The 60,948-nt window shown below is 32.4% G+C and overlaps 1 protein-coding gene across 2 annotated transcripts; it reads left to right on the top strand.

The window, feature by feature from the left end:
• The first annotated feature begins 223 nt into the window (after positions 1-223).
• LOC127711194 (uncharacterized) lies at positions 224-30,288 on the top strand. 2 transcript variants are annotated; one of them, XM_052217165.1, is made up of 2 exons: positions 224-496; positions 28,276-30,288. In XM_052217165.1, the coding sequence occupies exon 2, from the start codon at positions 28,285-28,287 to the stop codon at positions 30,238-30,240; it is 1,956 nt and encodes a 651-aa protein (XP_052073125.1). In that variant the 5' UTR covers positions 224-496; positions 28,276-28,284; the 3' UTR covers positions 30,241-30,288. The 2 variants fall into 2 exon arrangements, with proteins under 2 accessions (XP_052073125.1, XP_052073124.1); XM_052217164.1 differs by lacking the exon at positions 224-496 and adding an exon at positions 1,536-1,752.
• The last annotated feature ends 30,660 nt before the right edge of the window (positions 30,289-60,948 follow it).

Raw genomic sequence — 60,948 nt, 5'->3', positions numbered from 1 at the left:
ATTGACAGAAGAAAACTATTTGAAAGCCTTTCATTTACAGTTTCCATTTAAAATAATCAATATTAATGTCCATCTATAAAAGATCAACACTTTTGAGAAATAAATGCTGTTTACCTACTCCAATTAAAATCTAATCGACCATTACGGAACACAAGCAGACGACCATTACCAAAAACCAGAAGACAATGGGCACGTGCTTCTTTCAAATAACATTGTTATAAATTGGACATTGATTAGTTAATTTGATTATTTCTAAGTCTATAGAGACATACCATTAGCAAGTTTGGCTATTCAAACAAATAAATTGGGAAAGAAAATATGGTGCCTGTAAACTTTATGCATAATTTACGAAACCAACTGTTGTCAAACTTGTTCGGATTTTCTCACCTCCGAGAGAAGAGATTGACAGAGGACCTTAAAACAGATCAACAAAATTGACATGTTTTGTGAAATATTGCTGTGAGTTCTAGAACTAAGAGTTTAGTGGCTCCCAAAGGTAAGAAACTTGATCTATGTTTAATTTGATAGAATAGCGATTATTGGAAAAAATGTTTAAATCATCATTTCATGTGGATATAGAAATCCATGGCCATGTTTTGCTAAGGAATATATATAACAAAAACATTTCAATGCAAACAAATTTTAAAAGTACTGGTTTTAAAAATTACCCCAAATTTTGATGTCGAAAATGAATGATTCTTGGTTTATTATGTCATGTATGAAACTGTTCTAAAGCTAACGGTTTGAAACCACTAAATCAAAGTTAACTTAGATTTGGTTGTTTTGTTCAAAACCCTTTTAGTTTATCTGGCCTCCATTTTATATTTTTGGCTCTCCAAACTTTTGTCAGAAACGCGTGTTATGGGCACGAAAAATATACAACAATTTTTCAGACTTTCAATGTTACCATGGTTTCTAATGAGTGGTTTTTTTTGCGCTCTTTTATAAAATGCATTCGTTTCTGGTATTTTTTTCTTCCAAAAGTTCTACAGACTCTCAGATAAATCGATATTACATAAAAAAAAAAAGGTGTCCATTGAAATTTAATAATTACGTAATTATAGATTCATATCTAATTTGATATAATCCCAATCAAAAACGTTTTAAATTGTACTAAACGAGTCTAAAATAAAGCTTTGCATTTTTTGTCTTCGATTTTTGTACACCCAAATGAGATGTAATAACGACTTTCATATATTATTAATATTCCAAATAACAATGTAACTTCATCAATAATGCATTTTGATAGTGTTAATATTGAATATATATACATGCATATTATTGCATCCATACATCTTTTATCTCAATATACACAATAGACAACACGAGAAAACGGTGATGAAATTCAACCCTCTGATGGAAAATAACTAATAAATTCCCCTATAGAGTCATGAAAATTGGTGAGTATTAATATTTTACTGAATAAGGGATTAGGCATCAACAGCGAGAAAAAGATTAGCTTAGATGATTGGCAGCTGAAATCTACATTGAAATTAGCATCAATAATAATATTTCTCTATTGAATCAAGCAACCATGTGACTGAGTCGTTTTGTTAAATGGTTCCAATAACTTCGTTTGTGTATTGGGAAAATGTTGTAAATGTTCCTAAGGAGAAATAAAATAGAAAATGTCAACATGTGTTTGCACGGCGTTTAACAGGTCTAACGGACAGGGATGCTGGTTATCTGTTTGAGAGATGGGGTGTCATGTTTAATATGGACTTACGGCTTACAAATTCTGTATTTTTATAAGTGAGTTTTATAATTCTTACACAAGGTGCATTGGCATATATATAATGTCACATGCGTGCAGGTATGCAACATATTTTTTATCTAATTTCTAAACTTTTTGCAAACTTTATTTATTTCTGGATTTTTGTTGTTGCTATTTTTGTTGTTTTGTTATTTGTTTGTTAACATTCGTTTACCTTAAAATGGAAATACATTACATGTGGGACATTTGAATAAGTTAGCAGACAATTATTGATAACAGTTATTTTTTTTTAAATTCAATAAAATATTGCACTTTATTGTTATCAATTTACTTCAATTTAAAAATAAGGAGATGTGGTATGATTGCCAATGAAACAACTATCCGCTAGAGTTCAAATAACGTGGCAATCATAGGCCTTTAACAATGAGAAACACCCATACCGTATAGTCGGCTATAAAAGTACCCGACATGAAGAATTTGAAACAATTACAACGAGAAAACTAACGGCCTAATTCATAACAAAATCAATTTACTAAAAAAAACTTTGTACAGACAAAAAAAAAATTTTAAAAAAATTGACCAGTATTTAAGTAAATGATCCATTTTTGGTAATATCAAATAAGGTTATTTTTAGTTTTTTTAAATTATACAAATAAGTTATCCACGTAATTGACATTACTTGTATTTTTTCTCCGGCATAAAGAAATATCTAATGGAAATTATTATTCAGCATACAGCATTGGTTGTGGTGTAATTGGCAACGAAATAACAACGTACCACAATATCAGGGTCAATATATCGTCCCTTTTTTCTAGTAAATATAGACATATTTATCTGTCGGGATTTTGGACTTCCGCCTTTAGCTACTACCCATGCAACAGATTAGTCAATATGTCATTTCAAATTCTTTCATATTAACTGTTTGACATTTCCTTGATCGGGTATCTGTTAACTCTACTGATTGATTGATTGATTGATTGGTTTACTAGTATATGGTTTAAACGCCGATTCAACACACACGGGCTTTGTCTTCGCGAGAACAAGTTTTTTTTAAATGATACATTTAAGTCAAATCTGCTGAACTTTGATTGATGGATTGCTGTTTAACGTCCATTCACAGGCATTTGTTTCTAATCTATATACATTAATATACAACTGTTATATTATAGGGTTATTGCATGAATTTGGGGAATATTGTCCCGAGTAGAAGTTTATATTGCACGAGCTTGCGAGTGCAATATATGTTCTACGAGGAACAATATTCCCCAATAGTCATACAATAACCCTTTTATTGTATAGCAATATAATATTTGAAAGTAAAAATTGGTTTAAACTAAGATTTTGTCGTTGATGACGTCATAAATTTTGAAGATTTATTGCATTAGTGCAATATTAGAATTTATTATGTATACTTAGTAGTAAATACAAATAAACTGTATGTGTAATACAATCATTGGCAAGCGTGCTGTATCAGCCACCCGTGCTGATATCGATATCAGCACGGTTGCAAAGGCTTTATCACACCTTTAGTCGTCTGTATGACGTCATTGATTGCAGTCATTGTTGCAAACCCCTAATCTGTATGACGTCATGTCAAACCTATAATCTGTATGACGTCATTTCAAACCTTCTTATCTGTATGACGTCATGTCACATGAAAAAAACATCTACGTGTGGTATATGTATATAATAAAGTGTTTATGATATGGCTTTTTTCAATATCACATACCATATCAACCCTCAACCAATATAATCCCTCGAGCAGAGCTCTTGGGATTATATTGGTGTCTCGGGTTGATACGGATGTGATATTGAAAAAGCCATATGATATTCTCTATTTATTGCACGCTAACTTTGGGTTACTTTCTGTGGGAAATATTATATTGTTATGCAATAATAAGGTATATAGATAAACAAAATTTCAGAGACAAGTGCATGTGCGTCCAGTAGCAAATTAAATGCATATTCGAGAAAACATGATAATGTGATATGAATATAAACCAGATTTGCAGTTGACCGACACGTGCACGCTGAACCGGATATTTAACAAGAAAACAGTACGAAAAAAGACAGTTAACCCTACTCGGACACATTATTCTGACTCCGAGCCGACCAGTCGTTGCGCTTACTCCTAAATGCCATTTGTTTAGCGGAGAAGCAGCAAATATCAATTTTGTAGTCTTTGGTTTGTCACGACCGGAGTTCAAACCCACGACCTACCGCACCAAAAGCACGCTACCACAGGCTCACCGAGTCGGTTGTTGAACTGAGAGAAATCGTTATATTTATATACAAAAAAAAACCAAACCTTTTATTATATAAATTATCCGGCAAAACTGTGATTTAAATTACTATTAATGCTTACACACCAACGCAGTTACATAAAAATAGAAAGCCTATCCTTAAAGATAATGGGAATAATAGAGAAATTCAGGTATGTTCATGATAAAACACATCTTTAATTGGAACCATATCTATAATAAAGTATTAAAATTTCAAATATGCTTTTTTTTATGTAATCGAATATTTAAATGTCAAATCATAATGCAAGGTCTTGTATAACTCTGCAGATAATTCTTATTACAAACATCAAATACAATTTTATTCATGTTTAATGAAGATCAAATAAGGGGAAAAAAAAGAAATAAGATGAGGAGAAAAGTTTCAACCAACTCAAATTCGAGACTTTTATTAGTAAATAGGTAGATTGTTGGATGGGATAGGGGGTGAAAATTATATGTCTTTTTTTTTTTATTGAGGAACGGATAAGTGTAAAAGAGGTTTATTGTGTGTGTGGGATGGGATGAATAAACAAAATGAAATGGGCCGACGAAAATCTAAATAAATAAGTAAGTTAGTAATTAAATTAACAAAGAAAGGGTAATGTTAGATATTATAATCCATGATTAAGGATGTCAACATCAAATTGGAAACACTGCTTCTTTGTTAAAATGATTTTTTTTAAATATCCAACGTATCCATGACAAAATACCATTATGTCACTATTCTATTATATTGATTAAAATGGCGCATGCGAAGTAGGATATGCATATCCTTCCGAAGAAGGTTGGTTCCACTTCCGGTTTCCAATGGTATAATAATTCGTATTTCCCAAAACTTTAAGTCTTTTAAGTGTCCACTGTCTTATTTTGTTTGTATTGTATTTTCTTGTTAACGTAAATGAAAATTTTCTTACAAGAACCGAACGACATTAAATGAAGACGAAATTTACATTAAATTGAACAAGAAATAACATTTTACTCAACGCCATTAGTCTTCTTCCTGTTTTCAACTTAATAACAAGCAGCACACGATCATTTTAGCACGTATGACATAATAAACAGGTATTTTAACCACTTATATTATTGTAAATAACAATTGATTCCTTTTTGACCATTTGGCACGAAAATGTCTGCGACATTTTATTAAAAAACACAGAATCATTTGGGGTTTTATATCTTTTTTAAAAACTAGTAAATATCAATATTGGAAGAAAATCAAATTGCTTTTATTTTAAAAGATGTTAAAAAAAGTGGCCCCAAGCATTATTTTTTATTGGCAACATAAAGTTATCGTATACCAGGTAATGCATTATAAAGTGTGTAATGTGTTAAAAAAAAAAGGGGGGGGGGACTGATGCCAGGATGGAACAAAAAAAGAAAGAATTTTGAATACCATCCCAAATATATCAATAGTTGGGTAAAAACGCAAAATTTCGATTTTCCTGCAGCGATGTGTGCAACAGTTCTTACAATGACATCAGTTCTTAGATCAAGAATCAGTGGAACAGGAAATACTTTCCATTCAGGAGCTGTTCAGTACTTTTAGGCTCTAAATGTAATTGGTATTGTTTAGTCTTTAGTTTTCTGCCGGTTGTTAAGTTTTGATCATTTTATCGTATATCCCTTTCGACTGATAATTTTTATTGTGAACTTGTAAAGTTTGTTTTCTAGATACTTGACCGCATGCCTGATAAAATTATACACGTGTGGTCTCTCAGTACAGTGAAGATCTATTAGAGTAAATAAAAACAGGAATAGATAATATGGGGTATACACAAATTAGACGGTAACTCAACAAGAACATAGAAAATGAAGAATCAATACTACATTTAAAAACACATTTATGTTCTTTTATCTACCTTTAGTTAGTCCACTTACCTAAATTTCAAGTGTAGGGTGTTGTGATACAAAACAAGAACTGTGACGAGTAAATCGCCGCCAAAGTCAGGAACCGCGTCGTTGGCTGTCTGGTGTTTTTGTTGATTAGCAATTAAATCCAGAAAAGCACCTCGGACGCATGAAATTTATAAAGTGTTGTTTTCATTTCTTATCGATGATGACAGACCTACAATAGTTTCTGTTTAAGTTATTCGCAACTTTAAAAAGGGGTTTGGAAGGGGGGATTTAGAACTTAACATATCTTATATACACCTTTCTTGTGTGAAAGAATGCATGTTAATCACTAGATGTGGTTATTAAGGTCGTTGAATTGCTGTCACAGATTGAGGTATTCCTCCATCTTTTTTCATTCCTTTTTGGGAACACAAAATAACAAATTTTAAGTTGGAATTATACAAGTATGACCGGAATAAACTGGGCGCGGCAAAGGAGAGATGGGCGAACAAAATTAACCATTATTGTTAGCTAATTCTATTTTCACCAAAATAATTGCAGAAAGAAATCACGTCAAGTTGAATAAGTCACGTTCTTCTGTTCTTAAGTTGATTAAAACCTGAGATTGACATAAAATCGGATTTAATTCTTTTCAAAGTTGCGTATAATTTCCAAAGTTCAATGACTATAAATTCGCATATTCTATTTTTAATACCCTAGAGTATACGAGCTTAATGCTATATTTATATTTATACATTAAGATCGGAATAAGTGATGTACCATTTCCTTACTGCTTCAGCACTACTCTGAATAAAACTTTGTTTCAAGCTCATAAAAACTAACATAATCGATAATTGTAAATATAAAATACTTAACTTAATCCATTCCATCTGTATACTCAATTTAATAAAGTAAAATTAACCAAATGTAAAACTATAATCTATATATGCAGTCATAAACAATACAAAAAGCTAAGAAGATTTATTGATAATCAAAGGTCTGTTGGTTTAACAATTATAGTGAAATATTATATATTTGAAATTGATATCAATTTCGTTCTGTAAATGATAACTAATTGACAAGTAAGGTTACCATTTTTCTTGCTACGATATCACTTATTGCACGAACAATCTAATTTTTTGATCATTCTCTCGTGTTTCAGTATATTTTACATGATTGTTTGTTTATTTTGTTAAAAGTTATGTTTGCTAAGTTTCCAATATTTTTTTACTTTATTATTTATTTTTTCAACAATGTTTGTTCCTTTTTTTTTATTTTTGTTTAAATTAGCGGTGGCGGATAATACTTTTGAGTAGGTTGGGGCGGAGCAACATTTTGTCTTTTGTCTAGCATAAATAAACGTGAAAAACGTGAAAACCCCATTTATATATTTCAATACTAGTGGCTCTCCTGGTCCAGTATTCCGTGTGAGCTATTACTATAACTTGGCTTCATCGTCTATCGCCAGTGTTATCGTTTTAAAACTTCTTCTTCTCTGAAACCACTGGACATATTCAAACAAAAATCTATCTGAACGATCTTAAGGAATCTTATATAAACTTTATATTTTTTTCTTTCTGCCAATCTCCCAAGACGACCGTCATGCTTAAATAAAGAATATATGTTTTTGAAAATTATCTTAAAAACTATAAACAGTAAACATTATCAGCAAACCAACACCAACAAATAAGGAAACATGACAGAAATTATGAATCGACACCATATGGATTGTTGCCCTGCGTTGTTGCCGTGCCTTGAAGTAAAAGTTTGACCAATTATGTGCGTGTTTTCTTATTCTTGGAAACTAGAGCCGATATAGAGAAAATGTAGCAACTAATAGAAATAGCAAGATTAGATCAAAGTGACAAATCAGTCAACATAATTCAACTCTTTATAGGAGTAAAATGTATTGCCTTAAATGACTATTTTTATCCAAATTTTACATTATTTGTAATTATCTAAAAAAAACTATAATTAAATAGAGAAGCTGCAGTAATCAGCAAGAATGACCAGGAGGACACGATCTACTAACAAATAAGTCAACATGACAGAAATTATCAAATAACTACTTGCAGGAGTTAATTCTCTTAAATCAAGATTTTTAATATTATTTTCCTTTTTGCCTATCATATTTTTTTTACTATAATTAAGGAAAAGAAATTAAGAAAACAGCAAATATTATCAGAAAAATAAGTATAAGAAAAAAAAATATATGCAGCGACAAAAGAATAATTGAACAGTAACAAGCAGTGTTTTATCGTAGACATGATATGGCTAAGCCAGCCTATCAAGTAGGAGTATTACACACATGTCACGTCTTAGCTAATCTCAGCAACAAAAATACAATTACGAGTATATAAAGCTTTTATCGTTTTCTTGTTACACCAGTAATCCTTATATCTCTTTGCTTTGTTCATATTTTTGTTCGATGATGAGAATATTTATAGTACATCTAGGTTGGCTTGTCTACTGACTATACCGAATTAATCATTGTATGCCATTACCAATTTTCTTTTAGTTTTTTATTGAGATATTTAATGCAATTAGACCTACTTGGGAAAGGAATTGTGGTCGGAACTGCTACATGTACATGATGATACGACAATATTTTTCCCGTTTGTGCACTAATTATGGCGTATAAAATTTGAAATGCAGTATTCAATGAAAAAATCTTCAGATTATAAAGGCAGATGCATGGTATATAAGAGCCATTATTTGATATTGCAAAATCACCAAAAAATCATAGATTTAGATACACTTTAATTTGATTCCCACAAAACAAACAACTAAACAAGTGCGAAAAAAAGGAGATGTGCGGTATGATTTAATGGGAAAATCCCATAACACTATGTCGGTATTGCAGGGATGAGATTAGTGCTAAATAAAATTTGATGGGCATAAAGAAATTATATTTAGCCTGTGTCATGGTTTAATCTCTGCTTCGCATCGGTAGGTGTATTGTTGAGCATTGAGCCAGGCGTAAATATATCTTATAACCAGTTACATCCTTCACAGGGAAGCATTTTCGTGTCGTTAAAATACTGAGCTACATATAAAGGGGAACAATAATTTACCTAGTTGTTACGATGGTAATTAATGATATCCCCCAGATAATGATAATAATAATATGTGTCGTTCATTTCAGTTAAAAAAAATGTTTTTCATTTGTTTCAAAATTGTACTTTTTTACTATTTTGTCAAATTTGTGTTGCAGTGCTGCAGTGCGCGAGTACATGTATATTATACTCAACACGATGAAAACAATCCTATACTTCGACTATAAACATAAAAAAGTTACATGTGCGTGTGCTACTAGTATAACATCTCTGGATTAACTGTCAAAATGTACACTTTATTTTATCTGCTTACCCTTCCAGAGCACCTGATATCACCCCCGGTTTTTTTGCTGGGGTTCGTGTTGCTCAGTCTTTGATTTTCTTTGTTGTGTTTTGTATACTGTTGTTTGTCTTTTGGTGGTTTTTTGTTTTTTGCCATGCCAGTGTAAGTACGTTTTCGACTTATGAGTTTGTTTTTTCTTTGTTTTTTTCTCGTCGCTTTTATTGGGCAAACAATTGAAAATCAGAAGAAATAAAAACATAATTGTAAGTATGACTGAATAAGAAAGGAAACAGTCGAAACCGATAAACGCAAATTGAACTTGGCCTTCAATGTTAACCTTTACATTGTTGTTAACTCTAAGCAAAAAACCCATAGAGTTTAACGATGGACATATATCAAGCTGTATCCCCCGGGCCGCGTCTGGACCAGTTGAGACTGAATTTCTATACCAGAAACTGTCCAAGCTCTGCCTTCAATCCAAATTATGGTAATTTTATCATTTCAAAACAAGCTAATTGTCAACAAATGAAATAATTATTACCGAGTAGCTCATGGCATGTCTTTGTTACTGAAGAGGTCGTCAATAATTTTTCATATTTGTTGTTTCCTCTGTTCTCTTCAGTTCTTCCTGCTCTCACAGACAAATATCCATTAAAAGACTAATATCCTATGAAGCTTTCAATAGCAATTGATTACTTTGCCATTTGTCCTTTTGACATGAATACCACAAACATCTAATAACAATTACTATAGCTTAATTAATATCCAAGCGGAAATTAATCTTTGTATATGGTTTGTTATCACGGAAGATATATATGCACAAATCATTGCAGTATTGTTTTGTGTTTATGAGACTTGTTCGTTAGTTTTGTGAACAACGATACAGGTAGAAAATTTAATTTTATTTTGGACAAAAGTCCAATTAAGATAAGACAGAGGATAGTTGTTATTTTGGTGCCATTCTCGAGTTAGCAGAAGCAAGCAGTCCACGTTCTGCTGGTTATCCATGTTTATTTATCAAAACTAGTTTGGGCCAAGGCAAATGTAAATTCACTCAAAATCTAGGGAGAGAGATTGTATATTTACCGACAACTAGCAACGCAAATAAGATTGACTAAACTAAATCGGTAGACTATTAAAATAGCAAATTAAATAAGGTAGGAAATGTAAATTCATGTTGGTCTTGTATTAGGTGTTGTAATATCCTTGATCACGAGATGGAATGAAATTTCAGGAAAAATTGCCTAATCATTGGCAATCATACCACATCTTCTAAATTTTATAATGAACATTAAAATTGTGTTGTAACATAACAATTATATTCATGTATATAATGATGCAACAGATACAAGAAACATGTTTTAATGAAAAAAAACAACATTTATAACTTGTTCAAATATATGTCTGTGCGTACCGTTTTCTGATCAGTTTGACATGTCTCGTTCTGAGCTTCTATTTTTATTTGTCATAGTTGCGTTTGCTTGAATGTTTCCACTCTTATTGATGAACATTGAACGATGGAAATCTTTATTTTCTTAGGTTATTAAATACGGACTGACTAGATCATCTTTGGAAGTCTAAATAAAGTGATTGTATTTGGTTTAATGTTAAAATCATACGATCCTTCAAAACTAACAAAAAGATAAGAATATGTGTTATATAACTTAATGGCTAATTTTTATTGTAAAATAGATGTACATAGACTTTTTTTAAAAAAGAAAATCCTTTATTTCATACAAATCTTCAGGAAATGTTCTGTTATTGAATTATTGTCTTCCCCTATTCTAATTCGACTACAGCTTATTCGTATGCAATACCTAAACATGACACCTCTTGGTAGAAAAACGGCAATCGCACTACGCAAATGCGAAATGAAAAACAGTGATGGAAGAAAAGGTTAACAAACATGGAAGGAAGATATATGCATTAACCGATTCTAAAACAACTGAAGGCCTCGGACGGTCGAGTGATCTAAGTAGTTCATGTACTGTGACACTGGCCTGCCAACGCTGATATTGTGAGTTCGAACCCCGATCATAGCAGGTGCGTTCGACTCCAATCTTAATTGAACACGATTGTTCAGTTTTACTGCCGAAGGTCGGTGGTTCTCTGCGGCTTCCTCCACCAATAAAAACTGACCGCCACGAAATATCCAAAAGTGCTAAAAGAGGCGTTAAACACCAACAATTAATCAATCAACCGATTCTGAAACAAATTTTTAGTACATCCAATATCTCAAAAACTTAGAATGTTTAATTACCAAATTAGAACTCATGAAAAAAATAAAAATAACAACAACAAATAAACATCTCTGTATCACCTCACTTGTTATACACGTGCTAACCTCAATATCCATGATTCTTTGTTGATTATAACATCACAGAAACGATCGGTAACTTTCGGAACCAAACCTTTAAGTGAATTAGCAGCCACGGTTTTCGATCAAAAATAACCAAATGAAATATTTGTTGTTCAAAATACATTATGGATTCGTAATATATCTAAAAAGACACAAAGTACAGATCTGAAAGTTACTGACAGCTAGTTTAAAGCCAATAACAACTAATAATGATTTTTTGTTCTCTATTGTTAATTTTCCTTTTTTAGACGATGATGTTCCTTTAGCACCATCCTACGGTGTTAATATATCACAATTCGTTCGCTATGCCCGTGTCTGTTGTGACGTTTTGGATTTCAATGAACGTAATCTATGTATTACTGGTAAATTATTAAGTCAGGGATTTCGTTACCATAAATCACTTAAAACCTTTACTTAATTCTTCCATAGATATAAAGATTTGGTTTGGAAGTTTGGTTGTACTTGTAGAAAACTTATTTTTAACGGGATAGCACATCCTAATTTTTACGGAGATGTTGTTTACCGAGCCCGGAAATTCACCTGATTTTTAAACTTCAAACTAGTTTAACCCCGCCACATTCTGTATGTGCCTGTCCGAAGTCAGGAGCCTGTAATTTAGTGGTTGTCGTTTGTTGCTGTGTTACACATTTGTTTTTCGTTCATTATTTTGTACATAAATCAGGCCGTTAGTTTTCTCGTTTGAATTGTTTTATATTTGTCATTTCGGGGACTTTTATAGCTGACTATGTGGTATGGGTTTTACTCATTGTTGAAGGCTGTACGGTGACCTATTGTTGTTAATTTCTGTGTCATTTTGGTCTCTTGTGGAGAGTTGTCTCATTGGCAATCATACCACATCTTCTAATTTTTATAATAAAACAATCATGTATTTAAGTTTAAGTTTAGAATATATGTGATGCATTTGTTGAAAAATATCCACCAGACACTCATTTCCGATATGAATTTCCGTTTTCTCTTTTAAATTATTTTAAATTTTGTCATTCCGGGACCTTTATACCTTACTAAACGTTATGGGTTTTTGCTCAATGTTGAAGGCCGTAGGGTGACTGGCAATTGTACACATACCCTTGTCCTTTAGGTATTTGGGTGATTATTGTCTCATTAGTGCAGTAATTCTACACCCTCCTTATTGTTTAAAAGTAATTCCGAAGACAGAAAAAAGTACTAAGACAGCGGTCGCAGTCGAATTTGGAGGCAGTTTATTCTGTACACTTGACATCCCACTATATAATATAAATTGTGGCAAAACGTACTAATAATCGAACGTAGTTCTGCTAGCATTCTGTTAGGAATAAAGAGAAATGCACTCTCTGTGTTGTTAATATTTTATAAAGCATAAATGCATTTAATAATTTATAAAGAACATTGGATATTAAAACGCATAATCATGTACTTTATCAATAATAATTATCGGTATCTGACTTTAACATAAACAAACAATCATGTCTGGTGTCTGGTGTCGTGTTTACCGACGGGGAATACGTTAGCGAGCTATAACGACTGGATTATTCAGTTAGAAACGCCATATTATAAAATAGTCCAACTGCTGTTCGAGTTCCTTATCCGAAAAGATTTGAATAAATTGGTTATCCCTTTTAACTCGGAAAGATATGCTGTTTTACAGTGAAATCTTTCAACTACATATTAAACAATCTGGTTGAAAAGATTATCCATATGATTGCACGTAGACGATAGTGGTGGATACATCAAATTGAATGTAATTGAAAAAGTATTACATTTCCGGGAACTGCGTCACTCTTTTGTGTATGTACTCAGGTGAAAATATTTGAACATTATGAACATTCTCCGAATATTTTTATAAAAACAGTACCATTCATAACTTGCAGATAAAGAAACAAAACATATACTATAGTATATGATAGAATGTTAAACTATTAAATATATGTAAAACTTTTTGAAGAAAATTTTTTTCTATAGAACCCGGGTATTGTTTTGTAAATGATAACTTCTCCGACCTTAGATGAATTTGACAATTTTTGTTAAGTTTTTTGGTCATATCTCGTTACATATTTAAGTTTTTATACACATATGTCTTCTTTATTTGGATTCGAGCGTTCCTGATGAAGGTAAATTCAAAAAAGAGTTTCGGACGCACTAAATATGTGAAGTTATAATAATATTCAAATACTATATGACTTATTATAGCTATTATGCCCCTTTCATATACACAGATTTTTCTTACGAATCCTTACGGATCGTTCACATTCACGGAACCTTACGATTTAGCCAATTTTACGACCGATTTAAGAGTTGTTGCGAGCTATTTATGGTTTATTACGGATTATTACGAGTTATTACGATGTATTTACAATAAAATTTCACGATTTGTTACAAGCTGTCACAGATAACTAAGAGCAACATTTCGGCATTTTACGAGCTTTTAACGGATTGTAACGAGTAAATTACGGAAGTTACTATTCATCAAAGCATTTACGTGTTAGTTGCGACCTGTTTACGTGTTGTTACGAATAGTAACGAGTATTTACGAGTCCTTACTATTTTGCACCTTTTATACCTTTTTCCCAAATCGTAAAGTATACGTATCTATTAATAAAATACTCGAATTTACACGTAACGAACTCGTAATAACTCGTAAAAATCCGCAAAGCACCGTAACACGACCCGAATGAAAATTTTAATCATAAACAACACGTGAGCACTCGTAATAACCCTTAAGATTTACGTACAAAAATCGTAAACTAACCGTAGCGTAGCAAATCGTAAAAAACATTGTTATGAGTAATTAACGGATTCTTACAAGCAGCAGTTTACGGATGGTTACGTGTACAGTTGTGAGCGGTTTACGATACATACGGATTGTTACAATATATTTACGGAAAAATCAATCCGTGAATAATAGTAAAAAGATATTTGACATGTAAAAAGAATTGCCTCTCCTTTTACGGATCACGAAGAGTGGCTGCGAGTTGTTGCAAGTTATGACGAGTTATCTACGTATACCAACGAGTTATTTACGGATGCTTGCGATTGACTATGAGTTGGCGATCCGGAAGGACTTGTTAGAAAAATCCGTGTATGTGAAGGGGCATAACAAATAACGTTTTGTAGAAAAAAGCACAGGCGCCTGGGTACATGAAACGGATATTGAATTTGTCCCTTTTTTCTTAAAAAAGTTCAATTTTCTATGTTTATACCACACATTTCACTACTGCGCATGTTTCACATAATAGTTTCAAGCAAATTTACCAACTCTGATGCATCCCCTTATTTTACTATCCATACTAAAACTGTTGTACATTGGAAATTTGATATTTGAAGCACAAAATGACAATTTTAATATCCTTAAATGTATCATGTACACAAGCGCCTGTGGAAAAAAGGACAACAATATTTATGAATGTGGGTAGTCCGATTTTTGCTATTGCTAAACTGCATTTAAGAAAATTGGGTACGCACAGAGTAGTAAAATAATTTTTGGCTACATTAGAACTCGTCATTCGCGAATTTTTACCAAAAGAGATAATCATAATTTTGAGAATATAGTTTATAGATGTTTAAGAAGATAAAAATTGACACAAATTTTGTGAAAAAAGAGGACAATTAAAATTCCACTGTATTTGTTTAAATGACACGGCCAACTACCTCAGTCTGTATTTGTTTAATTCACGCGGTCATAGTCAAAAACGAAATTTTTCTTTAGAATTGTTTCACATTTTGTCATGCTGGGACCTTTTATAAAGCTTACATTATTGTATGGGTTTGTTCATTGTTGAAGGCCTTAATGTGACATATAGTAGTTATTTACATCCTTGTCCTTTGGTGTTCGTTGAATAGTTGTATCATAGGCAATCATACCAAATTTTCCTTTTTTTCTGTAAAAGATTTTTCAACAATTGTTCAATACATGTATATAAAATTAAATCAAAACGAATATTCAGTTTGAGTGTTACACGTTGCTGTTAAAGGCATTGTGTTCATAGCTAAATTTATGAAGGAACTCAACCTCAATCATCTTATAACTGGTTTCTGGTATTTCATATTTGAACAACATGTTTTGTCAATAATTAGCCCAGTTTTGGTTGGGCTCGTGTTGCTCAGTCTTTAGTTTTTTTTCAGTGGTGTTTTGTTAACTATTTGTTTCTCTTTTCGTCGTCTTTCGTCTTTTGTTCTAACGTTGTCAATTTTCCTTCGGCTTGTGAGTTTAGTATGTCCCGTTGGTATGTCCCGTTCTTTTTTTAATTTAACTTTCAAAGGTTTGATCTGTCAACGTATATTTGTTCCGCTTAACAGAAGTCCCCCTGGAACCTTTGTTATAATGAATGCCATAATTTCTGTTCCAGTTAGAACAAATATTCTATACCATTTATTCCGTTAGGAACATATATACTGTAATATTTGTTCCAGTGGAAATAATATTACAGAATATTTCTTCCACTTGGAACTTATATTATTAAGGAACTTCTATTGCATGACAGATCTTCTGTTTACCTCCCGATTTTCAACAATTTAATTACTTTGAACTAATTTGTTAATTTTCTTATGTTGACCTTATGATTTAAAGCAGTTTGCACAGTCACGTGGTTTACGTTTTCCTTTGCTGAGTAACTAAGGAAACGTCTTCTTTTGGCAAATCGTTTTCCAATTCTTTGATACTTTTCCCCTCAAGATGTTTTGTTTCACATTTTTTCATGCCGAGGCCTTTTATTATAGCTTATAATACGGTATAGGTTTTGTTCATTATTGAAGGTCGTACGGTGACCTATACTAGTTGTTTACATCTTCGCCCTTTGGACCCTGGTAAAAAGTCGTTTCATTGCAGCACTTGAAATTTTTTAATCGTATTTTGCATTACTAATGTGTAAACAACTGTATTTACAAAGCTCAAATATAGTGTTGATGCTCTACAAAAGTCTTTATTTGTTAATTAAGTTAATCTTAATAATTCCTGATACTTTAAATAAAAACATATGTATTTGTCTCATATTTCACTGTTTATTTAATTGATGTTAGAAGATATATTTCAATCGAGTTTTCACAACAAACTTATTTCTCACTTTCATCGACATATATAACCTGAAATATATATTAAATTACAGACACTTTACTCAGTTAGCAAATTAATTAATTTATGTTACTATTTATTACTATTGACAAGACAAACATTGCAAATTACATGGTAAATTTTGCTATAAAGGGGAATACAATTGAATTACACATGCTATGATAATTTTACACAATAGCCTCTGTAGCAGCTAAATTGTACACATTGGATGTTGTTTGTCAAACTATACAATGAAATATGGACAAAGATGATATTACTGACATTTTCATTTCAGCTTCTGATTATTTTACTACTAGCATGCATTCTGGTTAAATATAAAACCAAAATCGCTCGCCTATTATATTGTATTCCATTTAACGAAATATGCATCGTAGACGGATAAATTGTTGCAGTTGTCAATCGCAAAGTAAATAGTATTTTTTGTCAACCTGAATACGCTTCATATACTTTTTTCTATAAATCCTGAACTGATAAATTTCTTAAACTACGGTTTTATCGTCGGGTTGTTTGGTCATCAAACTATATTCCAAATGCTCTAATTTATAATTGCAACTTATCAGAGTAGATGCATATGGATACATGTAAGTACAGTGAATCCCCAATACTTATTGTTTTCTATTGAAATACGTGAATAGTCAATGGTGATCATCGGCTTTCAAGACCCTGCAGGTGATGCATAACTTCTACCCGTTTATTTTTCACGAGAAAACACTAATCGGGGTTACACTGTGCTTTTCAATGTGCAACGTTTCTGTGGCAAACATGACATCTGACGTTTTGGTCTTTCATTTTCCAATTTTTGCTATTCATTGTTTTTGTTTGCCGATCGTTTAACTACACATTTGTCCACATATATATCTATCTCCTAATGTATTTCAACATCTTTGGATTTCCTTACCATGACTCACAGGTTTCCTGATAAAAGGCAAATCCCATCTGAATGCGTATCAATTTTGCGTTGAACTTTCCTTTCCTAGAGAAAAATATTGAACGCATCGAAAATGTTATGTTTTACTTGATAAATGATAAGCTTCATTAGATGAATGCTAATGGGATAAATTGTGTTTGTAAGCTGTATGCATGAATTTTTAGCTAGGTCTTAGAAATATTTTGAAGACTGTATTGATATAAAAATAAGAGGATGTGGAATGCTTGCCTAAGAGACAACTTTCCACCAGGTACCAAATGTCGTAGAAGGAAGCACCTATAGGTAACCGTACGGCCTTCAACAATGAGAAAAACCATACCGCACAGAAAACTATAAAAGGCCCCGAAATGACAAATGTAAAGCAAATCAAACAAGAAAACTACTGGCCTGATTAATTAACGGGTTAAATAGGTCTTCTTCGGATTATTATATAGTTAAGTGTACAACTGATATATATTGATTGTTCTTTGACTACCTTAATTATCACTACCTTTGACTACCTTTATTCTCAACATCTTTGATTACATTTATTCTCACTATCTTTGACTACCTTTATTGTCACAATATTTGACTACCATTATTCTCACTATCTTTGACTACCTTTATTCTCACTATCTTTGACTAGCTTTATTCTCACTATCTTTGACTAGCTTTATTCTCACTATCTTTGACTATCTTTATCCTCACTATTTTTGACTACCTTTATTCTCACTATCTTTGAATACCTTTATTCTCACTATCTTTGAATACCTTTATTCTCACTATCTTTGACTACATTTATTCTCACTATCTTTGACTACCTTTATTCTCACTATCTTTGACTAGCTTTATTCTCACTATCTTCGACTTCCTTTATTCTCACTATCTTTGACTACCTTTATTCTCACTATCTTTGACTACCTTTATTCTCACTATCTTTGACTACCTTTATTCTCACTATCTTCGACTACCTTTATTCTCACTATCTTTTCTTTATTCTCACTATCTTTGACTACCTTTCTTCTCACTATCTTTGACTACCTTTATTCTCACTATCTTTGACTACCTTTATTCTCACTATCTTCGACTACCTTTATTCTCACTATCTTTGACTACCTTTATTCTCACTATTTTTGACTACCTTTATTCTCACTATCTTTGATTTCCTTTATTCTCACTATCTTCGAATACCTTTATTCTCACTATCTTTGACTACATTTATTCTCACTATCTTTGAATACCTTTATTCTCACTATCTTTGACTACCCTTTTTCTCACTATCTTTGACTACCTTTATTTTCAATATCTTTGACTACCTTTATTCTCACTATCTTTGACTACCTTTATTCTCACTATCTTTGACTACCTTTATTTTCACTATCTTTGAATACCTTTATTCTCACTATCTTTGACTACCTTTATTCTCACTATCTTTGACTATCTTTATCCTCACTATTTTTGACTACCTTTATTCTCACTATCTTTGACTACCTTTATTCTCACTATCTTTGACTACCTTTATTTTCACTATCTTTGAATACCTTTATTCTCACTATCTTTGACTACCTTTATTCTCACTATCTTTGACTACCTTTATTCTCACTATCTTTGACTACCTTTATTTTCACTATCTTTGAATACCTTTATTCTCACTATCTTTGACTACCTTTATTCTCACTATTTTTGATTTCCTTTATTTCCACTATCTTTGAATACCTTTATTCTCACTATCTTTGACTACATTTATTCTCACTATCTTTGAATACCTTTATTCTCACTATCTTTGAGTACCCTTTTTCTCACTATCTTTGACTACCTTTATTCTCAATATCTTTGACTACCTTTATTCTCACTATCTTTGACTACCTTTTTTCTCACTATCTTTGACTACCTTTATTCTCAATATCTTTGACTACCTTTATTCTCACTATATTTGACTACCTTTATTCTCAATATCTTTGACTACCTTTATTCTCACTATCTTTGACTACCTTTATTTTCACTATCTTTGACTACCTTTCTTCTCACTATCTTTGAAAACTTTTATTCTCACTATATTTGACTACGTTTATTCTCACTATCTTTGACTACCTTAATTCTCACTATCTTTGAATACCTTTATTCTCACTATCTTTGAATACCTTTATACTCACTATCTTTGAATACCTTTATACTCACTATCTTGAATACCTTTATACTCACTATCTTGAATACCTTTATACTCACTATCTTGAATGCCTTTATACTCACTATCAATTATTATCATTAGTATTATTCTATACTTGTTAACAACATCAACATATTTATTCGTCAAATCTTATTTGTTTCAAAACTCATCCCTGTTACACTCAATTAATTACCCAGGGAAGTAATCATCAGATTGAACATACAACATATACAATATTTTAAATAATTGCCCTGTAATATGACTTCTCATTTATTATTATTATTATTATTTTATTGTCATTAACGGATAAAATATTTGACGATCGTTGACAACCATTAAGTTTGTTATGACTGAGCAGGGAAGTTATATAAGAGGGTCTGGATGCAGTTACAGAATAGAGAATAATGGGTAAAACGTGCCGAATAAAGGAGAAAAAAATAAAGAATCGAAAAAAATATGCCCCCTCCCCCCCAAAAAAAAATATATAGAATAGAGAATAATGGGGTGATACAATATATAGAATAGAGAATAATGGGGTGCTAAATATATAGAATAGAGAATAATCGACAAAGTAAATAAAGAATAAAGAAAAAAAATATAAAAATTTGAACAAATAAAGGATCCCCCATCAAGACCCTCATATAACCTCCTTGGACTGACCAAACCAGCAAATGAAACAGTCAGGATGGAACTGATTTGCAGAGTCTTATCAATTAGATCTAATCAAGCTATTGAGTTATTGTTATTTCTATTTTCAATTTTAAATGTACCTATTAAGTATCTTTTATAGACCTTTGGTTACATGTGAGACTTCACAATTGTCTGTTTTATACCTGAAATCAATTATACCTTTCATTTACACTTGCACAATTAACTAATAGGCGTTTAAAGTGGTAACTGCAGAATTGATTTTTTTTTTATTTAGATCAATAATTATTATATCGTTTTGGAATAACTGATGATATATATCTATTCAAAGCGATCGGAGTCCATGCTAAATATGATCTTGCACTAACGATTTGAACTGATAAGGACTGTACGATTGATTTATACCTTTTGATAGCAACTACCATGGGATATTATAGTTTTATTTTCACAACGAAGGCTTACATTACTGTTAATCGTATCAATGTTCTACATGCATGTCTGAATCAATCATTCCCGTCAAAACTTTTACTAGCAACAGTCTTTGGATTGGTGTTCGGGTTTCCCTGTCTGCATTAAAATATGACCTATAGCTAAGAATTACCACCTCCTCCCCATTTGTAATGAAAAGACTTATGATAATTGGAATAATATAGTCCGTCATGCAGTCCTGAAATATTTATGTCCCTTACTTCATCATATGTGTGAAAGTTATGCTTTTAAAAGCTAATAATGGTTAAGAAATTGCACTTAAAATCAAATTTAAACATACTGAGTAAATAAATAATGCGTTGAAGCGCTTTTCGTGATAAACTTAAGCAGGAATGTCGTAAAGATGTCAGTTGGAACAAGGATTAACAAGGATTTGTATAGTACAAATCCTTGGTTGGAACAATAATGTATTTCACATTGGCAGAATCTTAAATGAAATTAAAAAAAATGACAGACTTTGCCCAATGAAGCTGTATGAAACCTAAGTGACCGTCGCTCAAACATTTAAATTAATGCATATAATTGGACGAACTTGAAGTGAACAGTAATTTAGTGAATACCTAATTTGTATACTCTTATACAATTATAGCCTTTGTATGAGGTCGATACGAGGTTATATCGACCTAAGAGAAGCATATTGACTGAGGACGAAGTCCGAGGTCGATATGCTTCTCTGGGTCGATATTACATCGTATTGATCTCAACCAAATGCTTCAATTGTTATATTATTGATCAACAACTATAGCATGAAGAATGTAAAATTGGGGATTTCTAGAATCTATTTTTAGTAACATGCTGTATGCCCTGTGCAATATGCTGTTTTTGACCTACGAAAAGCTAAACACAACAGTATTGGCGTGCAAACTGAGCAAATACAAATGTACATGTGATCAAGTTTTAACGAATCACAAATCCTTAAAAATATTCGATTAATAATATTAGAATATATAGTACACTTTATATAAATATGTGCGATTTAAAAAACTATATTATATTGATGCCAAGTATTCATTTTGTACAATTTCTTTTTATTTTCGGTTTTCTTGACTTTTATGTGTTTCAGTGTTTAATTTTGTTAAAAAATATTTCGATATAAAGAGCTGTTCAACTATCGTTTGAATGTCTGCCAATCTGATATACGTACATAATTATGATCAGTTTATGATTAAATGTAAAATTTCATTGATATATAATTGGGAGATTCTTTGATAATTTAAAATTTCAGCTATTGTAGTAGTTTTTTTTTTTTAGCATTTGAATGTGTCTTTTGAAGTAGCAATTAGCAAAACAATATGTCATTTGTCACCGATACTAATCTATAGGTGAAATAGAACACGAGCAATTACTGAATTTAATTTCATTGTTATCAATTGAAATCTATTACAGGTGTATCATACAGTATCTGATTGGTAGCACTAGGTTAGATAAACGATATTATTGAATTCTAAATCAATAATCAAAACTTTTCCAGTGTTTTCTTGTTGAAAGTCAATTGCATTATTTGAAATCTTTGCTGTTTTCCATATTTTACTTTAATTTCAATTCATGATGGAAAATTGACATTTAATAATTCAAAAGATCCTTTTTGAATTTCAAATAACATTGTGACATTGCATATATTTTCAGTATTACTATTCAAGAACAGATCGTTTGTTTTAATACAAATTCTACCATCAGTTTTTAGCTGCCTTAGCGACTAGTGTTATTAAGCTAAATTAGTTGGATCTATAAAATAAGGAGATTTGGTTTGATTGCCAATGAGACAATTATGTACCAGATGTTAAATGACGTGAATTTAGGCAACTATAGGTGATAGCACTGCCTTCAACAATGAACAAAACCCATTCCGTATATTCAGATATAAAAGGCCCATATATGACAAATGTAATAGTATAGTGAAAGGTCAACTAATAATTTAAAGCACTTGGTATTAAGCTTACTTAGCAAACCACTGGTATTAAGGTTTTGCTACCTACAGGAATAAGGTCAATTTGTTTTTGACCTTTAAGGTATTGTATTACCATAAATAGCCACCTGAATAAGATAAACATAGTTTACTACTCGTATTCGGTCGCCTTAGCTAGCTACTTAAACATGTACATTTAAAGCCTTAGGCTATATCACCTTTTATAGCTGACTATGCGGTATGGGTTTTACTCATTGTTGAAGGCCGTACGGTGACCTATAGTTGTTAATTTCTGTGTCATTTGGTCTCTTGTGGTAAGTTGTCTCATTGGCAATCATAACATTAGCTTAAGGTACGGCAAATACCGATTACATATTACCCTGCTTTCTTAATCATGTGTAGTTTTTACATCGCGATGGCCGTGAGGGCATTCCGATGTATTGCTATCGCCTAGATTTCCATTACGTAACTTTCGTTTTGGGTTTGTAACCGATCTATAAACTTTATAAATACGCGGATATTAACGAGCGTAAACTAACATTCCTTATCGTTTGTTATAAATACATCTCTTTAATGAATACTGATAAAAATATTTTTGTTTAGAACATAAATTAATAATATGAAAATGCTTTGTCGTATATATATATATATAAGTAAAAAATCATTGATAATATCTATGCACACGTACCGAAAAATTGTGTTAATGCATGCGGAAGAATATCTCAAGAACTTTTTGCGACAATCCCGGCAAGGACCGGTAACTCTGCATGGAAAATTGTTTTTGCGGGAAAATATGAATGCCTACTCATATTTTTACAGAAGAGTGTCCACCATGCACTTGCACTGCACTATTGTTAGAATAGTAGAATAGAATGATATACAGATGGATGAAAATTATATATACATGTAACTGTTATATTGTGGTACTATTAAACTCAATGGCTAAGAGGAACTGTTTTTAATCAGTGCCTAGTTACAATCTGAAATGTTTTTTTAGAGACAGTTCTTTTTATACAACTACGAACGTGACTTTAGTTTAGAAAGAATTTTGTTTATGATAGGTACTTACTTTTAGAAAGCCCAAAGCCACAAATAAAATTGTTCTAAAAAGTGACCATTACTTTTGGTCCCATATACTTAACGTTAGGTTAATTAAAGCAAACCTATTAAAGTTAAATTAACTGGCCACAACACGATGACCACCTGTGACTGAATGAAAAAGCAATTGTCATAAACTTGAACATCCCTAAAGCCAAAGCATGTACATATAGAAAGTCACGTTTGTATTTTAACAATAATAAATACTTTGATTTTAATAATTATAAATAAACTTTACCAATTATATTTAATAATTGCAATTCTTTCGATCACTGCATAGTGTTACAATATTAATATAATATATAACAACAAACCAGTGTATACTGATTTGTATCACTACAATATAATAGTTATTACGGTGAGGTTGAATTTCCTGTCATTTATTCATTATCCACGCACGAACTTGTCTCAGAAAAAAATATATATCTGTACATTAACCTCAGTTTCAGGTATAGAGATGTGATTTTTTACTGTGACAAGTGCTTTTGACCATCCACAGGCACTTGCGGTCATCCGATGTTCAGTACTTCAGTTCTTTGATTTCATCAAATTGATTTCTCACCTTAGCAGTCTTTTTCGGACCAGATGAGCTATTGCCATCACTTTGCATCCGTCGTCCTTTGTCTGTCTTACGTTGTCCCTTCGTCTATTGTCCATTTCCCGTAAAATTTATTTAAGAAAATTTTCCTCTGCAACCGCTCAATGGATTGAAAGCAAAGTCTGTCTGCTTCATCTATAGGATATCTAGTATAAATGTATAATATTCGTCTAGGTAGATCAACAAACATGGCCACTATGGCTAAAAATAGAACTGAAATGCTGATTTTGACTTTTTGGCAGTGCTTTGCTATTGTTTCGAAAAATTATTAACATGAAAAGTTCTATCTACGAGACAAATTTCGAAAACTCTGGTGACGCTACATAGAGTTATTGCCCCTGAAATGAAAGGGTTTTTTTCCCCCAATTTTCACAGTTCTTGATGGACGTCTTTTAACTATACTTATATGCATCTGTTCTAAAATTGAAGAAAATTCAAGAATCCTGTTTTGAAGTCATTGCCTGAAATATCCATTTGACCGATTTTTGAAAACGTTTTTGGCATTTACTTTAAATATTATAGGAACTTTGAATATTATAGGAACTAGGCTTAATGGCAAAAATGATCAATACAACAAGAGTTTTGTACCCTTTAAGAAAACCTGTCAACATGTTTTGATATTGTTGCCCCTGAAATGTCGTTTTTTTCTGTTTTTATTTTTTAATGATATCTTTGCCTGTTTTTGGCTGTTATTTCAAAAACTATAATAGGAGCTAAAGTGAAAATTCCAAGATCAGCAACACAAAAATAACTAGTATGAAAGTTTAACGGTTCTTGTAAGCAGACTGGCACTTTTTTACTAGGTGAGCTATACAGACTCAGGTAAGAATCTTGTTTATTGATCGTGTGTTTTCGTCTAAAACAAGTTGCTAGTGGTTGGTGAAAGTTTCTGAGGTGTCCGTTTAAAAAAAACAAACTTTCTTGTTTTCTTTTTTGGGTTGTTTGTCCGTTTTGTTTGCCTGCTTTTTTGCGTTTTGTTTTTGTTTGATAGATTCTGTTCATTTAATCTTTGATAGCAGAATAGGTCTCACGCGCCGTCTGATTGGTCTGTCATTGATTTGATCAGGAGCCTTTCAAAGAGTCAACAATAATTTTGCGTGTGATATATACAGCATGTTTTTTCTATTAGTGCAAAGTGTATGTAAAGTATTAAACACGTTCTGTATTGAAATTCCAAGAAAGTAAACCGATATGTTTCCTCATCATTCTACCTGAAATGCTATTTTAGTCAAACATACAAATTCACGTTGTTTTTTTTTTTTGGATAAATTAGCCAAAGAAAATAAGATCCTTGATATTTCAATACTATTATACTACAATGTGAACAGTTTTTTGGTTAAATATAGATAATCGTGCTGAAGGACATTTTTATAAAGACTGATGAACGGTAGATATATATTTATTATTATGTCGATTTCATGCCAAGTAGCAGTATCCGCTCCTAGCAATACATTGACATAAATGTTAATTTCAAATTTCATTAATAATTCTTTTCATTTGGAGATCGTTGCAGTAATTTGTAGGAATGAGCGGATTCTCGACTAAGAGCTAAATGAAAAGGATAAAATTGGACACAACATGCAAATAACTCATCTATATAAATTTTTAATACTTCTTGTGCGATTTTGTACTTGGGTTTCATACCGGTTTCTCATTTGTTTTAACTGAAGAAATAATTTTATAGACATGTAAGTGTGAAACATTCATTTCTTAATCGGTAAAATAAAATTCTTTAAAACGAAGTAGGTTGTAAAATGTGAAAAATATGCAAATTATTGGAAAAACTTAGTAGGTCTCGTAAGCAAAGCAGTGAGTACAAAGGTACTGAAAACTGAGATGAGGTAATTCTATCATCACTTCTGAAAAAGATCGTGACTGAATACTTTTGAACGCGGAATTAACTGAATAGTGATAGTGAATGCTAACTGAATTGTCTTCCAAAATTACATTTTCGTTTTATATCTGCATGCGCATTCATTATAGTTTCAAATACAAATATTTTAGTTCTTTTGGCTATAGTGCTTCTTACAACTGTAACATTTTTGTGGCCATTCTTATTTTAATAATTGTATTTCTTTTTAATAATTGTATTTCTTTGGACATATTTGATTAGTAACGTTCATTTGAAAGTCGGTTTACCTCTAAGTTCACCAATATTTAAACACATTGCTTATCATTATTTGGAATTCTGTGACATTTGACCCGAAATTTTGCGGACACTTGACTTGTTGACGTCATATAACAATCACTTTTACCTTGTGGCATCAAATTTGTTTTCTTGTGAAGTAAACATTTCATGGGAACGTCCGATAACCATATTGAACAGACATTGTCAATTTTATTAAACTTATACTTTGAGAAATCTGGTTTGTTGCTATATCTGATGAAGTTACTTTAACAATAGGGATGCAGATATCAAAAATTCGTCAAAACTTTTACTTTTTTTTATCACAATTAAGGAGATTTATTGAGAAAGTTTAATTTCAATTGCAGGTATTTCAGACCAATCTTTTATAGAATATACTAATATTATTTATCAAGCAAAAAAATCAAAAATCAAATATCAGAAAATATATTCATCAAATCGTTCTGTTTTGGCTTAACAACCTTATTGAATAGAAAGGGTCATTACAGTAAATAATAACTGTTCTCGTGAAATCAATTGGTCTCGCATTCGGGGATTAATATCAATTCGTGTTTTTACAGTTTGAAACGAGACTAGACTTTTTTTTTAATTTACTGCATTGGCATTCTGAATAAATTTACTTTGGGCATTCCACATGATCGTATAAAATTCTTAGTGGATGAAAGTCGGATATTCCTAATTGAATACTTCTAACAATTAATGGAATAAATGCTAGTATGCAAAAATCTTACTGAAACTGTTTAATACTCGGAATTAATTAAGAAGACTAAGACACATTTCTCACGCCGAGAACATCTATGCATATATTAAGTTAAGTATATGTATAATAAACCTAAAGAAATGATATTTGAAAGGACTGGCTTTACTAATCAAAATTGTATATATTATTGCGATAGCAGTCCTACGTTTGAAGTAATCAGGCGGCAGACTACCAACAAAACTCCGATAGCCATTATATGTTGACACAAGTTGCTTTTTATAACCAATTTCCAATAAATGTCAGATTGAATACGTTTTGATTCAGCTTTTATTAATTTAGCAACAAGTTTTGAAGTGCAATTATTTGCTAGTAGAATAATTATTTTATTTGTAGTAATTCTAAACATATAGAAAACAATGTTCGATGATAGGTTTTGCAATTATAGGTTTAGTTAATCGTCATATTTTAATAAATTTTAATTATGTGTAGAATACATGTAACAACCTTGCAAAACAGAAGAGTTAAATAAAGGCAACAGTAGTATACCGCTGTTCAATCAAAGTCATAATTCGATTAAGCAAAAACAAATCCGGGTAACAAACTAAAACCGAGGGGAACACATCAACTATAAGAGGAAAACAACGGAACAACAGAAACACTGAGCTACAAACGTGTTACATTTTTCACAAAAGTTTCCAATATGCAATCTACTTTACAACAGACGGGGAACTCAAACTTTGGGAAACGAGGTTTCACTTCTAATCCATGACGATGGAGTTAGCTTTGGACACAACATAAACTGGCAGCGGTGAAAGCTTATTGTAGATATTAATCATGTAAAAGTACATGTAGAAACAAGATGGCATAGTTATAGAAAGCTTTGTACAAAAAAAGAAACGACAATTTACATCCCCCCCCCCCCCCAAAAAAAAAGTATATATATATATATATAATGGTTCTTGGGGATAACTGCAACAAAGAGAATGCTATATTTTTTCCCATTATTTTTAATTTATATTTTCAGTCGACTTCGATGATGAAAGACAAAATGAATTACAGATGTATCATGTGGTTGGCTGTACTACATATGATTATGCTTATATCTATTACGAAAGGATGCACGTTTCCGAAGTTTGTTACGAGAAGAAGTATGTGGATAGCGACATATGACAACGAAGCTTCATTGAGGTCGAAAATTACCAAGGATACAATAGAATCCTCGTATTGTACAAATAATGGTCTTGTATGCGCTGAGTCCATCCGAAAATGTAATGAAACTCGAGAGCATGACAAATTTATAGTGGAACATACCGAAAAAACACAACTTCTTGCCGAAACTGAATATTTATGTATTCAGTTTTTGAGACAATCAGATGACGTCATACAAATTAAAACATCAACAAAAATGTCTGTGAAAAGTCCATCGATGTGCGATAATTTGAATCTTGATCATTGGCCCATGACATCACCAAGTTTTCAAACGGCTCCTCCAATAAAATGCCCATTTTCAGGAGGTTTCAATATGCAAATTCGTAAAAGTGGAAAGCAACTTTGTGCGAACAAAATTCCGAGGGCAAGAATGGAAAGTGAATGCGGATCAGGAACAGGAATTATGTTCGACTTTAAACACGAGGAATGTATTCATAATAATTTGAAAATGAACCTGAATCAGCACGTTGATTGTATGGCCGAATGGACGACTGGCAATGAAAAATTCGTTATCCTTAGACCTGATTCTGATGACTTTCAGCCATATTGTCTACGAATAACGTCACATTCTTATGACGTAATTACAGCATATTTATTTATGGATTTTGTTTGCGACCCTGGGAACTCTTTTGGGATTCCATCGAAAACTGTCAATTATTTGTCAATAACGTTTAAAAAACACATCATCAATTCTCTTTGTGAAGATGAATTCCAAGAATGTGCAGAGAGCAAATTTTGCGAATCTGACATGGAAGCTCATTGTAAGAAATCTTGTTACCACTGTCGACCGGAAGCTAATATATGCGCAATACCGGAATACATAAAAGGGTATTGGGGAATATTACAAACAAATATTACAAATTTTGTCAACGTGTCGACATATGAATTCTACCAGAAGGATATGGGCAAAATGCAATGTCTAAAATCAAACTACACGGACAAAAACCATATAATTTTACTTCAAATGTTTGAAAATGGTTGTTATCCAAAGTTTTCTTGCATGGAGGTATTTCAATCATCGCCCTCAATACGACAGATTCGATTTGGCAAACGTATTTCCTGGCCAGTTTTCCCGCTTGATAATGTTGGAAAATTAGCATGCGCGGAGAGTCAGTTTTTAACAAATATTGTAGTTGGTAAAAGTAAAGAAAGTGTTGAAATTCAGAATACTACGTTAATTGATCCTAGAATTCACACTGGTGTAGATTGTGGCTTGTCGGAAGAATTCGGAAATGATGTTTATTCTTTATATTTTCAAGAAGGTGCAAAATGTGATGGTTGCGTTACCTTTGATGCTAAGCATGACAAAACTGTTTTCACTATAAGCACAATTGACTGTTCAACAGCAGAAAAAGAAATAATTTATTTATGCTTAGCATCTTTCAAATTAAACACAAACTCAACGACAGCCATAATAACGAAACGAAAATCAGATGTTTCTGAGTTCCTGTGCTGGGTGTTTACTAGAAGTGGTGCTATTCGGAAACTTCTTGTGTTGAATGTTTCAGACTGTAACGAATTATCTATTAGACTAGTCTTGGATGGAGATTTAAAGCCAAAAGCTAGCTTTGACATAATTGAAAGTCCTCTAAAAACTTGTCCAAAGCGTGAATCAATAAGCATATACAAAAGCGTAAGTAAAAACCAACGGAATGCTGGAGAAGACGTGAAATATTTTGTTTCCGATAACATTCGTAGTGGTGCTCCTTCATACAGGCAAAACTTAGTTAGTATTTTCATTATGCTTACAGCCGTACTTTACACACAGTTTTCGGTATAGACTATCGGTAATTGCTATATTTTGTTGTAAGTCATAAAATCATTTTGAATTCCAGGGCCAAAACTATTTTTGTAGAAATTCATTGAAAAGTCATTTACTGAAGATGTAAAAGACAAATTAATATCAAAGTCTTATAAAAGAAGATTACTTATTTGTATATGTACATTGACATAGACTAAATGAAATTTCCTTCATTCCTGGAAAATTCTGTGAAAGTAGACATATTTTGGCTTCCGTTTACCTGACTTGAAAGCCCAGTTCGAGCTAAATTGTCATTACTCAGTAAAGTTCTTGATCAATATTTTGTACTAAACAAAAATGCTTGGAACTTTTTTAAATGACAAAAATAAAGATAAATTGAATAAACATTATGACAAAAAAAGTATACAAATTAGCAAACTTTGTAAAGGATACATTTATAACCCCGTAACAAATTTTGGTTGATAATTTGAAATATCAAACGTGACTGCTACGGTTCGTAAAATTAAAAAAATGATTACAGCCGATTTCATTGAGTGTGTAGGAAAAGGTAATATCTTTGGTTAGCTTGCTTGCTAGCTGAACCGTGAAGTCATTATTATGTTAGGTAAACTACCCTCCTCCATGAGTAGACTAGTCCCACAAATATCCAATTATATTTGTCTGTCGGACTAGTCTACTCATAAAGGAGGGTAGTTTACCTAACCTAATAATGACTTCACGGTTCAGCTAGCAAGCAAGCTAACCTTTTCCTACACACTCAATAAAATAGGCTGTAAAAAAAAAACACTGAAAACTCTCACACATAAATTTAAATATCGACTGCATCGTAAATTATGAAAATGAAAAAAAGTGGTTTTATTGCAAAATTACGATTAAAAAAACTAAGATAAAATTGAAGGATATGTTGCTTCAAAACTTTATTTAACTGACTGAAATTTAAAATCGTTAATCTTGAAATCATTTTATGAACCAAATCTTGCTGAGAAAAACAGAGACCACTTGTTATAATTAATATTCCGATAACTTTTACAGTGTTATAGACGAACATTGATATACTTAATCAATTGATATTGTAGTGTTATATATAATCTTTATTGCAAAATTACACCCATAAGGGTCAAGCAATACAAACAAACAATTATACATTTTAAATACAATACAATACAATGTAATACAGTACAATATAATAGAACATATTTTAATTATAAATTTATGTGAAACACACAATCATAAGCTTGTCTGACATGGGTCTGACCCCCTCAGTTCTAAAGACTGCTTAATAAAGACTCCAATATGACAAACAAGTTCAGGGGTGGGGTTTAGAATGTGTTTTAGTTTATTAAATGCATCAAGATGTTGAAATAATGGTACATAGTCTTTTAGATATGTATCCCTACGTTAAGCTATTTCATACTTAGTATGTTATGAATAATTACATTGTAATTAATCTGCTCTTCGTATGCTTCCTTGATTGGAAAAAAAACTATCTGCATGTGTGTGTGTGTGTATTTTTACTGTGTGTGTGTTTGTGCTGTAACAGTACATTAATTAGTGTATTATATTTTAAGTGCTATGTACATAGTAAAACAAATCATTTACTAACTATATGTTTGTTTATGTTAAAGTCGTTATGTAAATTTGTTAGATTTTAAAGACCTTATGTACGCGACCACTTTGTTGTATACTCTTTATAATTTTTATAAAAAATGTTGTCTGTGCTCAATTAGAATAAGTAAGCTGCTATCGGTCCCATATTTGTCTGTGTGTTTTGGATCACCAGTAGCGTATCCAGGACATAACGGAGTAGAAGGCGAAAGCCCCCACCTTTGATTGCTATTAAAACAAATATTATGATTCTCACGATTTATTGGAATTTTTAGCATAAAATCGTCTAAAAAGCTCCGCTTATATTTTAACTTTTCTGGAATTATGCCCCCTTTCAAAAAATCCCGGATCCGCCCCTGATCACAGTTTTTGTATGATATCAGCCAGTAATTATACAAATAACTGAATTACAAACACATTATTTCTCTATTTGTATATTTTAAACTCTCCTATGATCCTGCTTCTCTGATGAGAGAACAGTGTTGTCAAAACTGCTGTTTACGTCATAGTTGATTTTGGGATTCCCTTTGGTCCGCGGTTAAGCCATATGTCGATTTCGTTCTATAAAAATCAAAACGACAGCAGTTGGGAATTAAAAACTAAACGTAAATGCATAAAAACCTAATTGTAGTATATATAACATTGCCGGCAAATATAGAATTCATTTGTACTCTTTACAAAACAGGAGAAAAGCTCAGTGAGACTCGATTTTCCAGCTGTTTCTAAAGCTCGTTCTAATACATTATATATTTTCCGACAAAAAACACATGCATATATGAAAATGGATGTAAACGCAGTTAAGAAACCGATAAAAAGTCGGGATATTAGAAATATTTCAATATATAACATATATTTAAAATTGTTATAAGCAAGTATCTTCAATTAGTTTTTCTCGTCCTTTTACTGCCCCACCACTCATTGATCGGCAACATAGTTTTCTCCTGTGTTCATTCTTCCCAAATCTAACAAGCACGCATAATGTGGCGAGTTAAACATATCTGTGAACTGGGAGCCCTTCGCTTATAAAAGACAGTGGTGCTACAAAACAACACAAGTACACACTGTAAAATGCAGTTTGAAAAGGCTTGACTCATCAGATCCACATGCATATCTTATGTACGTAAAAGATAGAAGTGAGTTTATATATCAAATTTGCGTTTCATTTTTGACGACAAACTGTTCACGGAATTGTGACATTTTGACTTAGATAACTTTGTTTGTCTGGCCTTTTTTCGTCAAAACTGTTTGATATTGTGCTGATTCGTTATTAATGTACATGTATTATGATGAGTAACTGGTTGAGTCCAGTTTTAAACAGATGCGCGGAATTACGGAGACTTTCTGTCATTCCATAGGTGGTGGTCATTCCATAGGTGGAGACTTTCTGCCATTCCATAGGTGGAGGTCATTCCATAGTCATTCCATAGGTGAAGACATTCTGTCATTCCATAGGTGGAGACATTCTGTCATTCCATAGGTGGAGACATTCTAGTCATTCCATAGGTGGAGACATTCTGTCATTCCATATGTGGAGACATTCTGGTCATTACGACACACCTAATTTTTCAGCCTTAAAGGGAGATCATTTACATTTGTTTATTTTGCCGTTTTCGTTTCCTTTTTATACAAAAACAAGATTTGTATATATATATGTAAAATGTTGTTAAATAAATCACTTGTACAGCTGAATAAAAATAAAAAATCCAAAGGTTTTTTGAATATTTTTGTCAAAATACGGAAAAAGGAGATGAGGTGTATACGTCAATAAAACAACAACCCAACAACGACAATAAGAAGTCAATATACAGTCTTTTGGTTTTATGTCAGATATTATATTTTACCATTGCTTTTTCATTAATTTAGAACATTTTCATATTTTAGACAAGCCTAAAACAAGAACGGTATGTCGGCAAACATCACACCCATTCAGCTTTTATTGTTTCTTTAAGTTTATGGTAATTAAACATACAATCAAATGCATTATCTGACTGTTTATACAACATTTTCTTTATTCTAAATGGTTTAAGGACGCGCATACCTATTTATGTAAAATTTGCTTAGTTCATAATTACTGTGTTTGTTTAATGATGTAAATCTGATCAAACTAAAACTCGGGTTTTACCAACTCCTCCATACACTATGATAATAAGGTAATATTGAACATTAACAAACAAAAATAACAATTTAATTTGATCAGGAAGAAAGCCTGAAAATAACTACAATTGTTTAAAACAAAAAGAAGAAGCGAGGACGTGATGACAGTTATTAACTATAGTGTTAATTCGCCGTTTCAGAATCTAATGCATTCTGGGTAATATTTTCAAAAGCGTACGCCAAAACGTTGTGATTGGTCTAAAATGAACTAAACAATTGAAATTCAACCAATGACGCAACTTTATTTTCATTTTGGTGTACGAACAATGAGATTACTCATAGTCCTTTAGATTCTGAAAAGGCGATTTAATGACTGGCTTTAGGGAGCTACCATTTGATTTTTATGGGGGGGCTAGGATGAAATTTGAAATAAATAGGCAGGACAGGAGTTTTGATTAAAAAAAAAAGCAGGATGAGCACTTTGGCAAAAAAAAAAGGCAGGATGACAATTTATGTAAAAAAAAGTCAGGATAAAGTAATAAAAAAAGGCAGGACCGAATAGAGTGAAAAATAAAAAGGCAGGACGGATATTACAACTAAAAAAAAAAGGCAGGACACAATTTTTCATCCTAGCCCCCCCCATAAAAATCAAATGGCAGCTCCCTTATCCATAATGGTCCTGTAATAATGCCCTGTTGGCTGCAATAGACACTGTTTCTATTTTTGTTAAAACTGGGCATCTGAACAATAATTTACTCAGTTGGTTAATAAAATGTTATAAGGCCAATTAAAATTAATTGATAGATTTTCATCCCCGCCCGCCCCTCTCAAATCGTTCCGCCCGAATTTTTTTTATTTTGAAAAATTTACGATTTTCGGATTTTGTTCATTTTCGTTACCGGTAACTGTCGATAATTTCGTTTCATTAATAACATCCTGTTTCAAATTTTGGTTTTTGCATTTCTTTGTATGTTTGATTCGTTATACATGTATATACATGATAGAACCTTATTATTACACTTGCATATATGAAGAACACGTCACAAGAGCGTTTCATATCTAATAAAAAATAAAAAATAAAATCCTCCCACCCACCCCATTTTTAAAAAAAAATTGGATGAAAATCTACTAATTAAATTTACTTGGCCTAAGAGGGTTACGTTGTTGGGTTCGTTGTAATATTCATAATAACCCCAAAAATAATAAATAATATCGCTGGTCTATCTAAAACCACTAAACTAAGTAAGAAAATGAAAGGATTATCAACATGTTTTTTCTGGTATGTTAACACTGTTTCTTATTTTGGCGTTTTTATAAGTTTATCAATAATAAATAACTTAAAAGAACAATGTAAATATTTGATCGTTAATTTTTATTACAGCAACTCCTTCACACATGATAGCAGATAAATGTTCAACACATTTAAACTTAATACATAAATGGAGTTGGCTGTGTAATTACATCAACAGTACATGATTTTACTGTGCCACATGCCACAATACTGTGTTGAGTGTAAGTACACGGATAATACTTGATTTTACTGTGCCACATGCCTAATATTGTGTTGAGTGTAAGTATATGAACAATATTTGATTTTACTGTACCACATGACAAATATTACTTTGAGTGTACATGTAAGTACATGGATAATACTTGATTTTAATGTACCACATGACAAATTTGTGCTGAGTGTAAGATAATAAACACTACTTGATTTAGTGTGCCACATAAACGAATACTGTGTTGAGTATAAGTACATTGACAATACTTGATTTTACTCTGCCACATGACAAATACTATGTTGAGTGTAAGTGCATGGACAACTCTTGATTTTTAAATGTGATGCATGACAAATACTATGTTGAGTGTAAGTACATGAACCATACTTGATGTTATTGTGTTACATGACAAATACTATATTGATTGTAAGATAATGAGCAATACTTGATTTTACTGTGCCACATTGATTGTAAAAACATGGACAATACTTGACTTTACTGTGCCACATGACCAATACTGTGTTGAGTGTAAGAACATGGACAATACTTGATTTAACTGTGCCACATAACAAATACTGTGTTGAGTGTAAGAACATGGATAATACTTGATTTTACTGTGCCACATGACAAATACTATGTTGAGTGTAAGTACATGGACAATACCTGAATTTACTGTGCCACATGACAAATACTATGTTGAGTGTAAGATAATGAACAATACTTGATTCTACTGTGCCACATAACAAATACTGTGTTGATGTTAGTACATGGAGAATACTTGATTTTACTGTGCTACATAACAAATACTATGTTGAGTGTAAGTACAAGGACAATACTTGATTTTACTGTGCCACATAACAAATACTACATTGAGTGTAAGTAAATGAACAATAACAGATGTACATGACTAATGATAGGTTTGACTGTCAATATATGACCAAAACTGGATTTGGCTGTCAATTTATGACAAATACTTGATTTATTGTGTCAGTACATGAACAATACTGGATTTATTGTGTCAGTACATGAATAATACTGGATTTGACTGTGTCAGTACATGAACAATACTGTATTTGACTGTGTCAGTATATGAACAATATTCTAGATTTCACTGTGTCAGTACGTGAACAATACGTCCTTTCACTCTGTCAGTAAATGAACAATATTGTATTTGACTCTGCCAGTACATGAACAATAAGTTGCATTTGACTGTGTCAGTACATGAACAATTATACTATAGTTGACTGCGTCGGTACTTTAACAATACTATGTATGACTATGTCAATACATGAACTTTACTGTACTTGACTGTGTCAGTACATGAACAATACTATATTTGACTATGCCAGTATATGAACAATACTGTATTTGACTGTGCATATACACGAGCAATACTATATTTATACTTTTCAGGCACATGAACAATATAAAATTTAGTTGTGAAAATGCATGAAAAATACTGGATTTGGCGTCTCTAGAAATGCCGGATCTGCACATAGGTTTAAATTTTTTTAATGCGATGTTTTGCTAACATATATACTGGTAAGACATATATCTAACATGGATCCTGTGTTTGCAATGTATTTTAAAATTATGAACTGTTAAATCTTTTTTGTGTTATTCACGAAAAACATCACCACGTGAAGATGCTGAAATATTTAGAATTACAATAATTTACAATATACTATTATTGGTTTGGGCATCCGGTATGGTCCTACGACCAGGTTTAGAATCAAAGGCAATTCATAATATGCATACCTTTATCAATTACATTTTACTGGCAGCAATGTATAAAAGGACACATGATAGCAAAACCGTTTACGATTCAATGAAATGAAGTTCTAAGGAAACTTAATAAATAATAGTCTGTGTATGGCATGTTATTGGTTGCAAAAATTTGATATTTTTCTTTTAAATGCAATATTTTTTATTTAATTGATATATTTCTTCATTTAAATGCAATATTTTTTTATTTGAATGGTATATTTTTTCATTTAAATGGTATATTTTTTCATTTAAATGCAATATTTTTTATTCAAATGGTATAATTTGTCATTCAAATGCAATATTTTTTATTCAATTGGTATAACTTGTCATTTTAATGCAATATTTTTTATTCAATTGGCATAGTAGTTTTTTATTGTATGCAATAATTGCATTATGGGAAATTCTTTGACGTCATAAGGTCAAATGTGCAACAACGTTTGTGATTGGTCGGTAATTGTTTGGATTTCTCCCCTTTCTTTCTAAACATAAGTGACCAAGAATTAAAAAAACGCGTCAGAATATCGCCCCTCAAACTAAATCTGGCGTTCGTGCGAGTCCTGCACTGGTTGTTAAAATCTTCTGGTTCTAACTATTATTTCTATTGCAAAATTTCGATGGTCAAAACGTTCGGACCACAATTTTCAAAAACTTTCATTGTATATGGATCTATATGCAAGTATATCGTTTTTTTTTAAATAGATTAGACGATAACCGTTGGTTTTCCCGTTTGAATGGTTTTACACTAGTCATTTTTGGGGGGTCCTTTATAGCTTGCTGTTCGGTGTGAGCCAAGGCTCCGTGTTGAAAACCGTACTTTGACCTATAATGGTTTACAAATTATGATTTGGATGGAGAGTTGTCTCATTGGCACTCATACCACATCTTCTTATATCTATATACAACGTAAACCAGACGTTTCTCAGACTGTTTTCTCTTTAAATAAATCCTTTGCCGCGCGTTGTGTACTGATTGATACTTCAGTCTGGGAGAACAAGATTTATTTCAGTACTAGTTGTTATTAGCTTTGAGCAAACTTCCACTGAGTAATTAAAAATACTCTAATGTCAGTGCTTTGTGTCTATTGTCTTAATGTTAGTTTTTTTTGTGTGTCTCGTACCGATCTTTTGACTAATTGCAACTGATTAGTGCAGGTTGTTCTTTTATTGTACTGTTACACCACTGTCAGAGCTTCGGAATGGGTTGAGTGCTCACAAACATGCTGTTGTACTGTTACACCACTGTCCCAGGTTAGGGGGAGGATTGGGATCCCGCTAACATGTTTAACCCTGCCACATTCTGTATGTATGTGCTTGAACCAAGTCAGGAGCCTGTAATTCAGTAGTTGCCGTTTGTTGCTGTGTTATACATATTTGTGTTTTGTTCATTTTTGTACATTAATTCGGCCGTTATATTTCTCGTTTGAATTGTTTTACATTTATGATTTCGGGGCCTTTTATAGCTGACTATGCAGTGTAGGCTTTGCTTATTGTCGAAGGCCGTACGGTGACTTATAGCTGTTGATTTCTGTGTAATATGGTCTCTTGTGGAGAGTTGTCGCATTTGCAATCATACCACATCTTCGTTTTTATATCAACCCTACCATATTCTTTATTTGCCTGTCCCAGGTCAGGAGCCTATAATTTAGTGGTTGTCGTTGGTTCATGTCTCGACTCATATTTGATATTTTGTAAATATTTTTGTTATGTATAATTAGGCCATTAGTTTTTTCGTTTGAATTGTTCACACTTTTCATATCGGGCCTTTTATAGACGACTTTACAGTATCAGGTTTTTGTCATTGTTGAAGGCCTTACGATTGTCTATAATTGCTTACATCCACTTCATATTTGAACTCCGGTGGATAGTTGCCTTATTAGCAATCATATCCCATCCCATCTCTTCGTTTTTATATTATATACCTGACTTCTAAATTCGTGTTTTCCTGAACAAGCATGAAATATTTGTCACTGGGCGTTAAAAATTAGCAACAAACAATCAATCAATTTAAAATTGTGTTAAATAAGTGGAAAACCATTTGATATTTATCTATTTGTTGGGGTGGGGGACAGAAGGATTTCATATATGAATATGGTTGCCTGGTAAGAGCTGAAAAATAGGCATGATTAGCGACAGATTAAAATGAATAATAATACCCTCTCTTCCCTTCCCCATCCTTCATCTATAAATTTAAACTGACCACCACGGAATAGCCCAATAGTGTTCAAAGTAGCGTTAAACACCAATCAATCAAAATCCCTTCCCTAGAATATCAAATAATCGTCCCTTAACTGTTATTGTCCGACGGTGTAGTTCTTATATTTATCCAGCTTATCGTCCTACAGGGATGTCCTACTAAGGCTGTCATACCATAAAAACGTTTATAACACAGCTCACATTCTAATATATCTGCATTCATAAATTTATTAGTCATTTAGACTAAACGACGCCATATGTTTGTTATGTGCCTCTACCGTCTAAACAACCTATCAAAAAAAAAATAGGTGGAAGAAAGCCAGAAGATCTTCCCAATGCAAAAAAAAAAACAGAAATGGACTTCTTCTGGCTCACTACCGAAGAACGAAAAAACGCGCCCCATTAATATGTTTTAAAAACGCCTTGTCCCTACCCTTTTTTCCCAAAAATTGGCATTGTTAAATATATATACATTTACCTGTGTTTAAAATAATTGCAAATGGCTGATATTTTTGTTCGAGCATATCGTTTTTCTTAAATTGTTTAACATGTCATACCGATATAACATGTTACTTTTATTATTCTTCCCTTAGTTTATTTATTTTGTATTTGCATTGTATCATAGGTCAAATTTATTTGTTCATTGTATGTTCATTGGTGTTAATATGTCCTTTGATTGAGTTAAGCTATTTCAGTTGATATTTTATAGTGTGTCTTTCTATGTTGTGATGTTACATTATTGTTTCAGAAAAAGGGTGAAGGTTTGGTGCCATTAAAACGTTTAAACCCGCTGCATTTGTTTGCACCTGTCCTAAGTCAGGAATCTGATGTTCAGTAGTTGTCGTTTGTTGATGTGGTTCATAATGTTTATCGTTTTTTATATAGATTAGACCGTTGGTTTTCCCGTTTGAATGGTTTTACACTAGCAATTTTGGGGCCCTTTATAGCTTACTGTTCGGTGTGAGACAAGGCCCGGTGTTGAAGACCGTACTTTGACCTATAATGGTTTACTTTTTTTTAAATTTTGACTTGGATGGAGAGTTGTCTCATTGGCACTCATACCACATCTTCTTATATCTATATATATAATCATCATTACAATGCTATTGTATTTTTATAGACCTACTTTATTACATGATCTGGGACTAATGACATCTATCTATAAGTCCAAGCATACAGTAAATTATTATAATATGAATATGTTTCTTGTTTTAATAACCACATATGAAGTTATGCATGAGTCACCATTTATCAGGACAGGAATTGGGTTTACATAGAGAGAATATCGTGCAAAAAATAGATAAGGGGGGGGGACCAAACCTATAGATAACATAATAAAGAAATGATGAAATATAAAGAATACGTTGATTGTTTTTTGGTTGCCTTATATCCAGTGGCAAATATTTCACGCATGTTTAGGACAAATATAATAGAGATCAAAGGATAAAGAAAAGTGTGAAATGGTAAAAACTAAATGATTTAGAATTATAGAAACGATCTTTGATCTGAACCCCCTCCCCCTCCCCTCACACACACACACCATAACCATTACTGCCAATACTCGCATATATACATCTCTATACAAATATCTAAATCTGAACCCCCTCCCCCCTAGACACCGAGGTTCTGGATCCGCCCCTGTTTAATGTATCTTATTATATACATTTTGTCGGGTCTAGATAATAGCTAAACGTACAATCCTACAATTTGTTGGATACAAATCATTAGAGATTTGTATCTAATTATATTATATACTGTGTCACAAAATAAAGTTACTTGTATACCCCCCCCCCCCCCCCTTTCCCAATGCAGTATTGAAAAGTAAATCAATTAAAAGTCCTGAAGAAATAATATGTTTTGAAATATGCCCTGCATACTTATTCATGCAAAGACGTATAGAAGTTATTGAACTACTGTGGGGCTTGAAAAAAATCTATTTAAGGGATTCGGAGATCGGAACAGTAAAAAAAAGCTCAGCAACGAATCCTAAATGTAAAATGATATGCGGTATAAGACATGAGAGCACATATTACAGATAGTCCAAAATATGAAGTTCACGCCTTCATATACAGTGTACGTCCTATGTCATAGGACTATTGTTGTAACATGGGTTAGTAACTGGTTCCAATTTATCCCGAATTGTCTTTATTAAAGAATTAGTTCCGGAGTATCACAGCTCAGGTCTCTTCTTGTGGGTCTCTGTGAGCTGGTTCTGCTGTCGTAATTAGGTGATTTTTTTTCTACATGTAGCAAAAGGAGGGGACTTTAGTCCAAATAATAAAACGTCCTGGAAGGCTTTTTATTCTTTTTTATGTTTGCCTTCCTGCAATGTCTCTGAGGATCAAGAAAAGTAAAAAATGATATAGCATCAGAGAACGTCATGATTACATTTATCTGGACTATCTAGAGGGGGGAAAGGGGGGGGGGGGGGGGGGGGGGGGGGCTAGCTATGTATTTTTTTTTATTTCAATGTGTAGACTGTAGGGAGTTTCTTCAGAAAGGGTTTTCATTGGAGGCATTTTTGCCATGCACGCAGGTATATGTTTCTATCCATGAACAGGTTGTGTGTCAAACTAATTATTATTACTTGTCACTGGCATTTTTTGCTCGACCTGGCCATTATTGGCATTAACAGCCAGTGCACGAACTCGCACGAACGCCAGATTTAGTTAGAGGGGTGATATTCCGACGCGTTTTTTTAATTCTTGGTCACTCATGTTTAGAAAGAAAGGGAAGAAATCCAAACAATTACCGACCAATCACAAACGTTGTTGCAAATTTGACCTTGTGACGTCAAAGAATTTCCCATAATGCAATTATTGCATATAAAAAAACAAATACTACTATACCAATTGAATAAAAAATATTGCATTAAAATGACAAGTTATACCAATTGAATAAAAAATATTGCATTTAAATGACAAATTATACCATTTGAATAAAAAATATTGCATTTAAATGAAAAAATATACCATTTAAATGAAAAATGATACCATTTGAATAAAAAATATTGCATTTAAATGAAGAAATATACCATTTAAATAAAAAAATATTGCATTTAAATGAAGAAATATACCAATTAAATAAAAAATATTGCATTCAAATGAAAAATATCAAATTTTTGCAACCAATACCATGCCATACCTGTGAACTTCTTTGTATCTATGTATATATGTTAAACAAATTGTGCTAGTTCCTTGTAAGAATAAGATGAGATGTGGGGTACACACCAATGAGACACCAACACAAGGGAGTGCAATAAAATATGAATACATTAGAAAGTCCCTGTAATCAATACAAAATTCAACACATTATGATATACCTGTAAACAAACATTATGGTCATTATTGATACAGCCGGGAAAACATTAAGTTTGTGTAATGTACTAAGAAAATCTTTCCAGAATGTTTATGCAAAAAATATCGTCAGAAACATAACTATAGTCTTGCTTCAAATCAAAAATTACAATTGATAATATCAAAATAAATACCAGATGCGATAATTGAACAAATTCAGTTGAAACCTTTATCAATAATTATATTAAGCCAAAATGAACGATTTTAAAGTACACTTCCTACATTTGTTACTTTATAAATAATATTATTCAGTGTGACATACTTTTTACTGTCGTCCTTTAGGTAGAATCAACTCAATCAATCTTTATAAAAATAAGAAGATGTTGTATGATTGCAAATGAGACAACTCTCCACAAGAGTCCAAATGACCTTCAATAATGAGTAAAACCTATACCGCAGAGTTAGCTATAAAATGCATTTATTGCAGCATTCTTTCTCAATAAATATTTGTATGTGCGACAAAAGCAGGTACTACTGGTTAGGTGATATCTTCCTCATTCTAACGGACTCATTGGATATTAAGAAATTTTTATCTTTTTCCTAAAGATCAAATAAGAAATGATAGGGACACCCCACTTTGAATTTTCGGAAGAAGCGAAATACCCGAAATCAGGCATTTGTTGATTGAACGCTAGCCAATAGTCTAACGCCTAGGATCAAAGCAAAATGAAGCCAATTAAACATTCATTTATCTAAATATGTTATCAGATTTAAATCCTATTAATTTTCATTCGAACCACAACTATAAGCTTTGTAGGAGGTAAAACTACAAGATATTTACCCACGGGAACTTTGAACATTTAATAAGATATCAGCCGATGTTCTTTAGCATGCAAGTTATGCATTTACAATATGTGTGTTGCATGCATATATTTAATATTACATTTAATTAAATTGAAATCCATATAAAATACCATTATATATTTGTTTTGACATTTGTATCTCTTATCTGACGAATATTTTTCAATCCATCCTTGATTTTTATTATTTCGAAAACAGCAAATGAAAACAAGAGCGAATGATTTGATACACGACTACATTTGTTGTTAATTTTACAGAAGGATGAGAAAAGTTTTACTAGATATATATGCAATACCTTCATGCATTTTTGTATGTCCATGTCGATGATTGCAAGATAGAAACAATGTTGTGTCTATAATGATATAATTTGATAGTGATATTCATATATTTTAAATGAAAATTTGAATATCGACCTTTCTATCACCCAAAGAGAAAAGAATAAGATTTTAGGATCTCACCTCTTACCAGTACGGGTCAAGGAATGATACTACGTCCGACATGGGAACAATTATATAGTGATCTACACTGGTAAAGCTGAAGTCATCTCTTTAAAAGTTTTACGCACGCCATCACAATTTGGCTGACCACAGATAATGTTCCGATTGTCGCAGTTCCACAATCTCGTTCTCTTTCCTCGATTATGTCATCAGCGAATGCGACATATTGCCGATTTTTAAAGGCAATTGGACCTCTACGTTTGACACTTGTAGGATCTGCTTCCGGAGAACTGTAGATCACCACTTTTTTTGTTTGTTTTTTTTTTAGTTGGAGTTGTGTTGCTCATCCGTGTAGATTTTTTGTTTATATTTTGAAGTTTTTCTTTTGCCTTGGTATTGTTTGTTTTTCTTCAACTTTATGTTGTTGTTTTATCTTTTCTACATGTTTTAATCTCAGACGTTTCCAGTATGATGCAGTACGCCGTTTCCTAAAGAGCCCAATGAGGCATACTGAAACAATGGAAATCAATACTTAGCTGTATATACAATTAGATAAATGACTTTATAATCGGGCTAAGAAAAATGGAAATGCAAAAATGTTCTGTCCATCCATGGTTTAATATAAAAATAAGAAGATGTGGTATGATTGCCAATGAGACAACTCTCCACAAGAGACCACAGAAATTAACAGCTAAAGGTCATCGTACGGCCTTCAACAATGAGCAAAGTTTAAACATATTTATTGTTTAAAATGACAAATGGATCAGAAACAAACAAGTTTTACAACTAAGTAAAGTCTTCGTCCATCCACGAAGCACAATGTCATATCACAACAAAATACAAAAAAGTGGCGGTTGTTTGCCTACCTTCCAGTTGCAAATATTACAGTTTTATTTATTATATACGGAATTTAAGACATAATTTTACTGGATAAAATATTTCGAAATACTTGCATGACAGTTTTTAAAAACTAACCTGTAATATCACAAGTTTTATTGGTTTTTCGTCAGCTCTAGGCATGTGCAATATACCGGAACAACAATTGGTTTATAATTGTTTCATTTCCTCATATTAGTTTACATTGAATGCATTAACGCTGCAATAAAATCAGTCTGTTTTGTCTTTGAAATTGACAACACAACATTGGAAATTGTACATTTTGACAAAAACCAGCCAATTTTAAATGATCGATAATTGTTTTATTTGAATTTGATGGTAGATGATTTGGTTTCGTGTAATTAGATGCCTCGTGTTCTGGCGTCGAAGTCCTGTTGTTTGATTCATTCGAAATTTGAATTCCTGGTAGTTAAATCAATTAGGATCTATTTCAATTGTTGCAATTCACAGTCATTTCTCAATATAATATGAATGTCGCTGTGTGTTTACAAATTGTAACCGATACAATGTGAATTAAATAGGATCTGGAAAAAAATTGCACTTACAATGTATCTTTGAGTGTTATCCGAAGAATAGAAAGGAGACGAAAGAATTCCATTACATCTTAATTACATTTTCTTTTTGTTTAGTAAATTTGTTAAATAAAACACATAGGGTTTTAAGGTCTTCGGAAGACCTTTTGATTCTTTTCCTACACAGTTATGAAGTTGACCTCTCTAAAATGTATAAACTACACAAATGTAAATATATTTCAATTACAAATATTTCAGATTACTGTAGATCACATGTGGTGACTAATGTATAGAAAACCTGCAATTCTCCCGTCATGCAGTACGACCTGACGTATTGCGAGGGAGTCTGTTTGGCTGTGCGGGCTGACTGTGTAAATAAACTCATCATAGATATCAGGATTGAAATTTTGTATTTGCGCCAGACGCGCGTTTCGTCTACAAAAGACTCACCAGTGACGCTCGAATAAAAAAAAAGTTAAAAAGGCCAAATAAAGTACGAAGTTGAAGAGCATTGAGGACCAAATACATAGTCATGTGTAGTTAGACTGCCTCGTATTTGAAGAATACTACGCTCTTTGCAATTCGTTCCTTTCAACAAATCTTCTTTTTAGGGGGTCCATAAATGACTGGTTGCAATGCAGTTTTTTGTATTGAATATAAAAAAGAAGATGTGGTATGATTGCCAATGAGACAACTCTCCACAAGAGACCAAACGACATAGAAATTAACAACTATAGGTCACCGTACGGCCTTCAACAATGAGCAAAGCCCATACCGCACAGTCAGCTATAAAAGGCCCCGAAATGACAATGTAAAACAATTCAAACGAGAAAACTAACGGCCTAATTTATGTACAGAAAATGAACGAAAAACAAATATGTAACACATAAACAAACGACAACCACTGAATTACAGGCTCCTGACTTGGGACAGACACATACATACAGAATGTGGCGGGGTTAAACATGTTAGCGGGATCCCAACCCTCCCCCTAACCTGGGACAGTGGTGTAACAGTACAACATAAGAACGAACTATAAAAATCAGTTGAAAGAGGCTTAACTCATCAGATGGATAAAAATACAAATACTACAAATACAAGTGGACGTGGCCGGGTACTTGTACATCCAAACAACAAAAAGGCACTAAGTACAGATCTGAGAGTACTCGCAGTTACTGACAGCTAGTTCAAAGCCACTAACAACTAATAAAAAAATCATGCATCTAAGATTAAATTATCAATCCGTACACATCCAATGGACTTAGTGTAAAGACGTCATAAACAGTCAGAGAAAAACATGACCTTGTGCAATGCCAAGATACAGGTATCGACAGATTGTAGATCCATGAATGTGTATATGTATATAACAATAATATTTAGTTTGATTGAAGACTGGTTTGGAATGAGAACTACGAGAGCTAGCGGAATATTGAAAAAACAAAATAATACAGCTACTAAGCAAATCCGACCACAAATGATGAGAATCAATAAAGCCATTCAAATCTCATGTATTATTTGTTGTAGTAAAGGTACAACTGATTTGGATACACACATAGAAAAATGAATACATAGAGTACGATGTTAAGTCTCATTCGGTGATGTTATACATTTTTGTACTAGTATTTGAGAAAAAAAATACGAATTGTAGTTACGACAATTAGAACATATCCGTCTTCATCTTTGAAACAGATATTCCATAACTGTTAAACAACTCGTGATCTAGTCCGTAAACTTTTCAAAGTAATGATTTTAACTTAATCACTTGGAAACCTACGCAACAACTTTCTGTCAAGGAAATAGCGTAAGTTCTTAAATATCATATCACTTGGGAGATATATAATCCATATGCAGGCGTTAATGAAATGTTGCTACATAGAAATGGAAAGTTTATAATTGGAAAGCTGAGATAAACTCCTTTGTCGTAAAGTTTTGCTCTAAGCCGACTATCATTGTTCATTTTTAGATGTAAGTCGAGATTGACCTCGTCTGGTTTTCTCAATTTCCTTGCATCAGCAAGACTTTGGACTTGACTTTGAATAGAAACATGAACGTTTAAACATGTAGGCATCCTTCCTCTGTCGGCATATTTTTTTAAGTTTATGCGAGTCCAACTTTAATGGCCCCAATATTTGTCTGACAGTGTGTATACTTAGAATCTTTTATAAAACAAAGACAACAAGATATTTTCTATTGAAAAGATACGAACTAAAATAAGCAGTGGTAGTAAAAAGAAAGTATAGTACATGTATTGTATTAAAACATATCGACCTTATATACATAAGATGTTGGGGGAGATGAATGAAATAGAATAGAATGCTTCATGAGAGAGAAAATATCTGTACTTAAAATTTACTCAAACGAAAATCAGAAAAAAATTACAGTACGACGGAGTTTTGAAATACCACGTTATTTTTGAGAGGATGTAATTATCGATCTTATAAATATGCTGGAAGCAGAATAGGAGGAATAGTAAATGCTTGACCAGTAATATTTTGCAATTCACTCAAAAACCTTTTTTTTTTTTGTAATACGGTAGCCCAGCCGTCTTGTTTGCTCGACAACATTGGGACAAAATACGGATTTTTAAGTTTGACTGCATACGTTCATGTAGTGGTTATATGAATTCAAGAATGAAACAATTCGTCCAAATGAATTACCTGTTTTAACAGAAAGATGACATTTTGGGTTTATTTTGGGTCTAACTAATAAAATTGAGAATGGAAATGGGGAATGTGTCAAAGAGACAACAACCCGACCATAGAACAGACAACAGCAGAAGGTCACCAACAGGTCTTCAATGCAGCGAGAAATTCCCGCACCCGGAGTTTGCTTTAGTATATTTAGTTAAATTATTTTTGCTCTGTCTTGTTTTGTTGGGCTTTGTTCAAATAGAAAAGAAAGAATATGGGGTATCCGTCCATGACACAAAATCAGTATATTATGCACAGTAAACAAAAACAAAGGAACAGCGATTTTATTGCTGTTCTTCATCCCAAAGTCACAGTGAGGCCTTCAACACGGAGCCCAAAAACAAAATCTTACCTCACTGCAAGTTTAAAACGGCCCTTAGCACCGGTTTGACCGTAATTCTTGCAAACTGATGATCACGCCACAACTGTAAATTGAAGGACAAAGCCATGGAGTAATATCAATAAAATAAATCTGGCAAAGAAATCAAATAGTGTTCGTTTTGTTTTGTTGAACTTTGTTTGGTATGTTTACACTTGATTATTAGATCTTTGCAATGTTATGTATTTAACTATAAAAATCAGTTGAAAAGGGCTTGACCCATCAGATGGATTAATATACTGTACTAGTACGTTGACTTACTATCATAGTTTTAGAAGATCATATTTCACAAGTAATAGTGTCTGCATTATCGTCTTTTGTTTTTGCCTTACAAATACATATGCACGTACTAAAACCAGGTAATGTTTGCTTCCCTGAAATGTTCGTGTCTATTAATTATATAACTATTTGCTAACTGAATTAATTCAGATAGTGCTGATCATCCGTCATTGCATCATTCTGTTAAACACATGCAGGGAATGACGTCTCATCGGTTATGTATGCTGTGTAATGTAATTAGCTCATTCATCAAAGAATTATATCAAAATTGACACGTGTCATATTGGTTTATAAATGGTTAGAATGCTTTATTTCATCATTATACTCTTCAGTAGATGTTATCATTGATTCTCAACCGAAAACAGTACATCATGGAAAATTAGGTTAAAGTCAATAAATAGTTCTTTAAAATGTATCAAGGACGGACGACAGAGACTGTAAGTAACATATTCTTATACAAGATTACCATTACACAGATTCATATACTATAGTTGCATCTTAAAAACGTCAAAACCTTTTTTTCGAAATTAAATTGTGACTGACTGAGTTTTGAACTCTGAGGTATTACAAAAACTTTTTTAAAAGAATTTTGGATCGATCAGATTTAAACTCTGTCACTTTACATATTCCTAGACAAAAGGTGGTAGACATATTTCCCTTGAGGTGAAGACCTTAGTAAAAGCGATTATGCCATAGGTTTGTCGATATACAGTTAAGGGTGACATAAGGGGTGAAATATTAAGGCATCGTCAATGACATACACCAAGTAATTAATCTCATATTGATTCTGTCCTAACAATTCATGAACTGTTGACACAGAGATATATCTCGCCTTTCTGTAATTTTGATAGTACAATGCAATTGTTGAAATTAAAATGGTAATATTTTAACATGCAAAACATTCAAAGTCAACGAATCATAACCAAAGGTGCAGGGCTAAGTAAATTCCATGGAAATGAGAAATGCCAATGCTTATTTAACTGCAAAACTAAAACACAAACCTTAACTTGTAAACTATGCAAAAGATTAAAAGTCAATGAACACAAATATTCTACGGAATGCAGGTCTGTATTATCCAGTCTTTTAATAAATGCAATCGAAACATAATAACAACATGTGAACAAAATTTAAAATGGCAGGTGTTACGCAACAAATAGTCCTCATCACATTTTCTTCACTAAAAGGATAATCAACAGCCTCCACAATCTACAAAATACAATTACAAATTATTAGAATCAATTCATAACTAATGAATAAAAACTGTAAATTGGGCAGTGTACATATGCATCTATTCAGTTGTACAATTCTATAAAAAAAAAAGTAGTTGTATATATACGTGCGAAAGACAGTACAAATAAAACATTTTTAATTTTTTTTTTTTTTAAGTCGAACCGAACATATTTACCTTCATTCATAAATTTTTAGCATGGAATTTGATGCGACTGTCATACAAGTGAGAGGTTTAGCTAGCTATAAAACCAGGTTCAATCCACCATTTTCTACATAAGAAAATGCCTGTACCAAGTCAGGAATATGACAGTTGTTATCCATTCGTTTGATGTGTTTGAACTTTTGATTTTGCCATTTGATTGGCGACTTTCCTTTTTGAATTTTCCTCGGAGTTCAGTATTTTTGTGATTTTACTTTTTTTCAATATCAGCACATTAGAAATAAATCTGTATTCATTGAAAACCGAATTCTTAGCAGAACCTCTGTTGAAAAAATTAGAAGGGGTTTTTTACTCAACAAAATCTTTCACTAAAGTAACAAACTTCCGGTGTCAACGGACACCAGCATTGGCCATAAAACTGCCGATTTCCACTTCGGGGTAACCAATGTACCTAACAGTGTGAGATATTAAAGATACAGGTGGTACGAGCCAATTATTATCGCTTGACCAATCAAACGTGAAAGCATCGATTCAATTTTCAAACAAAACATTAAAAATGTGAGCTACGTTTTGATTATCAGTGAATAGTTTTAACCAATTTATTTTTAAAATGATACGGAAAACTTTTCAAAGTCAAAAACGTAGAACTTTTGAGTTTTTTTTCATTTGTCCACATTTGATGCGCAGCGTGATCATATTAATGCACAATATTGCCAGCGCCCGCATATGAACTTGCATCAGTATAAGCTTACCTCTCGGGAAGTCTTTGAATTGGTGCTAACACACAATTAGGTAAGTTTTAGTAAAGAATGCCAAAATTCTAACTCTTTAATGGACATAAGATATAGTTTAAATCTAGAGTTCCAAGACCTCGTTTGTTTACCAAGTTGTATAAATGTCTTGTCATAATTCTACATATATTACCTAGTGTGGGTGATAATGCAATGATTTTACCAATTGCTATTGCAAATTTTCTTGCAGTCATATTACTAGGATTCACAAGCACTACAGCAATAAAATTCAAAATATTCAACATTTTCTTTTCGGGTACGCTTAAAATGGCCGTTAAAGATCAAATACAAAACTTAGCCAATCTAAACTCTTTGTGGCTTCTACACACGTTTTTCGTAATTTAGCATAAAAAAAAAACAAGAAAAGAAAAGAAAAGCAGGTAATAAATCTAACAATATTTTTAAGACACTTTTAAACATAATTATTCAGCATCTTCAAATCCGAGTCCATCATCTAGATATACTATAATTTTAAATCCTTTACTACGTCAATATTTTTCTAGAGGGCGTACTATTGTAGTGAAAATGTAACAAGTTGGGTTTAGCCCAAAGGGTAAAACTGTAAAAGTGTAATATTAAAGTTTACTGGCACTTTCCCATAAAAACCCAAGAACATTTTGTGATTAAACATGTATATCTCTATGATGGCACCCGTGTCTCAAATCAAACTAAAATGCAAAATTTGTGTATTTGCTACATACGGTTTGGGCTCTTTCACACCCTCATACTTAAATTAAGATAACACTTCGTATTGATTGGCATTTCGAAGGTCAAGAATCAGCCTTTCTTTGTCAGACGAGTTTATCGACACCGATAAAGAATTAACAACAAAAGGGACAGTGCTAACTTCCTTAGCGACTCCCGTGCATACCAAATCTGTGATTGCACGTTTAACAAAATCTTTTTGTATTCAAAAGCTGATTTATTGTTATTAAAAAAAACCAAGGAGGTGTTTCCGTAAATTAAAAAAAAAATAATAAAACAGATTAAAGTATAGGTAAAATCAAATTTTTAAAACTATCAGCCAAGACCTGTGTTTCGTTAAAGCCACGCAAAATGTGTCAGCTGATAACTTCCTCGAGGATCTTTAAGTGCGATTACCTTTCTTATAGCCCTGGTTTCGGCTTATCGTAGACGGCGCTCATCGTCAGAATTATCAGCAAGGGGAATACCTTTATACTCCGTGACGGTGTCCCAATCATGCTTGTCACAAATCTTGACAATTTTGTTGCGAGCAGCTATATCTTGTTGGACTTTTGCAACAGTTTTCAGGGCAAAGTCACGATTATCTGACGAAATTGCGGCTTTCAATATATCAATGTTCTTGGAAACTTGATCGTTAAATTCACACGGCTTTTTATTGCTAACAAATCTGAATTTGAAGTCAGGCTTACTTGCATGTTGGTTTAAGGCTGGAATTTTACCTTCAGCTTCAGCTGTGGGGTTGTGAATCCAGTCCGCGCAAATTACTATACATAACGGTACTCATTATGCCTTGTAACGAAAAGAAATTTATTTAACTAAGCAAAAGTTTCAAAGTCAAATAGACCATGACTAAAGGAGCCAGGAAAAATAATCTCAACTACTACTAGTGGTTCCCCTAAAACTGACCTAATCACAAACTTATACATTGTTGACGCCGCCGCAGCTGGTAACTGCACGCCTAACTCTCCACTTTTTCGACTTTGTCGAGGCGATACAAAAAAGCTATATATTGATATTGCATAAATTTAGAATTTAATGTTCATCGATAATTTAGGCTGGTTCTCTTCCTTGCAATATACGGGTATCTGAGTCACCGTGGTTGTCAATGTACTTTATGTCTGTTAAAGCCATATATATAAAGGACAGGGAACCAGTCTATTGAATAGTGGTCCGAGGTATAAAATTGAGCCCTCTGCTTTAGAAATATGTAACTGTAATAGGCCAGTCCTTCTGGACCATGTCTTGTTCGTTTTTTGTTTGCTTTTGTTAGTCTTTTTTTCGGAGGAGTCGGTTTGGTTTGTTTGGTTTGTTTGGTCTGTTGGAATGTATAATATTTTGGTTAATTTCTGTTATCCTTTTCACTGGACCAGTTCATTTTTAATCACCGAAATGTTTCGAAATTAAGAAATAATGTATCAAAATGCAATGACAATATACTGGAATTGAGCTTCATTTCGATAAAAAAATCATCATTTTTTGGCTCTACCTTATTTGGTCTTTTAAACTTTTTTGATTCTAGCGTCAATGATGAATCTTTTGAAGACGAAACGCGCGTCTGGCGCACACAATTTTAATCCTGATATCTATGATGAGTTTATTACACAAGATTGAATATAGAAGTTATACGAATACTATCAAAGTTTCTCCCTGGGCTATCAATGAGGATGGCACGTTACCTCATAACTTTTATTTTGCTGCTAAAACATCCGTTAGTCATAATAATTATAATTATCAAAGAAACGATAATTAAACAATACCGAAAAAAAAACAAAAAACAACAATATGGATCCACTTTCTTGTTATTTATTTCTTATTCTTTTTTCCACAAAGTCAACCATTTTTAACTGTTATTTTATGTACTAGTCTATATTTAATCTTCCACAACAGCTCATTTAAAGCGATAATTTCCTAAGGGATTTCACAGAATATAAACAATGATATACAGTTTCGTGTGTATGTTCTGACATCTGTTTGATTGGCCATGAAAATATTTATGATTGAAATTAAATGATGCCTTAAATGGTATTGTTCACCGGGGATATGATAATGAGACAAAAAAATCATACTGAGCTTTGTTACAGTGAATACGCAGCGGTAAATTGCAGTAAATTGTCAAAAATGAAAACTTTGATTGAAATAGAAAACCTATAAATCATATACAATCATAAAAGGATATTATGTAAATATAAAGAATCACATTGAGGTTAAAGAGATTTTCAAGGTCTCGATACTTGGGTCGACATAGATTTGCTAATATATTGTTTTTTACGCATATAAATTTGAAGAAATTTAAAACATGATTGCGCGTCATTCACATTATAACAACCCCGACATTTAAATATAGAAATTGAATAAGTATAAATAAAAGCAACAGTAGCATACCGATGTTCAAATCGATTGAAAGGAAACAAATCCGGGTTACAAACTAAAACCGAGGGAAACACACCAACAATAAGAGGAAAACAAAGGAACAACAGGAACACTGAAGTGCAACAAAAACAAAGGTCTCGAGACTTGGGTCGACATAGATCTATAAAAACTGATGATGTATTTGAATAAGATATATTCAATGAAGCACATATAAAAACGAAATAAAGGTAATGAGACAGGTACATATATTATAAGATTACATGATAAATAAGATTAATAGCTACAATCAACCGTTTCAGGATTACTAAATATTCTTTAACAATAAATACAAACTCACTTCACAAAAATAACTCTAATAAAACGGTTGTGGGCTAAAAACTATAAAACAATACTTTATTCCATAAGCTTATTACATACACAAAATAATAATAATTCTGAATTATACTATATAAATGAGAAAAATAAAAAAAGTACTCATTATAATTGTGATTCAAGTATAGCGACAAATATTGAACGTAAAAATATATACAAATATGCATTTATTTCTGAAGAAATGTTAGAGAGCACACCGAAACAAAATCCAATTGTATATTAAATTAAAGTTCTAATATTAGCAGTATTTCTATTCGGGAAATATTGTTTTGTTATGTTAAGAATAATAGAACACCCGTGAATGAACTTTGGGAGTTATAGTAATATTCAAACAAATTTTCAGAGTAAGCTCCACTAGTCTGTATCCATACATGATCATTCGCATTGACCTTTGAGATAACGACACGCGTGACTGACAAACTTCCAACAGATGAACCAAGACTTGCAAGTAGCGTTTCCTTGACGGTATTGTCCACTCTTAATTCTGTATTAACTTTTTTTCCTTGAAATGCTTGAATTGTCCATGAAAAAAGGTAAACACCTGATACCGGCGAAACGAAGACACTGTCTCCAGGGTTGAAATGATTCCCTTCGTTGTATAACAAGGTGCTGAATTTTACAATTGAGTATGTATTATAAGTTGTATCAACCGAAGACATTTTCGCATGGAAGAACACTCGTTTTCCCTCTTTAATAGAATCTGAAAAAGAGACAGGAAACGGACAATACAGGTGGAAACAAATGTAAAATATTTAATAAAATCCACTGTTCAGTGGGATTTGAATACTTTTTTCCTTCGTGAAGATATTTTAATTGTTAACGTTTTGATCCTATTATACTATTTATCACCAAAAATCTTACAAAAACTCCAAGTGATGCAAGTGCAAGAAATACTGAATATTTTGATTTTGGCAACATCAAATCTCTATCATAGCGGAAATATAGTTATATATCTATATACTTTAATTTGAAGAAATCAGAAAAATTATTTTAAAACATGAAATCCAAATACCTGAATATCATTTCACAGATATATTGTACAGATAACGACTACAGCTACCAGGAATATTTGTGTCAGTCTATACAACTACAAAAACTTAAAGAAATATAAAAGAATGATATTTGACCTCCTTTTGTAATACTGGAAGCCAGTTTCATAAGTGCTACAACTGCGTTTTAGAAGGTTTATGGCAAAATCAAAAGTTAAATACAATTTTGCCATCTACATATAAAATAATATTCATGCTGCACTGTAAACCATGTAACGGATTAACAAATATGTAATTCCTCTAAATATTTTGAAATTGGCAACACTTAATCTCTATTATACCGGAAATATATTTAAACCTTACTATGTGCAATAAATTTTTTTTATCATTTTCTAAACATAAATCCGAAATACGTGAATATCAATTTGGTAAATCTTGTGCAAATAACGACTACAACTACCAGAAATATTTATGCAAGTCTTTGTTTTTACTTTTAAAGAATTTATAAGATTACAAAAAAAGTACTAAGCAAACACAAAAGGCCTAAATGTGATATTCTTTGAAAATGCCATTATAATGTTACGTATAAACCTCAAAACACGGTAATACTTTAATTAGGGAGCAGAGGCAGGAGGTTTGGAATCTGTAGATTAAGATATTACCTATTTTTTCAATTTTGTGCAGTAAATAACCCCCTTCACAAACACTGATTTTTCTAACGAGCCCTTACAGATCGCACAAATTCGCGGATCCTTAAGATTTGGCCACATTTACGACCGATTAAAGAGTTGTTACGAGCTATTTACGGTTTATTACGGACTTTTACGAGTTATAACGATGTATTTACGTCAAAATTACACGATTTGTTACGAGTTATCACGGATAATTACGAACAGCTTACGGGCATTTTACGAGCTTTTAACGGATTGTATCGAGTATCTTATGAAAGTTAATATCCACCGAATGCTTTAACGTTTTAGTTACGACCTGTTTAAATGTTGTCATGAATAGTTACGAGTATTTACGAATACTTACGGTTTTGCAGCTTTAAGCCTTTCCACAAATTGTAAACAATACGTAACAATACGTAAAGGTATGTTGTTTCCCTCCGTAAAATATTCAGTATGTCTTCGGGATATGCAAACTTGTCAAATAACGACCGGGTACCAATCTTACTTAAAAATAAAGGTATCTATTCGTTAGGTACTCGTTACTTCACGTAAAGTGCTCTTAATTACTCGCAACAATCTGTAAAGCCACCATAACACTATCCGCATGAAAACGTAAACAACACGTACGCACTCGTAATAATCCGTAAACAAATCGTACACTAACCGTTACATATCGTAAGGAAAAATGTTACGGACATCAACGGATTTTTGCGAGCAGTTAACAAATATTGTTGCGAGTGGTTTACGAGTGGTTTACGATACTTACGGATTGTTAAGAGTATTTACGGAAAAATCAATCCATGGACAATCGTTAGAAGATTTTTGACACGTCAAAAAAATTTCCTCTCCTTAAAAGTGTCTGCGAGTTGTGACGAGTTATTTACGGATGCATGAGATTGACTACGAGTTGGCGATCCGTATGGATTTGTAAGAAAAATCCGTGTATGTGAAGGGGCATAAGGTATCTGTACAAAAACTCAACAAAATATTATAAAGGCATTTTTTGGTTATTTAACCTCCTTTTGTAATACTAGAAGCCGGGTTCATATGTGTTAATTAAAGACTTAATAAATTGGACTGGGTTTTAGAAGATTCCAGTGAAATCCGAAGTTGAATATATTTGTTTCGTCTACATTACATTGTAAGAATAGTCATGCTAAACTATATCTTAGTATAAAATTCTGCCTAATAACTCTAAAGCTCTCTATAAACATTCATCTTTTAAACAAAGGTGTATAGAAGTCAGATGTATGATAGTGTTATAGAATTCCCGTTCTGATCTCATTTGTATATACATGTACACGTTAAACATACATACATTTTTTTGTACTTTATGAATGAATTTGAGGTGACGTTTGAAGAAATGAATATACTTACTCTGCTCAATCATGTGTGTTACATAGTCTGTCATATTTTGTCTCCAACTCTCCAACATATCAACTGTCACAAATTTACTCTCATCCACAGTTACGTTTTGGATTGATTTTGCATTTACTGCATACACAAAAGTAAGTCCTATCAAGAAATATATGATAAAGACCATTATTACAATAGCAATATTTGAAACTGTTCTCAAAGATGTCCTTATGATGAAGTTATATCGCGGCAAATGATGGATCAGTAACAGTCAAGTTATGCTTATGATTTTACACCTGTTTCGTTATCGGAAGCATCAAAATGGAACCTTTTTGATGAAACATCAAAATAAATTATCAGTTCATCGCAAATTTGTTTAAGATTTTGTAAACAAATTATCAAAGAAATCATATCATGCTTTCAAACGAGATATTAGGCATTACAAGCAATAGAACCGCGTTTGTTTTTTGTTATTTGCAAAATTTTGTATGGATGACACATCTTTGATAGTGCTTGTTAAACTTGCAGACGAAGCGATGTCAAGGTTCATATATTGTAATGACAACTGTTTATTGTAACTGTTGTAGTTTTATCTTGATATGCGGATGTCTTTTAGCTCTTTGTAAGGATGTATATTTTTATTAATAATTATTCCAATTATATGGAAGCCGGATGCGGCTAATATCGCGTTTTTGCGTTGTCGCAAAGGAGAAAATGCGAAATCGTAAATCCGCAAAGTCAAATTCATTTAACGTTTTCGCGATAACGCTTTCTCGTTTTCGCGAATTCGCGATTTCACGTTTTTTGCTTTTTCGCATTTTTGGTCAAAGTTTGATATATAAATTATATGCAAAATCCCTCTAGTTTCAAAAGGAAATACTAGTAGTTTTGAATCAGAAATAGTATCAAATGATAGTCTATTATGACTGGAATGATGTAAATATTCCTGCACAATCCAAACAATCTTACAAATATCATTTACTTAATGATGGTAGCCTGCTCGCCCCAAGTACAGGTCGTTCTGGGTTCGAGTGAAACTAAAGACGTCAGAATTGCTATTTGCTGCTTCTCCGCTCAGCAAAAGAATTTAAGAGTAAGAGAAAGACTGGTTGGCTCCAAGTACTAAAAATGTATCTGGGTGGGGTAACACGTCTCCTCCGGATTGATACCTTGCTAAATATCAAACTCCGGTTCAACGTATTCACATCACATTAACATTTTATCGTCTTTAATATGCATTAAATTTGCCACTGGACGTTCAACATACTTCCATTACCATTATCTTTATATTTTTGCTTTTTATTTATTATAAACGCCTTTAATTATTGTCATGCCAAAGACGAAACTCGTTGAATTACCAGTTACTTTATCTTTTTTGGTGACAATGATAATTTATACTTAAAGAATAAAACTTTGATCTTATATCAAATCAGTTTAAAGCAAAGGATGTGTTCCGGATGAATTGGTTGTACTTCCCGATTTACCTTCATCTGGAATGTAAACAAATGAAACCAGAGATGTATAAGGACTGAAACACGAGATATGTGACAAAAAGTGACAATAAAAAGAATAATAGCCAAATCATCTAATCCATCAATTTTACCTGAGGGAATCGGAATTTAAGCTTCTTAAAAATTACCAGTTCGTACCGAAAATTAAACACAAAAAGGTAGGGACTGTGTGAAATAAAAGTTTAGAGTTCAGTTTTTCTTAGAGTGCAATTCGAATGTATGGACTTTTTATGAATTAATCCAATTTGATCATTTGCGCGATGGTTATATTTGATAAAATATATCAGACTTTTCTGGTGGAAGAATGTAGCCTACTGTTTTACACAACTGGGTTCAATTGTAGATATTTCCATTTTTGACTTACTTTCACGGTAACTGGTAATGAGTGAGAAATTATAGATGAACATTTAGAAATCCAGAATAATACTGCTAATGAAGCAAATATGGTCCAGAGAGATGACAATATAGAAAAACGTTTGCACACAAGTGTAGTATCTGTCCTATATATGGCGGACAAGGTAAAATACATAGAATAGATTGGACATCCTGAGACTCTTCCCACCAAGCAAAAAGGCATGTACTCAATTTGTCTTTGTTTTGCTGTACGGTACGTATAAACATTCAGGCACCGCTGAGTGGGATGGTTTATCCCAGGCCATGTTAAAAGAGCATTTAATTGACCTTGTCCTCAGTAGAAATTGGATGTAAAAGATTGTTTTCAGTTTCTATTGAATATTTCAAACATTCAATCCCATCCCATTGTAATCTTCAACGTAAATGAACCTGAGATTACCCCCTTGTTTTTGTGGGGTTCGTGTTGCTCAGTCTTTAGTGTTCTAAGTTGTGGTTGTAGATTGTTGTCTGTCTTTTGGTCGTTTTTTTTCGTTTTTGGGATGGCCTTGTTAGTTCGTTTTCGATATATGAGTTTGACTATCCCTTTTGTATCTTCCGCCTCTTTTTTATATCAGATAAAAGACTTTTGACCATTTGAAAGATATTGGCTCATTTTACAGACATTCATTCTGTCAAACAGTATAAAGTTTTTACTGGTTTTGTCATGTTTTGAATTATTTATTTTGTCCTACGGGTTCAAAACGTCTGTTATCACTCGAGTTGGTTTCTCGTGTAATTGCAATTGCATGTATACCTGGACTTTTGAACAGAAACATGAAGGTATATTCATTTAAAAAGATCTTTATCTGTTTGTTGGCACACCATTTTTAGTTTATACGATTCCAACTTCAACGCCCCTCACACTCTATCGTTATATCAATTGTTTTTTTCTGAGAGTTAATTATCGTTGTAAAAATAAATTCGACAAAAAACAATAGTTTTTAAAAATGCAACAAGGTCTTTTCCATTGAAAAAGAAGGACATTTAGGTGTAATACCACCATTGATTTTCCCCTATTAGTCTTTGTTAAATTTGCACTTTTCAAAAAATTGTGCAGAATTTATCTTTGTTTCAAATAAAGAAATACTTGGCATGAATAAAGGTTTATCCTGTCCAGTACTAAAGAAAAAATTTCACATAACATTTCATTGCATATAAGAAAATAACCATCACTTGAAGTTAACCAATCAAATTTTCCCCCTTTTTTAACCTGTGTACAAGCTTTAGTAACCATGTAACCTCAAGTTTCCAAAATATTCTATAGAAACCCCCAAGAAATATATTAATGACCCACAAATGTTTTACTGCAATGAAATGTAGGATCAATTACCTACAACTGTCAAATTCAAGGGAATATTTTTTTTCGACCTATTTTCGTATGCAACCGGATGTGACGTACTATGATTTGGTGGTATTACACCTTTATGTAAATAATGGTAGTAATAAAAACAACCATAGTAATATAGTAAAATGTATAAACCTAGTTTACATAAGACATTGGGGACATAAATGAAATCAAATTGAATGCTTCACGAGAGAGAACATATATATATACTTGAAATGTAAAAAATGAAAACCAGAAAAAGTTACAATAAAAACCGAGTTTGAAATACACTTTTATCAAATATTTTTGTTTAGACGTACACAAATGCATGAAGCATATGGAGGTA

Source organism: Mytilus californianus, unplaced genomic scaffold (assembly GCF_021869535.1).
Source record: "Mytilus californianus isolate M0D057914Y unplaced genomic scaffold, xbMytCali1.0.p SCAF_8, whole genome shotgun sequence".
In the NCBI taxonomy this organism is placed as follows: Eukaryota; Metazoa; Mollusca; class Bivalvia; order Mytilida; family Mytilidae; genus Mytilus; species Mytilus californianus.
Note: the sequence above shows the minus strand (reverse complement) of the source record. Positions and strands in the feature narration are given on the sequence as shown.

Excerpts from the sequence above, each read along its gene's own strand:
- LOC127711194 (XM_052217165.1), top strand. The coding sequence starts at position 28,285 with ATGATGAAAGACAAAATGAATTACAGATGTATCATGTGGTTGGCTGTA.